The sequence below is a fragment of the Cricetulus griseus genome, chromosome 3 (assembly GCF_003668045.3).
Source record: "Cricetulus griseus strain 17A/GY chromosome 3, alternate assembly CriGri-PICRH-1.0, whole genome shotgun sequence".
NCBI classification, from domain to species: Eukaryota; Metazoa; Chordata; class Mammalia; order Rodentia; family Cricetidae; genus Cricetulus; species Cricetulus griseus.
Genome location: NC_048596.1, coordinates 175,791,592 through 175,863,680, shown reverse-complemented (window position 1 = coordinate 175,863,680; position 72,089 = coordinate 175,791,592). Strand labels below are relative to the sequence as shown.

Genomic DNA, 72,089 nt, shown 5'->3' with positions numbered 1-72,089 from the left:
CCCTTTCCCTTGTAAATGGAGACAAAAATCATTTACATGTTTAGATGGGTAATTCAGGTGATAGTATTTCATGTATTTGATGTTTTTCTGTTTCCTTCATATATAACTTGTATGTTAAAGGTTGCATGTGTCACCAACGAAAGTCATCCACACATACATTCAAATCCAAAGTCTTTGCTGAGGATCATGATAATTTCATTACCTACAACCTCCGGAAACCCTGGTGCCAGGTATCAGAAACCTCCTTTTAGGTTCTTATTTTAGGGAGTCAAATGAGACCCCCAAATGCATAGGCTATTCCTGGCATCCTACCTGGTTTCCAGAACTTGAAAACAATACTCTTTGCTGAACATACCACACCCTTCAGAAACAGGACTTGGAGGAACTGAGCTAGAATTTAACTAGCTTCTCCATTGCCAGAATGAGCTCTGGTAATATTAGTAGGTGCTATGCAAGCACCCTAGGGAGAAAAGCATTAAATAGTCCTACCATGCCAGAAACACAGCAATGACCAGAATGATAAGGTACTCCTAAATGTGCAATAAGGTACTTTAATTTTGTGAGTAACAAAGAGCTGTCTGATTAGGCTTAAGGGCAACTCAATAGCATGGAATTCGTGCCTAGTACTATAAACCCAGACATATATTATAGACAATATTTAAGTAAAAGCAAAAAAAGGAATAGTGAAAGGGCAAAGTGCAAGCGGGAGAGAGAAAATATAGGCTTGAGGTGTAAGCAATGGTAGAGGGGCTGTTACAGATATAAAATCACATAAAAGATTTGTAGGTTCACAAACATAAGGGATAGTCATAAGAGTGTTTTCCAGTGAGACAGGAGTTAAGACTCGGAAGCAGTAAAATAAATGTAAAAACCAAAGATATTTAAAATGAAAATATAAATTATAAAATTAAGTAAAAGTTTAAAAAACAAAAATCAACAATGGTAGGAATAGAAATTACTGCACTGGATCTTTTCTTCTTTGTTGGGATGCTGCAATTTTTTTTCCCAAAGAATGTCAGTCCCCTCAAGAGTTAGGGAGAAGAAATAGTCTGGAAATTGTACAAGTCACTATGTCCATCCTCGTGAAGAATTCCCTGAGTGCAGAATGCCTTCTGCCAGAAGTCCTGGGCTAGAGCACAGCCCTTCCCCTGCCCTTATTCTCAGAAATTTACAATTTTTCTTCACGTAAACTAAGGATCTAACTTTCTCTATACAAGACTTTTTCCTTTTGTGGCTCAGGTTTTGAAGGGATGTGGGAGGCCAGTGCACCTGAGCATCTTTGTGTGCTGGGTTTTAGCAGCACACTTCTAAGGCCCTATTTAGTTGGCCTCTAGAGATGGTAGCAGAGAGGGGGGTTAATTTTTTCTTTGTATGCCTTGGACTCAGATTCCCAGATCACATTTCTGCTTCTCCTGCTTCTTCTTGCTTTCTCTGCTCAGGTCCAACCTCTATGTTTGCTTTTCAGCTGCATAATCTCTCTCAAACAATACAGGTCCTAGAAGCACTTTCCTGGCAGATACTGTGATCAATGAATTGTGTCTTACTCTGGTGAGCAGGCTAGGGTCAACAGCAGCTGTGGCAGTGACTGGATCCAAACCCTTTCATGGGAGTTCACTAGTGCATATCTCAAGTGTTGGTCAGGAAGTTACTGAGTTCAGCTTTGTATAGCTGCCCACCAGCCTCACAGCCTCATTCATTCCTTTGTTTGTTTATTTTGGCTTTGGGGACATGGTTTCTTTGTGTAATGGTCCTGGCTGTCCTCCATCTGCTTTGTAGACCAGGCTGGCCTAGAACTCATGGAAATATGCCTGCCTCTGCTTCTTGAGTGCTGGCATTAAAGGTGTGCACTACCACCACCCTGCCCACTGGCCCATTTATTATTTTCATTGTCTTCAAACACAGCTTCTAATATGGAATCATCCCGTAGTTTGAAAACATTTTTCCTTATATTTTTCCTGACTCATATCTCTGCATGAACATTCTAGAAATTGCACATTTAACAGTTTCTACACTTCACTCTTAAGTTCTGGTAAGCATTTGAGCTGGTCTGTGGTTTCTGGCATTGCCTTCTATGGATTTTAGAATATTTTCTACAGTGTCTTTTTTATTGAGACACAAATTCATTGAATTTAATTTCTAGTGTACACACAACAGATGATAATAGACATTGTTTTGCCTTTTAAAGATAGGAATGCTAAAACATTCTCTTAATTTTTTGTATGCAGGACCTCATCTGCTTTTTAATTTGTGTCATTTTGAACAAGTTATTGTGAAATAGCTTAATTCTGCTTCCAGGTGCCATGATGAAATGTGTGCTCATTAAGCAGGGGCATAAGCATGACCCTCACACATCTACTCTCACAGCATGCATCTCAGATGTCTGTTTCATAGGTTAGAGTTTTCTATTGATCAAGCAGTATGCCCTGAAATATATCCTTATCTCTCTCCCTGTTACTGAGGCACACACAAAGTATTCAAGAGTGCAGGTGATCACTCCCTTTTAAAAAACTTTTTGAAACACACGTGATGGTTGAGGAAAGACCAAGAGGAAAAGAGAGGGGGGTAGTTAGTTTGAATTTTGAGGGCAGGCGGTTCAGAATTGATCATCTACCAAATTGTGTTTGTCCTGAAGATTCCTCATCACAACCCAGTGCTTGGCTTCCCAACCACAAGATAGGAAGCAGTAGATAATAGTACTATGTACCAAAAGAACTATCAAATTATGTGAATACTAAAATGATGCCATAGGTGCTGGTTCAGATGTGATTATGCCAGTATTCCAATCAGCAAAAGCAGCTGTTTGGGGGCTGAATTTCATTGACTTCACATTAGCAAAGATGTGAAAAGGTATTCACTGGCTGTGTCATTGCGCCTGTCTATTTCATCCCTGAAAGACTGCTCTGTGAGACACTGTTATGATTCAAATGTCATTCACACTAGAGTAGCAAGAACAAAGCAGGATTTCCAATAGAAGAAGATCTAATTAAGAGAATAATATTTGCTTATTGTCACAGCCTAATTAGTTTCCCCTGTATCCATGTTTATAGAGGTGGCTCTGTTATAATTACAGTTCAACAAGGAGTAGTTGTGTAATGTGTCCCGGTGCAGAAAATGCAGCTAAGAGGCCTGGGGGGGTCTTCCCTTTCCTTCTTTATACACACCAGCACACAGGCACAATAGAGATATCAGATAGTTACATTTCATTCCTTTTCTTCACACTGTGAGAAACACACTAATAAGCTCAGTGAAGTGATGAAAGTGCTATTATTTTACCATTCAATGAATCTGACCTCAGTATGTTATAAAGTGGTGAATTGGAGGTAGAGGAGTTGAAGTTCATAGTATTTTTCTCTGAAATTTTAAAATTGGCATTTTTTGTCTTTTTCCTTCTCATGCATTTAGTCCCTGCAAAGGGATAAGGGGAGGCAGAGACAACAGTCATGGATTGCAAATGTACTCAAAATTCTCAAATTGTAATTGTATTCTTTGCTAATTGGAGAGACACATTTGGGATTAAACAAAATCCAGTAATATTCTCTGCTTCTGTTTCAAAGGAGAATATTCCCCATGTCAAGACACTGCTGTCTTTGAGAAAAGGTGTTATCTTTGATTAGAAATGCAGAGAAGCCTACATGGAGATCTCTCCAAACTCTCAAGCCTTCTCTGTCACATGCCTTTGTTATGCTAACTGAAAGTCAAACACTACAGAAACTTCAGAGAGTAAAACTGGGTGCTTTCATGGAATTTCAACATTTCTATGACTTAACAAGTAAGAGTTATTAATCTATGAGGATATTCTTACCTTGGCTGATCAGAATCACGAGGCTCTCTAATTTTGCTTTGAACCAAAATGGAGACCAGAGAAAATGAAATTATATTTCCCAATATCTTTCCCCATAAGTGACATACATCACTTAAGGTTCATTTCCATGGATGCTATTTCATGAAGCAGGTTTGAGAGCCACGTTTCCTGACTGGGTAAGTTTCTCCTAATGTCAATTACAAATAATTGAGAAAATAAACTGCTAGAACAATAAGCATCATTTGCACATAATTTCAGGTAGCCTGCTGTTTCCTTTAGGCCATGTCATTTGGCAAACTCAAACTCAACATTAGAGCATTAATTCTCTTTATAATTATCTACGGTCTGACAAGACAATAATTGTCTCTTCCTTACAGTTGAAATGCCTGTAATTCTTTCAAGAAAAAAAATATAGATACAGAAAACGTAAGATAGAGAAATTTAAATATTTAGCTCTCTTCTCTCCTTTTCTCATTCCCCACTCTTCCTTTTGTTTCACCCTCCTCTGACTTTTGTTTCCAGGGCAGTTTCCTTTACCAATGTGGCTTAGATTATTATTGATGAATTGATGACTTTCATTTCTATATATCTCACCTAATACTTTTGTTAGTTGTTTATACATGGATATCCTCTCTGTAAATATATTTAGAATGGAACTGTTCATCATTACATTCAAATTTCCATTACATTTAGTGCAAAATCACTTTAGTTTATAGGAAATTTTGAAGGTTGGGGCTACAAGCTAAGCCCAGGGAAGATATCTTGCCTGTGCTCCACGGTGAAGGAGACTCTCAGCTAGCTAATTGGATGTTCGAGATGACTTGTTTCAATTAACTGGATCTATTTATTTTTGTTATCAATTCTAACTTCAGTTGCATTGATACTCCCCCTCCATTCTTTTTCTGAACCTAAAATTATAAAGTAGGCTTCTTTGCCTACATACACAATGCCTATTTAGGGAGACAGGTGATCGCCTGTTCCCTGAACACCCACCTCTCTTTCTCCTTCATTTATTTCTCCTCTTCCCTTCTTCCCTTCTACTCCAGTTCTTCCCCTACTTCTCCATGTGTGCATCTGCCCAATTTTCTGGTTGTTTATAGGGATATGATCTATAGGATTATTTGGTCATGAATCATCTTCATTGTCAGTCAATCTTGTCACACATTCTAAACCCTAAAAGATTACAAACAAAACAACAGAAAACAAACAAAAAAGCAAACAAATAAGTTTTAAAAAACTTGCTAAAATGGTCAGTGTAGCCAAAATAGCCATAGGGCTGGAAAAATATAGCAACAGGTAAGGGTTCATGTAGTGCTATAAAAAAATGACTGAGTTCAGTGCTAGTACCCTCACTAGGGTCTCACAACTGCTTATAAGTCCAGATCCAGGGAGCTTCATCTAGTCTCTTCAGGCACTAGACACAGGAACAGATTCATATACAGACACATGCATACATATACATACACAGAGGGAGTGCAAGAGAGACAGACAGACATAAAGACAGACAATTAAAAATTAAAAAGAAAAATGGCCTGTGCAATACTGTAAGATTCTTATCATTGAGCTTTATCTTAACAGATGATTGTTCTCTGCTTTTCTGTTTATATAGAATGTCCTTTGGAGGCCCATATTGTCAGAATTAGTAAAGACAACATCACAAAAGGGCCAATCCTTTATCCACATTCTGTGATCTCAATTGATGGTTCATTGTAGCTGGATAAGAATTCTTTTCTATCTCACTATATACATATTTCCTCCAAAGAGCCTGGACATCCTTCTAACATTTAATGCTAAGCAAAGATATCTATTGACCTTCCTTGTTAGTCTTATGAAAAAGAAAAACCTAAGTTGGGGATACTACCACCATAGGACACCATTACATACAAACAGGATATGATCTTGTGGGATATTAATTTTAATGTAGTAGGCATATGTTTGTTCAGATATATACATACATAGAATTTGTCAAAGAAAAATTGTTATTTGTTGATCAAAGCAAAATCTAATTTATGAATGAGAATGAGGAGAAATAAACTTTAAACTAGTATGATAGTACTTGGGTTTGGTCAGAAAGGGTCCAAAAGGTCAGAGAAAGGAAAATCATGAAATCAGAAAGGTGATATCTCAATCAAATAGATGAGTGAAACAACAACACTGGGCCATGTGGTTCACTACTTCCAATGTATCAGATTCAAGAGCCTGAGCTCTTAGGTACACACAATTCTCTGATTGATTTATGGCTATCTATTCACTAGTATGTTAAAAAAAATCTCTTAGTTTATAACTACTCTCCATATCATAAGTGGAAAAGTGAAATGGGCTCATGTCCGAAAATATGTGTATACATATTATTTCATAATCACTTGTTGACATTCACAGACACATTGTTACATGTGTGCACATATGCAGGAACATATAATTGTCAGGCACATTTAAGTCCCATCTCTGATTTATAGGTGAGAGAGAGAGACTTAGAAAATACACTTATCCTTTATGACCAAGGGGTATAAATTTTTAAAAGATATGAACTTGATTGTTCCTACAATATAGATAGAGATGCTCATAAACTGTAGAATCCCAATAAGCAACATAGTTTTCCACTCTGTATACACTATCAGTAATTATAACTTGAATAGGATAGCATAGATATTTGAAATTTAACTAAAGACTTTCAATGATATCAAGGTCATAGGTAATAATATACTTACAGTCAGCACCATTTTAAAAGTGGGCAAACAAGATCCTTGGGCTTAATGACCTAAAGACAAACATATCCACCTACTGGTCTTCCTGCCTGTATCTTAGAGATAAGTGTCAATTTACATAAATTTTGGCTTGCATTTCATCTTTTCATATGGCAAAGGTGAGATACAGAATTCCTCTCTCCAGGTATTTAGTAAAACCAAAATACGCGCGCGCGCGCGCACGCGCGCGCACACACACACAGACACACACAAATTTTTTTCTCTTAATGTGAACAAGTGACCCCCGCCAATCCCAGATTGTAAAGCCTGGAACATCCTATAATATAATCAGACATTAAAACACTTCAGCAAAAAGCACAATCAGACCAAAAAAAAACTATTATAATTTATTTTTTAAATGTCCCTCTCATCATTGAAAATACTCAGGCTTTCCATGGTGCTGAGGTATATCATGGTTTCTTAATTTGCACTAGATATTTGTTATTATGATTTTAATTTAACTAACTAAATAAAGATGTTTCAAACATTGAACAGAAGAGAAAGGTGAAAAGAAGAAAGATGAAAAGTAAAAATTAGACAAATTTGAAAATAAGTTAATGACAAAGGGAAAAATATTGCAAGTAAACAAAACATTATGAATGCATCTAGAGAAAATATGAGAGAAACAATTAAAGAGAGGAACAAAACTGGCAAAACAGTGAGACAGTCCCCAAGATGGGCAACAGCCAAGGATTATCCATCTCTGATCTTAAAAATAATCATACTTGAAAAGTGATACGGAAGCCAGAATCAGGCAGAACTGTCACGATAAATCTTTCTGCCAAAAGCTTCTGCACCCGACCACCACGTGTATGCTTTATGCCAGCCTGCTTCCCGAGTTAGGGCCCAAATGAACACACAGAAACTTGTATTAGGTACAACGCTGCTTGGCCAATGACTAGGATTCTCATCTGCTAGCTCAGTCTTAACTATCATAAATCTATATATGTTATAAGACTTATCTTATTGGACGCCTTATTGGCATCTCTCCTTGCTGTGGATCACATCGTGCCACTGGAGCAGGAGCGGAGGGGAAAAGAGAGCCCTTCCTGTTTCTCCTTCGCTTAAATATGAGTTTCCTTGCTATGTCACTTCCTGCCTGGATCAGCACTTCTCTACTACATTTCCCAGAATCCTCTTTGACTCCTAGTCCTGACTACTTGCTGTCTCATTGGCCAAACAGTATTTTATTTAACAATCAATAAGATAAACATACACAGTACATTCCCCATCACAGAACGAAGCACCATTAAAATAAATCCAAGCATGAATATTTTAAAATATACTGTTCCAATGAAAAAATTGATCTTGAATTAGGAACTCTGACAATATCTACTATAGAAATATACTAAATCTTGGGCATTGTGAATAATAGAGGTAATGGTGACTATCAAACTTTTTCCTAAATTGTGATATATCATCAAAAAGGAAAGGAGAATGAAATAGACAAGGAAGTGAGGCAGAATGGCAAGGGAAAGTCCTAAGAGCAAAGAAAGAAGCCCCTCACTTCAGAGTCTGGTGCCAGCCCTGGCCTGCAGAGAACCAAGAATTCCAACACAAATAACAGCATTTCCATATGCCTCCTTCCCAGCTTAAAAGATCCAGTTTCATAAAGCTCTCATCAGAAGATTCTTGATAATAAGGGCATATGGTAACTCCTGGGTGAATCTAGTGGCTTCTACTTTCAACTTGTCAGACTGTAAACCTATCCAAAGCACCTTCAGCCACACCACACTATATTCTCATGTATCAAACTGTGTCAGGGGATGTTCTTCACAAACCTTCACAAACATGACAGCCACAAATATATTACATATGGTTAATGCTATGACACTTAAACATCAATCTTCTTTGAGAAACTCCCATCTTTGCTCAAGTATATCTTCACCTCTATTCATGGTCTTAAGGTCTGTGTTTTTTTTTTTTTTAAGGTATTTTACTGAACTCTGCTTCACAGTGGCTCATTCTGACTTTTTTTTTCTATAATGAACTCTGACTGGGGTTGTCCTTTTGTATGTGTGTTTCACTTGTTGGTTGATGAATGAAACACTTATTGGCCAGAAGCCAGGCAAAAGGTATAGGCAGCCCTAGGAGACTAGGAGAATTCTGGGGAAAGGACTCAGAGAGGAGTGCAAGGAGACACCATGTAGTCACTGAAGGAATAACATGCTGGAGCCTTCTCTGGTAAGATAAATCCATGAGGAAATACTTAGATTAATAGAAATGGGTTAATAATTAAGAGAGAGTTAGTCAGTAAGAAGCCTGAGCCATTGGCCTAACAGTTTCTAATTAAAATAGATGTCAATGTGTTTATTTGAGGCTAAACAGCTGTGGGACCAGGAAGAAAACAAACTCCTTTTATAGAATTCAAAGTTCTCTTTTTTCCTAAGTTAAGTTCTCTAAATGATTAAGAGAACTTCTTGGGCTACTGTGGGCCACAATGTAGAATCATGTCTGCCCTTGCCTTGTCAAAAGGAAATAAGTACAAACACAACTATAGAAAACTCACTCTTTAGCAAAATCAAAGTGCTTATGTTATATACAGAATAAACAAAAATGGGAACCCATTATCCCATAAAGAAAAAAACACTCAAGGAAAACAGATGTGCCCAAAGGACCCATTAGCTTGAAGACATTGCCCTAACATTGTCTCAGTATTGAACAACATGACCTCAATAATAATAGTGCTAGGTACACATAATCATGTTCAAGTCAGTTGTCAAAATGAGTAAGGTCCTGGAAATGAGAAATCTTCTGGGTATATAAGAAAGCCTTTTAGGAATTATGTGAGAAGTCACATTCTCCATTTCTAGCCTCACACTAAATCCCTGCATTGTAAACTTCTGAAAATTGAAACCCTCACAATAGAACCTCATCATGTGAAAAAAACATAATCAAAAGACAGAAATGCCTGACAGATATTACTTTGTAAAACTATTGATGGGAAAGCTTGATGTCACAATGTACATTGAGGGTAATAAAGGCAGTTGCCAAACTTGATTTCTGCTGTAGACAATACATCTTACCAGTACTGAAGCTCAATGGTGTTTAGAAATAAAAAAGAAAATAAAGTCTCAACTGATAGAGTTCTGGGAAATAAACATGATCTCCTCTTAGTTTCATCCAGAGTTTGCCTATGTCAGGTCTATTTCATAAATTTGTCAAGGCTGCCAGTAGATGAGTTATTGCTGATGCTCAAGTGATCTCTCAGGGATAATAATTCACATAATTAAAAATCTTGGGAAATGTTTTTTTCCTAATTAGCCTGAGTAATATATTCAGGAAAAATAATAGGATTTTATTAGGATAGAAAAATATCATTGTTCAATAAATAATTGCATCTAGCAGATTTCCTAAACTACTGTCTATCCTAGGAGAACCAGGTTATTTTCTGTAAGAGAACAAGACTAAGTAAATTTCAACTAGATGTATCTATTGGATCACTGTGGGGAAGAATTTCATTCTATTAATAGATTTTTTTCAAATATAAAGAAATCTAAACCAAATCAACTCCTGCTCTCTCACACAAATTTGTTTCTATACTTTCACTTTTTAAATGATTTCAAGATCATTTTTCAGGGCTCTAATTCAAAGTATTACTGGTTTATGATGTGTATATAATCATAACAGCTTTTAGTCTAGCTAGTAATAAACTTTTTCTATATTAAGTATGAACTATTAATAGTATGATGCTCCTTTTTTATATTTCTCAAAATTTAGTTGGGAGTTAATCATCTCCCACAAAATATCTAGCAATATTTTGCAGATTTGAAATGCCCAAGTCTTTTAACCTGTATTGAATGCTATAAATCTTTTTATTTGCAGATTTTTTTTATTTGAATTAAAAACAAGATTTTTTTACATGTCAATCCCAGTTCCCAGTCCCTCCCCTCCTCCCCTAACAAGCCCCCCCCTAATAATACCATATCTATCACATATACTTTCTGCTCCTCAAGAAGGGTGAGGCCTTCCATAGGGGTCATCAGAATCTACCATATCCTTTGGGTTAGGACCTAGGCCCACCCCGGTGTGTCTTGGCTTAGGGAGTAACCCTCTATGTGGAATGGGCTCCCAAAGTCCACACCTATACTACGGATAAGTACTGAACTACTACAGGAGGTCCCATAGATTTCCGAAGTCTCCTCACTGAAACCCACGTTTCCCATGATAGTTTCTCAGCTATCAGTCTGGGGACCAAGAGCTCCCTGTTTTTTGGGTCAGCTGTTTATGTGGGTTTCACCAGCCTGGTCTAGACCCCTTTGCTCATCACTCATCCTTCTCTGAAATTGCATTCCAATTCAGTTCAGTGATTAGTTGTGGGTGTCTGATTCTACTTCCACCAGCTGCTTGATGAAGACTATAGGATGGCATATTATTCAGTCATCAATCGCTGATGACTGACTAAAAGGGGAGGACATTTAAGGTAGCCTCTCCTCTGATGCTTAGATTGGTGTCTTCTTTGTAGATCTCCAGACATTCCCCTAGTGCCTGATTTCTCTTTAAACCTAGAATGTCTCCCTCTATTATGGTATCTCCTTTTTTGTTTTCTTCTATTCTTCCCCCGACTCAACCTTTCTGCTCCCTCATGTCCTCCTCACCCCTCCTCTTTTCTTCTCATTCTCCTAGCTCCCTCTTCCCTCCTCCCATGCACCCTATTTGATCAGGAGATCTTGACCCTTTCCCATTCTCCAGGGGACCATGCATGTCTCTCTTAGTGTCCTCCTTGTTCACTAGCTTCTCTGACAGTGTGGACTGTAGGCTGGTAGTCCTTTACTCTATGTGTAAAATCCACATATGAGTGAGTACATACCATGTTTGTCTTTTTGTGATTGGGTTTCCTTGCTCAGAATGGTTTCTTCTAATTCCATCCATTTTCCTGCAAATTTCAAGATTCCATATTTTTTCTGCAGAGTAGTACTCCATTGTGTAAATATACTACATTTTCTCCATCCATTCTTCAGTTGAGGGACAAAATGCTATAAATCGTAATAAAAAATACAGGCTGAACTTCTTACTGCAGTAGCCAATAGGGAATTTGGATGTGAATGTAAATATGAAGCCCACGTTTGACATAGTACCTCATCTAGATAAACACCATTAAATCTAATTTCTTAGATAGATATACAATCATCAAAATTGTCAAAGATTTGGTAAATCATTTGTTTATTTTTATTTATTCTTTGAAATTTTCATACATGTATACAGTATACCTTAATCATATCTATCTCTCAAACTTCGTTCCAAATCTCTACTTGACATCTTGTCACATCTCCCAGTTTTACCTCTTCCTTCATATATTTTAACCCAATGATCCAATTAGTGCTGTCCACATATTCATAGACCTGGGGTCACACACTTAGGCATGTATTATACACCTGGGGCCACACTTTTAAAATTAAGTGATTCTCTTTCCTTGGTTTAGTTATTATTTTATTGTTGTAATGAAACACCATGACCACAGCAACTCTTGTGGTGGAAAACATTTAATTTTGTGTGGCTTACAATTCATAAGGTTACTCCAGTATGGAAATAAAAGAAAGCATGTCAGCATTCAGGGAAACAGTTCTAGAGTGGTAGCTGAGAGATCTACATCTAGATCAACAGGGAGCAGGAAGAGCACGTGCACCATTGGGCCTAGCTTGAGCTTCTGAAACCTCAAAGCCCACCCACAGTGATGCACTTCTTCCAAGACCACACTTACTCCAACAAAGCCACCCATCCTGAAAGGGCAGCTCCCTGTGAACCTATGGGGACCGTGATTATTCAAACGACTACACTCCCAGTATCCATCAACTCCCAAAATAGCAATTTATTATTAATCATGTAAAAAGACAACTGCAATTTTTTTTATTTTTTTGACATCATTACTCATCTATTCTTGTTGTTGTTGTTCTGTTTTACCACATCAAATGTTGTTCACATGGCAGACACATGAACTTGTGACTGGACATTAGCTTTAATCTTTGATCTTGAATTGCACCATTACAAATTCATTATAATGTTCTTGACCTTGAGATGTGCTTATTAAGTGAATGAAATGCCTTGAGTTGTTTAAGTACCTTCTTTTGCTATGCAAAATTCTGGGCACATACTGCAACAGATTACCCTACCCCCACTTGTTTCCTCATCCTCAGCTCAGAGGACAGACAGCTACTTTCCCTTGTTAATCACTCTCCTCAAAATGGTTGTGAAGCCACATTTGCAACTGCATCTCTAAATGTCTGGGTCACAGTGAACAGCAGTTGATATAGATAAATTACCAAGATAACCTTTTCCTGAGGTTGTTAACATGATTGATAGGAGTCATAATGTAAGTTAGAGATTATTATATTTTATTGGTAAAATGGGATTTCCCCAAGCAGTCCCTAACTAAGATGGAGAGAAGTCTCCTTAAGGATACTGGTTAGTCTTGTGTTTCAGTTTCTGGGAGTTTCAGTATCTAATTCTAAAGTCAAAGGGTCATTGGCTAAGGTCACAAATTAGGTCTGTGAAAGAGTCCTTTTGAGATGGGAGTGGACATTCCAGTATCACCTGGAGGCCTCTTAAATCAGGAAGCTTGGCTCTCCTGTCTCTGCAGGTGAACCTGAAAATGTGCATTCCTAGCAAATTCACAGCTACTGTTCACACTATTGGGCTGGGTCTGTACTCTAAGGAAGCTTCTCTTTTGAAGTTTTGTTTACAGTGCAGGTTCTAAAGCAACATGGCCTCCTTAAGTCCAGTCCTTTTTCCAAGGGATTCAAGTGTATTCAATACTAGGAGGTGAAACTCCTTTGTCTGATGAATAGGAATAAAAATAGTATAAATGATTACAATCATAATGCCAGCTCCATGTAAAGAATTCCATATTCAATAGCCAGTGCTCTGCTCTCCTCTGGGAACCCTTCATTTCACTTACTTTCCCACATTTAGGAAAACAATGCAATCATACACCACAATCTACATGTCCCTGGCCAGAAACACACTTGCAAGAAGTTCCCTTCAACAATCTCCCCTAGCATCAATGTTTACACACTTGGTCTTCCACCTTAATAGAAGCAAAGATTCTCTGCTTTCTAACTCAATTTCTGTAAACTCAGAAAACAGAGCCCAGCATATATCATGTTAGGACCAGTTATACACACAGTATCAAGTCCTCTAACACAAGGAGCCTCAGCCTTCTCAGATATCCCTACTGCACCAAGATCAATTGCTTTCTTCTGCTGTTTAATATGATGTGCAAGAATATCCCTAAATTCCAAGAATAGTTCCCTTTGTGTCTAAACCTTTTCTTTCCACAAGTGTTTTGAAATGAGCACCCCATAAACTCTCAATATCTGGATAAACACACAGATTAGCCCATGGACCTTTCTGTTTAAGATATACAGATTTTTTTTCCCTCAGAGAAATGTAAGAGTTAAAATACCACAATTTCAATGAATTAATAAAAAGTGTAAAACCATTACTCATTTTCAAAGTTGGAGTTTTTCAATGGATATATTCAAACTCTAGTGCTTGCTTTCTATCACTTTCTTGTTTTCTTTACTGTGACAACTCAGTGAGTAAGGGAGCTTGCTCCAAGATTGAAGACCAGAGTTCAGTTCTTGGAACCAACAAGACAAAAAGAGAGAAATGATGCATGCAAATTGTGGTATGACCTCCACAGGTGCACATAGATAGATAGATAGATGATTGATAGATAGATAGATGATAGATAGCTAGATAGATGAATAATAAAATAAGTAAATAAATGTAAAGAATAATATTTTTAAAAAGACCTGACAAATAACAGACTACTTTTCATGATTGAATTGAAAGACTTGCTGTTGTTTTTGAAGACATGGTAGACGGCATATTTTTAAGGAATTAATCCTCTTGAAAGAGTAAGGGAACATAAAAAGGGCAGTGAAAAGTGAGGATTAAAAATGACAAGGAGATAAGAGTTTTGATATAATGAATGACCTGACCTCATTTCTAACTTGAATGAGCTAAACTGATTTTAAAGTAAAGAAAAAAATTATTAAAACCAAGGATATAATTTTGTCTTATAAGATTAATGAATTACTGATTAGAGTATTTGTCACATTCTAAGTAAGGAAATCATAAAACTCAGTATCAGCTTTTTTTTTTTTGGCATCCCTTAAAATTTTAAATTAATGTCCCATTATGGCAAAGAAGTTATTGTTAAGTATTTTATTTGCCAATTAATTCATTTTTGAAGAAAAATGTCATGGTTTTCCTGCTTTGTACATTTTATTCATTGTTAGTGAAACGTTTTCTCTCAATTAATCAGACTGCAACATTATCAAAATTTTCACATACAGAATGAGAAATTTCCACACATCTCAATAACTATTTTGGACACTTGCAGTTAAGCACATTAAGATGCTTATTAGTGGAGAGTTGTGGAATGAGCCTCAATTAGTGAATTAGACTGTATTCATTACACTTCACCAAATGCTCATTAACAGATTGTTTTTTTTTTCTCTTTCTAAGATAGGAAGGAAAAAAAGCAGTGCTGGGGATCTATCCTATCTTAGCAGCAATATGGAAATGAAGTCACATGGAAGTATTTTTGCTTACAGCTGCCTGGATTAGAGAGAGTTTGGAGTTTTTATTAGTAATTCATTGTTTGAAACTTGACACTCAATGAATAGGCTAATTCTTTCATGTTACTAGAAGGGTCTGTTTATTGTTGTTTTATGAAAAAACGTTTTTTCTTCTATTAAAAAATAGATCTAAAGGAAGTCATCCTTATTTCTGTGGAAAAGTGAAATAATTTGATTACTGATTTTAGTTCAAGGATACATAATAGTCTTCAGCAAGACTGTTTATGGTATAAAATGCCATCTAGGATGCTTCCATTCTGTCTTTCCAGATTCCCTTTGATCTTAGGAACAGAGTCCTCTAAGCTCTCTGGTCTTCTTACCTTAATTCTGTCTTCAGTAATGGTGACTACAGGATAGAAAAATAGGTGCAAAAGTTGGACAAGTTGAGTGGATTGTTTCATTTTTATTGAGCTAGAAAACAAATAAAACTCCATCTTATCACATTATTGGACTCTACTGATCATTGCTATGTATACCTCTTGTATTTATTTTGAAGCAAAATTGGCTTTAGGTCTAATTTTAGTGTTTTGGTGTTATAATCTTTATTTTCAGAGAATGTATTCAGTCAACATTAAATACTTTTCTCCTCATTCTCAATGAGGAGCCAGTAATGAGAATGTCTTTCAAATGTCACATATAAACAGAATAAAAATAAACTGAATGAAAATAAAACCCCATCCTCACAGGAGAAACATTATTACTACAGGCATTAGTTCTGTATTTCCTAACTGCTCAAATGTGGGATATGGGTATACATAATTTTCTATGTATTATTATTTCATTTTAAAAGCTCTATTGATTGCTTCTGTTTTGTTAATTGGATTAATAGGACAATAGGAATCTAAGTAACTTGCAATAAACTCCAGAACTCGTGCAGAATGGATCAACCCATATTATCTTTATTTTCTAGCAAAAATAAGATCTTCAAAGCCTATCTCAACCCCTCCAAACAGCCATGTTTATAGTGCCAAAATTAACAAGAGTCTAATCACAACATCAGCCAATATGTTGGTGACTGGTTAAAGGAGAAATAATATATGCACAATAGAGTATTAACCATATGAAGAACAAAACAGTCATTTGGAACAGGGAGGGAACTGCAGCTACTCCTGTCAAACAAGTGAAAGGAACGAGTGTCAGAATAACTAGTATTGCATTTTTTTTCTCATATGTGTAATGTACAGGGGGACCATTGCCAAAGGAGGAGGGCACCATGAGGGAAAAGGATGAAGCAATGTGCAAGAGGAGGTTATAGTAAGTGGAAGAGAATACAATCTTAGTGTATTATATGCATCTCTGTGGCCTCGAGGCTACAAAGATGTCAGAATGAAACCTATTGCTTTTAACATTTAATACATGCTAACACAATTTAAACACAATCATTTCAAATGACAACCCAAGTCTAGTTTCACTCTGTTTTCTTATCGTGTGCCACTTGTACAAATCCCATTGTAGTAGCATATATTTATTTTCTGTACTTATTGCCCTAGAGAACACCATTATGCAAACTAAACTTCATAGAAATCTGTATCCAAAAATCTTTAAAATTAAAATAAAACATTCATCTGAATGCTGAATGAGGATGGTACTGTTCACTGCTTAATTCCTGACCCCAAATGCTAAGTGGCCACTTTCAATGGACTAGTGGATTAGGACAAACTTACCAAATGACTTTCTTCCTCTGTTTTCACTTAGTCCCTATTATATCAAAGAAATTCTGTTAGTAATTCGACATTCAAAAGCATTCTGTAATAACGTTGTGCTGATTAGAATTGATTTCCAGAGATTTGCAATCTGAAAAAAGATAATGTCTTCAAAAACTCTCTTATCTTCTTCTCATCACTCTACCTGTGTATTAACTAGGTATTTGATGAGAAGATTTCATTAAGCAAAGTCACAGGGGTCTGGAAATCCTATCTCTAACTATCACTAATTAAATTGTCTTAATCCTACTGCAGCTGACAGTTGTGCATGGAGATATTTCCTATGAAATCCATGAGTCTGCTATTTAAATATCACGATTCTCTATTGTTGTTTATTTATGTCTAATTTATTAGATGAATGTGTTTTGGTTGCCTCAGGCTATGGATATCTTTAAGTATAATTAAGAAACCCATTCCAAGTATTGTCACTGGCAAATAAATAAAGAAGTTGAGAATATACAGACATGGGTACTCTTAAGTGATACAGTTACCAGCCATTTCATAATCTTATAGGAACTAGGAAATACACACAGAAGGAGTTCTTTAATTAAAATATTGGGACTATGTCTACATGTTTTTCTCCTTGTTGTTCTGAAATTTCCACAGTGACAGAACCATAATCCTGTTGGCTGTGACATTTATTTCATTATAGAGTCATCACCTCTGCTATAAGCAGACACCCTGTTCAAACACTGGAAAGAAATGAGTGGGGAACAATATATACATATTGTATATATGTATATATAATTAAATTAATAATATTTAGGGATCATTGCACAAGTCATGGAGATTGTATTATAAAGGTTATCTTCCCAACTTTCCAACAGGTTCAAAATTGTGTTTCATTGAAAATTATGATACAATGCACAGGTACAATGCTGACCCCATTTTAATTATGGACTACATTGATTCATGCCACATGTTGAGTTCAAAAGAACTTGAATATCTACTGTCTCACCAGGTAGTCATAGAAAGATTACATATTGTCAGTGTATTTCTTTGAGCCTGAGTTGCAGGAAAACAGGAATGTAGCTTTAGTTTTGCTGCTAAATTTATTGTATAAGTTAGGAGGACAGACTATCATTTAGAGTTATCTTTGCTAGCTATTTAAAATCTTTATAACTTTACTATGGAACACTGGCAATGGGACTCCTTTGCTGCTTAAAGACTCTTTTCCTACTATTAGGCTGCCTTATACAGCCTTGATATAAATGCTGTTGACTTATTGTATCTTGGATTGCCCTGCTTGGTTGTTGTCTCTTGGAGTCTTCCTCTTTCTTTCTGAAGAGGAAACAGAGTTGGAGGGGTGGATCTGGGGGCAAGGGAAGGTAAGAGGGGGAAGTAGGTGGAGTGCAGGGATAGGAAACTGTTGTTGGGATAAGAGAAGAATCTATTTTCAATTTTTCAAAAATGAAAAAAAGATTTACTCAAGTAGGTTTAATAGCTTTACAGTATCTGAGATGAACATTAAGTCTAATATGATAGCTGACAATCATTTTAATATAATTTCAATCCATGTTTGGTGGCTTGTAAGGTTGGAGAGGAACACATCTGTGTGAGAAGGATATATCCACTTTGACCCAAAAGAGGACATTGATTTTCCTGCTTTATTACCTTGGGAGAGGATAGCTCAATTTGGAACTAGATTGGTAGCCACCAAGTCCTAGATACCCTCCAGTCTTCATCCCCACAACACTGAGGTAACAGAAACATAATATCACACCCAGATTTCTATGTGAGGTCTGGGGCCTAAATTTAGGCTGGATTGTTTGCAAAACAATCACTGATTCCCACGGAGTCATCTAAACCCCCAGGTTTGTTCTTTTTTAATTATATTTGTACTTATTGACTCAATCCGATACAATTTGAGTCTTCACACTTACATCATTTTGGAAAATCACCAGTTCAATGGGCTCTATTTTAAAACAAGTAGTTTTATGTTCTATTCATTGTCAATAAACTTCCCTTTTCTTTAGATCAGGAGCAGCGGAAACAAAATGTCAATAGACTCAGAGGAATAAAAAGAACATATGTTTCATGTGTTTTCCATCATGGGGCCATTTGAAGTGTGAGTTCTTTTTCTGAATGATCAACACTTTAATATTCCATCTGATGACAAACTGTGCCTACTTCCAGATCATGTGGCAGGAAAACACTATTACATAGCTCATCACACCCAGGATGAAATGTCGGTGGTGGAACATTATGATTTATGGGTATATTCATCATTTGTTTGGGGAGTCAAACTGACTCCTCTCTTAATTCGATGTGACTAAAATGCTCTCTACTTAATTCTCCATAGTCATCAACTCTTCACCCTGTCTAATAATGCCCTTTTATACAAAACATTCCCCTGTACCTTGTATGTCTGAAAAAGTCCTCCTCGGTGCCCTTAATTGCTCACTGACTTTGCTATGTTGTAGCTGTGGACTTTTACACAGTGACTTGTACAGCATGGCTCATAGAACCTAATGAGAATAAGTTCATTAAATTAATCCCAATAATTAACAAACTTGCTGCTGGCTTCTCAGATGTCTAATTTGTGACACCAAGTTGGCACACATTTTCAACTGTGAAAGAAGAGTTGAAGCCAAAAAGCCTTTCTGAATAACGAAAAGTCATCTTTACTACAAGTTCTTCATCAAATGTACAAAATGTGTTGATATACCTTTAAAAATAAATAATTAGCAATGAAAACATGTATAAAATAAAATAAAATGTTGACCAAATGAGACAGGTTTCTAGTCAATTTTCCCATTTGGGAAGTTTTTAAGAGAAAAAAATAATCTTGTTTTTATCACAGGTAGTCCATTTTTATGAAGAATGACTTAACCCTGTCTATGCTCTGTATACACTTATGCTGTATTGCTGTGCAATATTTTCCAAAGTGTTTTCTATATCTATCCCAAACATTTGTGATACTATCAACAGATATGATGCTTGGCCTTTAGTGGTCTATGCATTCAATATTTGAGGGTAATACTTATACCTTCAATGTAGTAATAGATTATTTATGATTTATTAAAGCTTGATGGAGGTATTCATAAAAGCAAAGTCACCCTCAAGCTATAGAGATCAGGTAGAGGTGGTATATACCTTTAATCCCAGCAGCCAAAAGCTAGGAAGTGGTAGTACACACCATTAATCCTATGACTCAGGATTAAGAGATAGACAGATCTCTATGAGTTCAAGGCCACCCAGATCTACACAAGAGTGAATCAGTCTAAAAGAGAATTATAGTTCACACCTTTAATCTCAATATTGGGGAAGTATATAAGACAGAAGCAACGTCTAAGAAAGGCATTCATTCTCCAGCCACACTGATGAGATGTTACAGTGTGAGGCTTGATAAGAGCTTATAGAGACAGGACCATGCCATTCATCTGAGGTAATAAGCTAGTGGGGCTAGCTGCTTTTCTGATATTCATCTTGAAGCTTGAACCCAAATATCAGTCTCTGTGTCATTTATTTATTCATGTTACACTTCCATGACTCTAAAATTTTGTGAATATCTTTCTAATTCAAAGCAGGGGATACACAGTAGATATTCACCCAAGCTGATTGGATGAATCAGAAGGTATATCTGTAATGATTGTGAAAATGAATGTTTATTTTGAGGCAGAGTCACAGCTATACCATATTGTGGGAAATACCAATATGGAGGCAGGTAAAAATACAAGGGATTTTAATAGGGAAAAGCCTTATTTACAGAGAGACCTAGCCAGCTGGCAGGGCAGCAGTCCGTACAGCAAGGCAAAAACATAAACCCACCACCTGAATGTCCCTCACATCACCCTGACCATGCCCTCGAAGACATGGTCAGGCACACATGTAGCAAGCCCTTAAGCTGTGTGGCTACAGCATCCCCTACAATACCAGGCTACCTTCCACCTACTATATAGTCATAGAATACATTGAACTTCTGATTTTTCTGCTTCCACTTCCTGAAAAGAAATATCAGCTGTGGAATGAGAATTAAAGAAATAAACACACAACAGTCAGTGTATATAGTTCTGAGAATCAAAACACACACACACACACACACACACACACACTGTATGTGCTAGGCAAGCACTCTGTAGCTAAATTATATCCAAACCATATATTTACTTTTTAATGCATTACTTTTTCTTAAAATTTCTCTTCCTCTTCATCTCCCTCTCCTGCTCTCTCTCTCTCTCTCTCTCTCTCTCTCTCTCTCTCTCTCTCTCTCTCACACACACACACACACACACATCTTGTATGCTCTATCTTCCTCTATCCCACTACTCTTCTGTTTCATAATAGTAAGTGTGCTTAATGAGTATTTTCTCCACAGCATCTTTCTATCTGTCTTGCTTTATTGCTTTGGTTGTTGTTTCTTAATCCAGTAGGGATGCTTATCTATATGCTTGTAGTAAGGAATTCTTGATAGGTTTTGACTCTTTAAAGAGACCTATGAAACAAATAATTGGAAATACCAAGTAATATAGCAGCATGAAGATGTTTATGGTGATGTTATATTTATTATAAACCCTTGTAAAGATAAAGCTATTGCTTTTGTTTACAAATTTGCATTTTTAAATCTAGCTTTGCATGACTGCATTAGACTTGAAATTTCCCCTGAGGTCTCTATGTGATATTTGCTAGATGAATTCCTGTAAAAATTAATATGGGGTGGTATGTATTAATAAAGATTTTGCCATTGAAGATATTCAAGTTCGAATTCTGGATACTGTATGCAGGTTGTGTGACCTACACTCAAAGCTCAGCATTTTGGAACTTTCATCAGAAAATGAAAACATGAAGAGTATCCAGAAATAATTTGAAAGTTACCATAACAATACTTACATGAAAGTGATCAAGTTATTTTAACAATTTTTGTTAAAGAGGATTGTTTGAGAGTGAATTACAGCTTATTTTAAAACAAAGAAGATGATAATGAGCTACGGAAAGAGCTAATTCTGTGATTGATCTGTATTTGAAGAAGTGATGGAAAGGCATGTGGAACAGTTTTGGGTGCACTCATTTCATGTTTATCAAGAAATTTCTAAACATATTCTTTAGATAGTATAGATGCATCATTTGTTGGATACACTATAGACAAATGGTAAAAACTTGTTGACCTGTGAGGTTTAAGGAAAGTGACTCTAAGAAAGTGTAGGATCAGGTGTGATACATGAGTGTCATACAGGAAGGAGTAGTGCAGTGTATCAAGCATGAACTTTGAAATTCCTATAACCTGGGTTAATAATTTATATCTCAAGTAGAAATTCTACAACCTTGTGCAACGTTTGTGCTATATGACATCCTGAGTTACCATTCCTTGGACATTAGAGGGCATCTGTTCTGGTGAACTATCTAATAGCAGCAAAACTATCTTCAAATATGAGGGACATTCTTATTTGGTAAATCTTATTTATACCTTATTGCTGGTTGAAATATTAAATCATAGCTTACTTAAAGTTCCAAAAATCAAAAATTGTGAGCAGCACTTTTTCAAATATTTTACCTCACACATTTTACTTTCATAAACTTTTTAAAACCAGCTGTTCTCAATGGAAATCTTAGCACTAAGGACATTTGATAATGTCTGAGAGACATGCTCTGGGATGTCATATTGTAGATGCATTGAGACCAATGAACAGAAGCTGGACATGCTGTAAAACATCACTTAATGAACAGAAGTCAAAACTATGGAGAATTACTTAGCCAATCCTAGTGATGATTAAGTTGACAACCCTAAGTTATATGAACGCCAATCTTCTAAGCACTGCCCTACATGCATACAATCAAGATAAACATTTTTGTGGTACACACCTGGCATTGAATAGAAAGATCACTTTCCTCTTTAGGTCACTTGTCTAATCTGATTTCATAATAGTTATGGAGATATTTTATTGACGGACTACAATCTCCAGTAGTAGTGTTTTTTTTTTCAGATTGACAGGGTTACAGCCTCCAGGTTAGCCAGTGTCTCTCTATATGTCTACCAAAGTGTTTCTGAATAGCATTAGCCTGTGTATCTGAGTATTCACTATAGTATCATGTAGGATGTCCTCCTGTATCATAACGGGAATCATCTAAGCCATTTTATGTCTTGAACAAAAAGGCAGAGGAATGATGAAAGGGTTTTTTCCTAGTCTTGTCTTCAGAGTCAGATTTATACCATTGACATCCTCAGGTCTCAGATCTTCAAACATAGAAAAGAGTGATACCTCCAGAATTCTTTAACTTCAGCTAATAGAAAGCAGCGTGTAGATTTTCTCAGCCTCTGGGTTACTGAGTCCAGATATATATGTGTGTGTGTGTGTGTGTGTGTGTGTGTGTGTGTGTGTGTGTGTGTGTGTGTGTGTGAGAGAGAGAGAGAGAGAGAGAGAGAGAGAGAGAGAGAAAGAGAGAGAGAGAGAGAGAGAGAGAGAGAGAGCATTTATCTACACTATACCTAACATGGTAGCATACAACCTTACAACCATTAATTTGAATAAGGACTAGGGAAGGAACCTCTAGAATCAGAAAGTAGTGTGTGCACAGGTGCACAAGACTTAAGAAGGAACCAAAAGCACAAGTATATTGCCAGACTATTAGCACTACAAGAAGGCAGCAATTATGTCAGTTAGTTAAGAAAAAAGAAAGGAGGCTTGGATATAGGAGGGGAGAACAATCACTGCTTGGTCACAAAACTTTGGTGAAGGAAGAATGATGGTAGGTGTATGCAAAGCAATTTTTATGGCATGAGAGCACTGCTTAGGAAAGTCTGCTGTTGTCAAATGTATACAGAAGGTGAAGTTGAAGCCATAACAGTGGAGAGGAGAAAATTAACATCCTGAAATGTTTGAATCTAGAATTTTTGTCAGGAAAATGAAACGCTCTTCAATATAAAATGATTGCTTTAAAGTAAACACCTCTGTTGCTGCAGTGGACCTGGAAGTTGGACTTGAACCAGATTACTGCAATTTCTTTTTTGGTAATAACCTTTGACAATACTGTCAAATGTCTAATGTTCACAAAGTAAGTTTTTTTTTTTTTTTTTGCTTTCAAGCCATTAACAGACCTAGATTGCAAAGACATTTGAGGGTTACCAGGCCTTCTTGTCACAGATGGTCAATGATATGTGGGGTGACATGTGGGGTGACGACAGGAAGGAGAAAATAAGCTTGTGTATCTATATGTTTGGCAAAGAAGGACTTCATTGATTAAATTCTTGCAGTTGAACAGAATATTCACAAAGATCCTCTGGCTCATTTAGATTGTCTGGAATGAGTTTGAAAAGGATAGGGTAGCTATAGGCAAAATTCCATGGAGAAAGAGAAAAAATGCCGACCATGGTTAAAAAAAAAATTAACTAGTGAATGGGATGTTAACCTCCAACTGGGGAAGTAATTATATTATAATGGGGATGGGAAAAACTATCAACCAAAGAAATGAACCTGAACTGAAATGCTTCTAGATGCCAGGGACTTTGGTTACCTATTAGGTTTTTCATGTGTCTCATTATTTATGACAGTGCCCTGTGATTTAGGAATTCTGGACCTAAGCTGAGCCTAGCCATGAGAATTTGGATAGATCTAGCCTGCACTGAATAAAGTTGTATATACAAAGAAATTAGAGATGCTCAAATAATTATTCTTCTACATAAGAATTCCTGCATTCTAAGGTAATTCCAAACCTAAGTATGACATTTGTTGATTCAAGAATCAAAGGGCACAATTTCCATCTACCTAGTAGTTATACTGTCTCATATAATGCAAGAGTACGTTGCCTGGAACATACGGAATTTTGCGAAGTATATCTTCCCTTTTGTCTTTCTGAGTTAGTGTAAGACAGTATTGGCTAATGAAAGTGAGATATGAGAAAGCTTTTGGTTCTAAGAAAATCAAAGAAAGAGGTTCCACAACTATAGACATAGTGATGATATTAGTTAGGTGGATATATATCAGCAGTCTTATACATCGTTAAGAATGGATCCTTTCTCCGGGTGTTGGTGGCTCACACCTTTAATCCCAGCACTGGGAGGCAGAGGCAGGTGGATCTCTGTGGGTTCAGGGCCAGCCTGGTCTACAGAGCGAGTTCCAGGATACACTACAAAACAATATAGAAAAACGCTGTCTCAAAAAACCAAAAAAGAAAAAAAAACCCCACCTTCTTGGACTTGGTGGAGCCCCGGTTGGGGGCCCTACCCTGCCTGGGGAGTGGCGGGTGGATGGGGTGGGGGGTAGGTTGGAGGTGGAGGAGAAGGAATAGGGGTGAGGGGAGGGAGAGGGAGAGGGGAAGTACATGTGAAACAAGCCTGTTCCCTAACTTGAATTAATAATAATAATAATAATAATAATAATAATAATAATAATAATAAAAAGAGAAAAAAATCAGGAATGGCGATGTATACCTATAAGTAATTCTAGCATTTTGGACACAGGAGAGATAAGAGTTTTAGATTGTCTAGATTGTCCCTCAGCCATGTAGTCAGTTTGAAATCCTTTCTGTCTCAAGCATACAAATGACCAGTATTTCTTTATCAAAACAAAAAATATAACAGAAAACATTTAGAAATAAATAGCTAAAGTCCCTTGCTATTGAAAGCACAAATACAACATTTAATTTCATGCCCAGAATCCATCATTTCATTAATTTTCATCTATTTAAGAAATTTTGAAATATTCACATGGTCTTGAAATACATTTACCCATAAATTAGGAAAAATTTCAATTTTCAATGATTTGATTTATTTTATCAGAGGACATGAGGGAGCAGAAAGGTTGAGTCAGGGGAAGAATAGAAGATAACAAGAATGGAGAGACCATAATAGAGGGAGACATTTTAGGTTTACAGAGAAATCAGGCACTAGGGAAATGTCTGAATATCTACAACGATGACACCAACTAACAATCTAAGCAACAGAGGAGAGGCCACCTTAAATGCCCTCCCCTGATAAAGAGATTGATGACTGACTTATATGCCACCAGCTAGCCCTCATGCAGCTGGTGGAATTATAAGCTGACACCCACAACTTATCACTGAACTGAACTGGAATCCAGATGCAGCGAAGGATGGGTGTAGGGCAAAGGGGTCCAGACCAGGCTGGTGAAACCCACAGAAACAGCTGACCTGAAAATCGGGGAACTCTTGCTCCCCAGACTGACAGCTGGGATACCAGCATGGGACTGATCCAGTCCCCAAGAACATGGATTTCATTGAGGAAACCTCGGAAATCTACAGGACCTCCTAGCATAGGTGTGGCTTTGGGAGCCCATTCCACAAAGAGGAATACTCCCTGAGCCAAGACACATGGAGGTGGGCCTAGGCCCTATCCCAAAGGATATGATAGACTCTGATGACACCCTATGGAAAGCCTCACCATCCAGGGGGAGCAGAAAGGATATGTGATAGGTAGGGTTTTAGTTAAGGGATGGTAGGGGAGGATGGGAGGGAGAAGAGAACTGGTATTGTCATGTAAAACAATCTTGTTTCTAATTCAAAAAAATCTGAAAGAAAAAAAGATACTTAGAATGCAGAAAAATCAAGAGTTATGTGAATAATATACAAAAATTATATTTTATAATAAATTCATTAAAACAATTTTAAAAAGAAAAGAATATAGGGATAATGTATGAAATATGACTGTCTACCTATCATTAAAAATTTAATATAATATTATAATCAGTTTGTCACATTTAATGTATATATTTAAAGTTTTTGAAAATTACATTTGAATTTTTATGCTAATTGTAACATCTTGATATTGTAATGAATAATTTTTTGTATTATTACATAAATGCCTGTATCAATTTAATGAATAATTTGAAAATGTTAGAAAAATTTAAACAGACAAAAATAATTTTAATTTTAGTATACCATGTTTTCTACAATTTATTTTTGTCATTTAAAAAAGTTATAGTCACATTTTAATTCTTTCAAATGTAACTGTCAATAGTTGCAAATCATAGGCCCTCCTGGATTACCACACCCCCTATTTTGTGACAGCTGTAATGAAGAAAACTAAGTCTTCCCAAATATGGTATGACATTTTATGATGATATATAGTAATTTGTAAAGTAAAAAAAAAAAAAAATCCCACCTTCTTACTATTGCAGCCCAGATACAGTAAGGAGGGCTAAGGTCCTCCCCCAAATGATATGACAGACTTTGGCAGTCCATTGTGGATGGCCTCACTATCCTTGGGGAAGAGGTGGGAGGTAGGTTGGTTGGTTGGTGGGGAACATGGGTGGATGGGTGATGAGGGAATGGGGGATGGATATGTAAAGATGAGTATCTCTAAAATAAAATAAAAAGGAATGGATCCCTTCTTCACAAGTACTGCAACTTATAGCACAGGAAATGTAGCTTCAAGCCTTTGAACACTGGAAAAACAATGGAATCTGAGACTGAACTGTTGTCCTGAGTGAGACATGACATTCTAAACTTCCAAAGTAGAAATTGCTATCTATCAGGATGATTTCCATTAAGGAACAACGATATACCATTTTCTTTTCACTTAAGATTTCACACAGCTGGCAGCATACAGTGGCTGGCAAAGACATCACTCCCCACCTAGTTTAGAGCAACTCCACTTAAACATTTTATAGTGTGTGTGTGTGTGTGTGTGTGTGTGTGTGTGTGTGTGGTGTGTGTGTGTGTGTGTGTGTGTGTGTGTGTGTGTGTGTGTGTGTGTGTGTGTGTGTGTGTGTGTGTGTGTGTGTGTGTGTGTGTGTGTGTGTGTGTGTGTGTGTGTGTGTGTGTGTTGTGTGGTGTGGTGTGGTGTGTGTGTGTGTGTGTGTGTGTGTGTGTGTGTGTGTGTGTGTGTGTAGTAAGCTTCTACAGTAGTAAGTTTCCATATGGTTATTTCAAAGATATTTAGTCTTAGTCATTCATCTTCATAACTGCTATTTTACTTTCGCATTCCTCATCTATTTAAATCTTCCTGTCCCATTATTTAACTTTCCCTAATTGTAATGCCTGCATTCTATTTCTCCTTCAGTGAAATTCCCCCAACACAGCTCCTTACTAGTTTCCTCATACATATGAGGATTCCAGTTTAAGCTCACACATCTAAAATTGAAAGCTATCATCTCTATATAAGGGAAGATATGGAGGATCTGTCCTGGACTCACAATGGTTATCTCCATCTCCATCAATTTCCCTGAAAAGTTCCTTTATCTTTAAAGAGGAATAAAAATCCATTATGCTTAAATAGTATATTTCATTATGTATTCATCATTATATGGATGTCCAGTGTGTTTTCATCTCCTGGATATTGTAAATACATCAGTGATAAACATGGATGGAAAAGGATCTCTATAGTAGTCTTCAGAGCCTTTGAGTATAAGCCTAGATGTGGTATAGCTGATCATATGGTAAATTTATTTCTAGCTTTTCAAGAAACTTTTACACTGATTCCACAATTTTCAGTTTCCAGTTTGTACTCTCACTAGCAATGAATAAATGATCTCCATTTTCCTTATCCACACTGCATTTGTTGTCCTTCCTCATTTTATCCACTTTCATTGGGGTAAAATGAAAGCCCAAAGAGGTTTTATCCATTTTCCCCTTATATCTAAGAATGTTGACTATTTTTAAAGGTTTTCAGAAATTTTTATTGTTTTGAGAACTCTCTCCTTAGTTACATGCTTCACTCCTTTTTAATTGGGTTGTTTGTTTGCTTAAGTTCTCGGGGGTTGTTTGGTCTTCTGTGTTCTAGACACTGACAGTCATGTACACAGTTAATAAAGATTTTGTTCCATTCTGTAGGCAAACACTTAACTTGAATGATGGTACCCTTTCTTAGACAGAAGCATTTTAGTACCATGAGGTCTCATCTGAACATTTTTACCTTCATTCATGTTCTACTTAACTCCTATTCAGAAAGCCTTTTACTGTGACTAAAAATTAAAACATATTTCCTACTTTATCCTCTAACAGATGCTGGGTATGAGGTTCTATGTTGGCAGAGTCCTTGATCCACTTGGGGTTGAATTTTGTGCAGGGTGAGTTACAAGAATCAAGTTTCATTTTTTCCTATGTGTATGCATCCACTCTGACCACTACCATTTTGTACATGATCTTGGACAAAGTGTATGTTTGGCCTCATTATCAGAAAATCATTTCACTGTAGAAACATGGGCTTGTGTCTGGGTTCTCAATTCCATCAATGAATGTCTTTGTTTCTGAATTACCATACTCTTTGGTAATGTGGCTATGTAGTATAACTTGAAATATGGAATGGTGACAGCTTCAGGAGAATCAGTGTTAAGTCACCTTCTTCACATTCTTCTTTTTATTAATCATTTTCTTATTTAAATTCTTTAATTACCACTCATATTTACATATTTACACATTCATCCCCCCATTCCCTTGCCATATTATCCTCCCATGTTCCCTACCAACCCCCCCAACCCATCCCCCAATTCCTCCCTAGGGACAGTGATGCTGTCCACCAAGGACCTACAAAGTCTGTCATATCATTTGGGGGAAGGCCCAGGCCATCCTTGCTGTATCTGGGCTGCAAGAGTATCCCTTCATAAGGAATGGGCTCCCAAAGTCCATTTGTGCTATAAGGTTAAAGACAGGCTCCACTGTTAGAGGTCCCATAGACTACCCTGGCCTCCTAGCTGGCACCCACATTCAGAGGGGTTGTTTTGGTCCAATACTGTTTCTGCAGCTTTATGACTAGGTTCTCCATGCTCTCACTAGGTCAGGCCCACTGTTTCTGCAGGTCTCTCCAGACTTGTCATGGCTCCTTTGTGCATCCCTCCTCCCTCTCCAAAACTGAATTCCAGTAGTATGGTTCAGTGATTAGCTGTGGGTGCCTGTTTCTGCTTCCAACAGCTACTGGATGAAGGCTCTAAGAATAGTAATCAAGGTAGACACCAGTCTCATTATAGGGGAAGGGCATCAATTATATTTTCTCCACCATTGCTTGGATTCTTAGTTGGGGGTCATCCCTGTGGATTCCCTAATATTTCCCCTGTTCCAGATCTCTCTCCATACCTGTACTGTCTCCCTCTATCAAGGCATCTCCTTTTTTGCCCTCCTCTATTCCTCCCCTGTCTCAGTCCTGTTTTTCTCCTCCCCTCTCTCCTTCTTCCTTCCCACCTCCTTCCTCTCCACCCATGCCCAGTGCCCCCACTTTGTTCATGGCTTCTTGTCCCCCTCCCCTTCTTTGAGGGACTATACAAATGGAATCTTGAAATTTGCAGGTAAATGGATGGAACTAGAAGAAACCATCCTGAGTGAGGTAACCCAGTCACAAAAAGACAAACATGGTATGTACTCACTCATATATGATTTTTGGACATAGATCAAAGGATTACCAGTCTACATTCCACACTTCCAGAGGAGCTAGGAAACAAGGAGGACATTTCTTCACATTCTTGATCACAGGGACCATTTTAACATCTTCAAACATTAAAGGCTATTTCCATTGTCCTTGATTAACTTCCAGAATTTGGCTATAAAACCCCATTGCTAAAGAAACCACATATGTGAGTCATAGAACATGGAGAAATCAAGCTGATATTTACCTGGAAAGTTTCATCACTACTGGATACCTTTCACAGTATTAGAAGATGTGATACACCCCATTGGGAGAGAAATAATCAACAAGTCTTACCAAACTATGAACCTGGTAAGCTATAATAACACCTGGCCTGGCAAGATATCTGAGGTATCTAATGATTCACCATCTAGTTAGAGTGGACTAACTCTTAACTGCATTTGCAGCAGTCTATGTTGTTTGCACAGCCTCAGGGTCTTTCTTGTAGGCTTTATTTTTTTGAAACACGTTCTATATCAGATAATTTGTACAAATGTTATGTATCTAGCTAGCACCAGGATCCAGATGCCCCATTATCAGTATCTGGCACCATAATGGACTACTGGCTAAAATCAATGAATAAATATTGAAGCATGACTAGTTTTAAGATCTTAGAAGATTTACTAATGGATTTTTGGTGTTTATTTCTGGGATTCTGATACAATGTACATGTTTGTGTAATGATCAAAATCTAGATAAAGGAAAATATATAAGAATATGAGGTAATCCCTAAATAATCTTTAATACTGACTCTTCACAAATGCATTTTCTCATCCTTAAACCCTTGCAATCACTGATATACTCCCTATTATATTAGTTTTGATTTTTCAAAAAGATAAAATATGTAAGATCAAAAAAATGAAACATACAAACTAGATTATTTTATTCATTATAATTCCTCTGTGACAAAAATTTTCTTTGTTCCTATACTTATTAAATTTTACTACTGTGTAGTATTCTATTGTATGGACACACCATAATTTGTTTATCAATTCATCAAATAACATCTAAATTATTTCCTGATAGGGCAATTACCAATAGAGTAACTGTGATTTGCATGTTTCTATGTAGCTAAATTCCCATTTACCTGGATAAATAATCTGAAGCAGCATCCCTGGAAAAGTATGTTTCACTTTGTAGTGACGCCCATTTCTTTCTGATCTATGCCCTGTTAGAATCATAGACATGATAACAAAGAGATGCTTACAGAGTGAAGATGGCTTATGTTTTGATCAGATAAAAACACATACTGGAGAAGAGCTTCTTGCTATTAGCTTCTAAAACACAAACTAGGGGACTTTAAATGTCAGAGACAGAAATTGGCAGTGGGGGCATTCTTTGGTAATGAGTTGGTGATTCTTGTTTAAGACTTTTCAGTTAATGTTGTTTAATGAGGAAATGTGTAGAGTAGCAGGACTACACAAATTGGTGTGTGTGTTTGTGTATGTACATAGAGCTGGTTTTCCCTCATTTTTCCTGTACCATGGAATTCAGCAACTGAAGCTGTCTAAAGAAGAGAAAATGAAGGAAGAATTTTTCTGATGCCTTAATGATTGGATGATTTAAGATTATAAAAGATAGACTGGAGGACACAAGCATCCTTCGAGCCTGACTGAGTTCGGCAGTAGGATCCGACACACTGCAACACCCAGAGGCAATCCTGCCTCCGTCCGCTGACCCAGGTAAGCCAAGAGCTATTTCCAGTTCCCATTCGTCACTGCTCAGAGTCATCTGACACAAGCTACTACTGCACCAGACCAAGATCAGCAGCAAGATCCAACACGCCTGAACACTGCCCACGCCTCCATCCAACGAGAAGAGGAATGATATGAGAGTATTGCATCTGTTTGCATCTACCAGAAGAGAACCTTGGTCCCATACCCACCAGGAGAGCAAGAATCTCCTGCTACACCCACGAGAAGAAAGGATGAGAAGAAGACAAGTTAAAAGCACATCCAACAACAGAAAACCCAATATAACACCACAGGAGACTAGGAACCATATACCAGCAAGACCTGAACATCACAATGCATAAACCAGAAGAGAATGACCTTAAAAGCACCTTCAGAAAAATGATAGAATACCTCAAAGAGGACAAGAGAAAAATCCCTTAAAGAAATGGAAGAAAAAACAAACCAAAATACAAGATATCAACAAATCTCTCAAGGAAACAGTTCAACAACTAAAAACTGAAATAGAGACAATAAAGAAAGCACAATCTGAGGGAATTCTGAAAATAGAAAACCTAGGTAAATGATCAGGAACTTCAGATGTAAGCATAACCAACAGAATACAAGAGATGAAAGAGAGAATCTCAGGAGTTGAAGACATACTAGCCGAAATAGATTCATCAACCAAAAAAAAAAAAAACCATGAAAAGACCAAACCTAAGAATAATAGGTATAGAAGAAGGTTAAGAAATCCAACTTAAAGGTACAGAAAACAGTCATCAGCAGTCTCCCAACCAAAAAAAGCCAAGGGCCAGATGACTTCAGTGCAGAATTCTACCAGAAATTACAACTAATAATTCTCCTCAAAGTATTCCACACAATAGAAGCAGAAGGGTCATTACCAAACTCCTTTTATGAGGCTTCAATAACCTTGATGCCCAAGCCACACAAAGACACAACTAAGAAAGTGAACTACAGACCAATATCCCTCATGAACACTGATGCAAAAATTCTCAATTAAAGTATTGGAAAAATTGAATCCAAGAACACATGTGAGAAATCATCCATCCTGATCAAGTAGGCTTCATCCCAGGGATGCAAGGATGGTTCAACATATGAAAATCCAACAATGAAATCCACCATATAAATAGACTGAGAAAAAAAATCACATGATCATCTCACTAGATGCCAAAAAAGCCTTAGACAAAATCCACACCCCTTCATGATCAAGGTCCTGGAGAAATCAGGGATAACAGGAACATACCTCAACATAATAAAAGCAACATACAGCAAGCTGACAGCCAACATCAAATTAAATGGAGAGAAACTCAGTGCAATTCCTCTAAAATTCGGAACAAGACAAAGCTGTCCACTCTCTCCATACCTCTTCAATATTGTCCTTGAAGTTCAAAGTAGACCAATAAGAAAACAAAAGGAGATCAAGGGAATACAAATCAGAAAGGAAGAAGTCAAACTCTCACTATTTGCAGATGATGTGATAGTCTACAAAAGTGACTCGAAAAACTCAACCAGGGAACTCCTACAGCTGATAAACACCTTCTGCAAAGTGGCAGGATACAAGATTAACTCAAAAAAATCTGTAACCCTACTATATATGGATGACACATTGGTGGAGAAAGAAATCAGAGAAGCATCACCCTTTACAATTGCCACAAACAACATGAAATACCTTGGAGTAACACTAACCAAAAAAGTAAAAGACCTGTACAGTAAGAATTTTGAGCCTCTAACGAAAGAAATTAAAGATACCAGAAAATGGAAAGATCTCCCATTCTCTTGGTTAGGTAGGATCAACATAGTAAAAATGGCAATCTTGCCAAAAGTACACAGTGCTAAATCCCCCATGAAGAAACAGGAGAATAATCACACTAGAGAATTAACAGCACAACTGAAAGATTTAGAAAACAAAGAAGCCAATACATCCAGGAGGAACAGACACCAGGAAATAATCAAGTTGAGGGCTGAAATCAATAAAATGGAAACTCAGAGAACAATACAAAGAATCAATATAACAAAGAGATGGTTCTTTGAGAAAATCAACAAGACAGATGAACCTTAATCCAAACTTACCAAACAAAAAAAGGGTGAACATGCAAATTAATAAAATCAGGAATGAAAAGGGGGACATAACCACAGACACAGAAGATATCCAGAGAATCATCAGATCACACTTCAAAAACCTGTATTCCTCAAAATTCGAAAATATAAAGGAAATGGACAATTTTCAAAACAGATTTCAATTACCAAAATTAAATCAAGAACAGATAAGCAACTTAAATAGACCAGAAAATGGAAAGATCTCCCATTCTCTTGGATAGGTAGGATCAACATAGTAAAAATGCCAATCTTGCCAAAAGCAATCTACAGAATCAATGCAATCCCCATCAAAATCCCAACACAATTCTTACAGACCTTGAAAGAACAATTCTCAACTTTATATGGAGAAACAAAAGACTCAAGATAGCCAAAACAAGCCTGTACAATAGAAGAACTTCTGGAGACATCACCATCCCTGACTTCAACCTCTTTTACAGAGCTATAGTCCTGAAAACAGCTTGGTGTTGGCACAAAAATAGACAGGTAGACCAATGGAATAGAGTTGAAAACCCTGATATTAACCCACTCACCTACGAACACCTGATTTTTGACAAACAATCCAAATATATATGCTGGAACAAAGAGAACATCTGCAACAAATAGTGCTGGCATAACTGGATGTAAACATGTAGAAGACTATAGATAGACCCAAGCCTTTCGCCCTGCACAAAACTTAAGTCAAAATGGATCAAAGACCTCAACATAAACCCAGCCACACAGAACCTGTTAGAAGATAAAGTGGGAAATACCCTTGAATTAATTTTTACAGGCGATTGATTCCTGAACATAACACTAGTAGCACAGACACTGAGATCAACAATTAATAAATGGGACCTCCTGAAACTGAGAAGCTTCTGTAAGGGAAAGGACACACTCAGCAAGACAAAACAGTAGCCCACAGACTGGGAAAAGATATGCACCAACCCCACATCAGACAGAGGGCTGATCTCCAAAATATACAAAGAACTCAAGAAGCTAGTCTCCAAAACACCAAACAATCCAATTAAAAATGGGGTATAGAACTAAATAGATAATTCTCAATAGAGGAATCAAAAACAGCTGAAAGACACATAAGAAAGTGTTCAACATTCTTAGCCATCAGGGAAATGCAAATGTAAACAACTCTGAGATACCATCTTACTCCTGTCACAATGCTAAAATCAAAAATACCAATGACAGTTTATGCTGGAGAGGATGTGGAGAAAGAGGAGCACTCCTCCACTGCTGATGGGAGTGCCAACTTGTACAGCTACTGTGGAAATCAGTATGGCGACTCCCCAAGAAAATGGGAATGAGTCCACCACAAGATCCAGCAATTCCACTCCTAGGCATATAACCAAAAGAAGCACATTCATATAACAAAGCCATCTGTTCAACTATGTTCATAGCAGCAGTATCTGTAATAGCCAGAAACTGGAAGCAGCCTATATATCCCTCAACCCAAGAATGAATTGAGAAAATGTGGTACTCAATGGAGTACTATTCAGCAGGAAAAATCAATGGAATCTTGAAATTTTTGGGAAAATGGATGGAACTCGGAAAAACCATTCTGAGGCGAGGTAACCCAATCACAAAAGGACAAACATTATATGTACTCACTCATATGTGGATTTTAGACATAGAGTAAGGGATTAACAGCCTACAATCCATACTGCCAGAGAAACTATTAAAAATGGAAGACCCTAAAAGAGACAAACCTTGTCCCCTGGAGAAGGGGAAAGGGTCGCTATCCCCTGAGCAAATTGAGAACTTGGGAAGAGGGGGGGAGGAAATTATGAGCGTGAGAAGGGAAGCAAAGGAAGGATGCAGAGGTCATGAAGAGGCAGAAAGTTTGAGTCAGGTGTAGATTAGAAGAAAGGACATATGATAGGTAGGATTTTAGTTTAGGGGTGGTAGGGGAGGAAGGGAGGGATAAGGGAACTGGGATTGTCAAGTAATTCAATCTTTCAATCTTGTTTGTAATTAAAATATATAAAAAATAAAAGATAGACTGGAAGTGATAATATTTCTTGTTTTGAAATTCATGTTTAAAGGTGATGAATGGCTGTCAGATATTATCTAACAACAAAGACAATCAGAGCAGAAACCTTTATATATTAATAAACAAACCTGTGATTTCACAAAAGTATGGCAATGGATCAGACAATGAATTGGAAATAAGCACTTGATTCTTCTCAATAATGTAACAAAGAGGCAACTTGCATTTGACTTTATTTTGTACACTGAAATTCGTGTTTAGAATATTTAAGTTCCATAATCACAAAGGCATACATTTTTTTGTTCCTTTCTAATATTTGACAGTCTTCTACCTGCAAAGCACTGAGCTGATTACTGGAAATTCACAGACAAAATTTTGCTCTAGTATAGTTTATTAAAATCTTTCCCCTGTAAATATTCAGTACTACTTTGTGGTTTAAATTCCAGCAAACACACACAAAGATTTATGACTCAACTGTTTTTCACAATTTTTATTCAATCCTGTTCTGAAACATGTAAACAAAAATTAAAAATCTTAGTCATTGCTAGTTTCTTGATATAAGCTAATTAAGTTCTATGTTTTGTTCTAGGGAAACCTTCAAAGGGCTCTCCCAGCATCTTATCAAACATGAGCCTCTAGTGAAGGCAAGCTGCATTATGTCCTTGTGCATCAACCATTCAGTCTGTGGATTGCCCTATGCTAAGCTTTCTAACCTGTGCTATCTTTTAGGCACTGATTACTTTTTGGAGACTCTACCAACATCCTTAACTAAAGAGAGCACTGCCAAGCAAGGATTTCTGTCCATCTCTGGCCAGCATAATAGCCTGTATGTCCTCTCCTCTCTTACTCTTAGAATGTGAATGAATTAGTTAAATAGAAAGACTGAGTGCAGAAACTCCACCGTTTTTTTACTTCTGTGTTTCAATGAGATGTGACATAGGCATGCGATACTTACTTTTCACTAGTATCCTTACACTTTAGTTTCCAGGCTGAATTGAAGTTTAACATCTCTATTTTAAAATGCACCTGTGCCTGGGATTTGGGTATGGACTGACACCTGAAACCATTTTGGTGCCTAACAGGAACGCTACAGAAACCCATGGCCTAGGTTCCCCCACCTGTGGAAATGTTGGCGTCTAAGAGACATGTCGCTGCTGGGACCATGCAAACTTCAGTGGCCTGCACTGCCGCCTGTGGTCATGCTGTCCACCAGACCCAAACTGCTGCTGAGGACCATGTCTGGGTCCATGGCCCCATTGCAGCCAGGGGCTGCATCAATGCCTGAGGCTCTGCTTACCACCAAAGGCAGTGCGGATTCCCCCTGCAAATGGAACCACACAGATTGGTGCGGCCTGAGCTGACACCAGGGTCCGTATGTTCACTCCAGCGGAGCTGTGGCTGGGGTCCATTTCTGGGGCCATGGCCCATCGCAACCAGAGTCTGTGTTGAGCTCTATGCCTTCTGTTGCCATCACAGGCACCACTGCCCAGATTTCCACCCCTTACTGCCTCAGAGTGACCTGTGCTCCCCTCATTGGCAAACCAACAGTGAACTTTCCCGGCACTGGGATAATGGATCCTGATGACAAGGAAAACCGGGCCCAGGTCCCTCATAGGAGAACTGGCCCCCATACTTGGGAAAGCTTGTCCATCCCTCACCTCGACTGTGAGATCTGGCTACTCCCCTCACCTAAGAGTAGTGGCCCTAGCAGCCTGGGCTAACCAACTCAGCTGCCACCCATGCACACATCCAGAGCTTGCAGTGTGGGAACGAACTGATGCTACAGAATCATAACTGCAGGATCTTCATGACTCAGGCAACAGAGCATATAAGAGAGGTGTGTTGGTGAGGGTCCAGTATTGATGGTGCAACAAATCCATGAGCCTTGACCCTGAATAACAACTCATTACATAATGAAGATTGGCAAGTAAAGCAGTTTGGACAAAAGAGTATACTACATGATACACTGCAGCTCCTAATGGCAGTCTCTAAGATGAATGAAGAAGCTATGGAGAGGTGGGAAAGACTGAGGAGTAAAGTGTTTTCCTTTTACTATTTTTATTATTGCATATTTTTATCTTACTTTTATTCTTTTTAACTTTCTTTTGGGGGCACACTACAAGACGGAGGCATGGTTATGGAGAGACTAGCAGATAAGTGGAATTGGTGTGAGATTCCTATAGAAGCTTACATAATTAGAGTGATAAATCTTCACAAACTGAAAACATTGCTCTAATATTCACATTAAGAGACAAAACCTTGGTAGGTTTCTTCAGGCTCCTGCCCAACATTTTCCCCATCCTCAGAATAAGAATTATCTGACTCTCAGTAGTGTAGTCTAGATACATGAACATTCATGCATTTTGTTATCAAAGTCAGAGAGTATATCATTTATCCTTAGCATATTTCCAAGACTCATGTATATGTTTGCATAGCTGTATAATATCAATAACTATGTTATATCTAATAGTATAATTGTAATATTTATGTAACATTCAGCTGGAGGTGGTTACATGTATACACAACTGTAAATACATATATAAACATATACAGATTGAACTGCATGTATGTTTATATAGAGCATATATATTGTGTATATTCATGCCAGTTTATCCAGTCTACAGTTGATGGGAAGTTCAGCAATTTCCAACATTTAGCTTCTGTGAAGTTTTATGGTGAACATTACAATGCACTTTTTAAATGAAAATGTCTGCTCATTTGCATTGAATGTACAAAGACCAAAATTTCTCTGTCACAGAGCAAGCATATGCTTATTCTTAGCAGGCATTGTAAATGACTTCCTTTGAAATTGACTTGTGTTCTATAAAGACTAGAATTATTCTCCAGACCTTCCTTCCTGTTTTGAGTGTAATGACTTTTTCTAACAGCCTGTCTCGCAATTGCATACAATTCATTCCTGCTAGGCCAGGTTCAGTTTTATACTTTCAAAAGGTTTCAGTTCCATTCCTTCACATATCATTGAGTATTTTCCTTATATTGCTTTGATTGCATGTATACATAAGGAACTTGCCTTCTCTTCAAATAATTTGGTGTGAACAGGAAGTGTTATGTGATTGAACAAGAGCAATAAGACTAGAAAAAGTTAGTATCCTGAATTATGCAATCTTCTTTGCTTTAAAAATAACATCTTCTCATTTCGCAGAATCTCTTGTGTTTTTACTGTTTGCTGGCCAGTAGTCACTCAGTCTCAGTAGGAATACAGCTTGCTAGGTAAACTTCAAATTTTCACGATGGCTTGTAACCCTACAGATTAGGATAAAAACAAACAAACAAAAAACAAACAAACAAAACCACCCCTAAATATCCCAAATACCTGCTACTTGAGTCTTCTCACAATTGAACTTTAAAAACAAAATGTGTTTGGAAGTGTGTAGTGAAGGGCAAGTCGTTGGATGCTACCTCTCACGATGTTCAAGGAAGAGATATATATGGGCAGACACATTGAAGCCCTGCAGAGTAATTGAGGCAATTTTGAACCATTAAATTGTAAATAAAATATAAATAGTTGCAACTTGATTTATTTTTAATTCTACTTTTCTCAGTCTGTGTCTTAGTAAGAAAAACAAATTAATGCAAGTGTTTATCCGTAGTAATTACAGTATATAAAAGATGTAAAACTTCAGTAACAACTTGATCTTAGTCACAGGGTAAGGTAGCTGAAGTCACTTTTCAGGAATTAGGAATGAAAGGAACACATTCAGAATCTTTAGATTATGTAAGACTAGAGTTCTGCAAACTCAGAGATCACATGTTGATGTAACAAAGACTTTCATCAGAGGTGAGATATAGATGAATAGTAAAAAGTAAAGTAGCATGCTTTCCAATTTTAAAAGTCCTAGAGATAGAAGCACCAAAAATCCGGATAATTAGTAAGCAGTCCTACTCAAGTCTAGAGACAGAATATTTATGCTAGTGGTCTGTTTTCATATGTCTAGATTATAATTGTAATTATTTTACCTCTTTCACCTCAGTTTGCTAATGTATACTAGGAAGATCCTAATCTTACTAATCCATGTGGTTGCTGTACCAATGGCTAATTCACACAGTATTAACCTGTTAGTTATGTCAAAGTTAACATATATGTCCATTCAACATTTGACATTCAGCTTTTTCACATTTGGGATAAATATGAATAACTCTCCTCTCAAAATTCAAACAAAAGATGTTTGTATGGACACGAATTTTATTTCTTATGTAAATATAAATTATAAACTAAGGAAGGCTATGTATTATTTAACTTTAATGATAATTTGTTATATTCATGTTAATAAATAAAAACAAATTGCAAGGGTGTGAAAAAGAAATTGAATAAACGATGAAGAAAAAGTACAGTCTTGGTCAATGGGACCATTAAGAAACTTATTGGATTGTCCTAAGTGTTAAACTTGGATAAGCACTTACTAAAATACAGAACTGAATATGGAGAAGAATTAAATTTGACGATGTATGTAAATTTTATAACCAGTGAATAACTAAATGACTATCTTACCAAATATGTACCTCTAGAAATGTCTAAGACAGCACGCAAACTCTAGAGATATACCTTACTAGCCCATGTTCTTTCAATTGAGAATAAATTTCTTTTTTGAGATGCTGTCTTGCTGTAATGAAATTAGTATTACAGATCATCCTGTAATCTGAAATTTGTGAGTTAACTGAGGTTGTTAGCAATGAGCTGAATAAATCAACTCTTTGGACTTGTTAAATTGTTTTTAGAACCAGATTTTTAATATTCAGAAATATTAGCCATGTCTGTTCTAGGGTTCTCATCTGTTCCCCAACCATCATGTCCTTAAGACAGCAGTGATGGCTCTAACTCCATAAGGCTCCTATCCAAGAACACAGGTTGAAATATGTACCCCTCCTTTTACAGTCAATTAATCAATAAGCATGTGCAGGCAGTAAAGTAACAATGATGAGGCGTTCCACTAATGCTAAAAAAGTTAATGATCCTTTCATCAAACACTGGATAATCAGGAAATTAGTTCTCCCTGTAATTGATAACTATTATTATAATTCCTTAGAGGTTTACTGAAATTAACAGAATGAAATTCCTCTATGATGTTGAACAGCAACTTCAAAACCTAAATGATAAAATCAAAACATTAGATCAGAATGTAGCAATGTTTTCTATCACAAAATGTTTAGAAAATGAACATGCAGATTATTCTGGGCTCACATTGCTTACTTGGATATTTAAAACCACTTAAAAATTCAGTACTTACAAATTATCTATAAATACATTAAACTCTCAGAGAACCTGAAATATTAATTGCTGGCTGGGGATTTCATCGGGCAAACAAATTATGCAGACAGAATAATGTGTGTCCTTGTTTGCTGTATTTCCCCAGGAGGTAAAACAATAAATTCCAAACCTTAAAGTCACCGGATTTATTTATCTTCTGCAAGAGTAGTTTTTCTCCCCTCATCTACAATCAGCCCACATGAACTGCACAAAATACAGTGCTTTGGAGTATGTTGTTTCAAACAAGAAAACTTTACTCATTAGAATTGGAGTGTTATGTTACAATGATCTAGAATGGGTGTAGAATGTAAAGAAACGCTGTCATCTTCTGAATTTCTGCTGTGGAAAGCAGAGTTGGTTTCTAATCCATTGCTAGTTTGTGCTTTCTAGGGAGATGTTCTGAACATGCATTGTAAACAGGGAGCCTTCAACAGAGCCAAAGCTTCTGGGGCAAATGAGGTATAAATTGTCAACAAAGAAAGAGAGGGAACTAGGGCATATTATTTCCAAGTCCCTGGCCTTCTGATTGTTATTGTAAAATCTGGGATTGGAACACTTTATTTCCAACAATGTTCTACACAGCACATTGTTGCCTCAAATGAGTAAGTTATTTCATTCTAACAATGACAAGTTCTTCTAGAGTTCAGTGCATTAGCTGATAATTTCCTGACTACCCAATTTCTTTATGGGCTTACATACTAAAGTTAGCATTATTAGTCTGTTTTGGACTGAGTGCTGCTACAACAAAAAACAAGTGGAGAAAGGCATCAGAATTTTGCAATTTTAACTAGCATCATGAATAGTGATGCATTTTGAGTTGGTCCTGAATTTAATCCAAATTGGTTTGGGGCAAGTTTTTTAACATATTCATAGTTGCGCCGTTGTGCTGGTTGATTTTTGTCTGTCAGCTTGAGGCAGCCAGACACCTGGGAGGTGTTGCCTTCATCAAATTGGCTTGCAGATACGTCTGTGTGGGCATTTTCTTGATATTAATTGATTGATGTGGGGAGCCAAGCCCACAGTGAGTTGGGCCACCCCTGGGCCAGTGGACCTAGGCTATATAAGAAAGCAGATTGAGTAAACCATGGACAGCAAGCCAGAAAGCAGACATCCACTGTGGTTCCTCTTCTGTTTGTGTGCCTGCCCCCACTTCCCTCAATGATCAGGATATATATGCCTAAGCCTTTCTTCCCAAGTGTTTTGGGGTCAGTGTTTTATGACACCAAATAACAGCTAGGACAGAAATTTGTACCAGGCTCACCATGTTGTTTTGTGAGAGCACTGTGGAAGCATTTAGAATGTTGGACAAGAAAATCCATTGAGTACTAAGAGCTTAATAAGCTATTTTGATAGCTTAGAAAATAGGAGAATACCAAGAGGTGCTGTTGATTAAGTAGTATTTCTGAAAGACACAAAATTTCCTTTGGGATATTTGTATAATATTTTGGATTTAGAATGAGTAGAAGTGGAACTTTTGCCGACAAGTTAACTGTGGCTAAAAACAGCTTGATTAAGAAGAAACTTGATATCATATGAGCAGGACTTATTCAGGGTCACTACACCGAAGCTGTAATTATGAGGATCTGAGGCTACATCTACTCTGTCATCTGAACTTGGCAATTTATAAATATTGACCATATGCTTCAGGTTTGGGGGCATGAGTAAAACAGAAATAACGTAAACTCAGAGACAGATATTGGGGTTCAAGCTAAAGATCAGCAAAGTAAAGCAGCCAGCCAGCCAGAGCTCTTATCTCTACCTCAGACTTGGGTAATCCTGGCCCCACAAATTCTCAATGGAGCTGGATACTAATTGCCAAAGACTGAATGCCTACTACTGAATGCCACATGAGACCCTTTGTTTCTTCCTTCTTTACCTCTCTAGTGCTGGAATTAAAGGTATGACTTCTGTTTCTTTTTTAGACTAATTCACTCTCCTTTAGCCCAGGGTAGTCTTGGACTCACAGAGATGCATCTGCCTCTGTCTCCTGAGTCCTGGGATTAAAGACGTGTGCCACCACTGACCAACTACTATGACAACTAGTGTTTCTGGCTTTGTATTCTGATGCCCAGGAAAGCTTTATGAGATGATAAACCATATATCACCACATATGAGAGTTGTAAGATTGAAGGAATTGTGAAAAACAGTTGAGGTTAGACACCGTGAGGCCTCATAGAGGGCCACTGGTGAAAGTGCAGCCTCAATTGCAATGGAAAACTCAAGACAGAAGCCATCATGGAGAAAAGATGAGACTTGGTACCATGTTGACAGGCCAGAGTTCCTGAAGAGTATCCAAGAGGCCACTGGTAAAGGTAAAGCCTCTGTTGCAGTGGCGACCACAGCATATTGGAAATTTCAAGACGGGGGAGGAAGAACGAAGGTCAGAAGCATGTGTGGAAGCAAGAATAAGCCAAGGAGATAAGTTATGTGCTGCAGTTGGCAGAGCTGGAGTATGTGGGCTACCTAAGCCGCATGATCCCCTAATTAAGGAATGAGTCACAAATATTGGCCACTGAGTAATTTACATAGTCATATTTTAGTTTTGTTTAATTGTGATTATCATCATCATCATCATCATCCTCATCTCATATTTTTCCATGTTTCCCCTCTTGGAATAAGAAAGTATACAATTTATGATGAATTTTACAGGACTCACAGTTAAGAGAGTTTAGGGTTTTTTTTTTTTATTTTTTTGAGACAGGGTTTCTTTGTGTATCTTTGTAGACCAGGCTGGCCTCAAACTCACAGAGGAGTTTAGATATTAAAAATAAAAAAGACAGTGAATTTGTAAGTTGGGATTTTACAAAGACTGGGACTTTCAAACTTGCACTACATCTTATATTATCATATTTAATATGATATCTTGGAGATACAAAAGAAAAGAAAAATTATGGTTTAATGGTGATATGTTTATTCGTAAATTTGAAAATGAATGAACCACACTGTTTAATTTCTGTCAATTTGACATAAACTATGGATACCTGGAAAGAGAGAAAATGAATTGAAAGATTTCTGACTTCATGTTTGCCTGTGGGCATGTCTTTGAGGCGTTTTCGTGATTGATGATTAATGTGAGCAGGTCCACATAATGTGATGCAGGTGGTATTATGTTGTATAAAAATGTAAGCTAAGCAAGCCATGGAGAGGAAGCAAGAAAGCGGATTCCTGCATGGTTACTGTCTCTTTCCCTGTCCTAACTTCCCTCAATGATGGACTCTGATCAGAATACATGAACTAAATAAACCATGATCTCCCCAACTACATGATGGTCTGTATTTTATTACAGACACAGACAGCAAACAAGGAAATCCCTCATCTCTAAAATGAGAGTAAGATAGTAGTAAAAGTTTCATAAATGTTGTTTCTATATATTAGATGTGATAATAAACATCTCATATGAATTTCACACACTTATGTGTTAAGTTGATGCTGTCATTGTCCCTATATTTTGCTTTTGAAGTTGAAATTGATACAAAGGAAATGGTCTCTGTGAGGTCTCAAGATGGATGAAGCTCTAAACAATAAACTGAGACTAGAAGCTAAGCATCCTGAAACTGTAGACCAAAGTGTTAGCCTGCAGAACAGAGTATATAAAATGAGATAATAGGTAATGCTCTCTAGGTAATACTCCTGTGATGTAGTGGAGAAGTCAGTTGTATAATAGGTAATGCTCTCTAGGTAATACTCCTGTGATGTATTAATGAGATAATAGGTAATGCTCTCTAGGTAATACTCCTGTGATGTATTAATGAGATAATAGGTAATGCTCTCTAGGTAATACTCCTGTGATGTATTAATGAGATAATAGGTAATGCTCTATAGTTAATACTCCTGTGATGTAGTGAACAACTCAGTTGTATAATAAGAGTAACAATGAAGCTAGTCAGTCATCTGTAAACATGGTACAAATTTCTTTTTAAGAGCCAGTATGCTGAAAACTGTCACTGAATGTTTGTGACTCCATGGTTCTTGCTACTTTTTCATTTATATTACTGAAACACAACAAGGACAATTTTGTCCTCATCTTTTGATACATTTTATAGCATGCAGGAATAATCTTGACTGCCATGATTAGAGAGATATTAGTAACTTCAAATGCGCAGGGTACAGCTATCACTGCTGATGGCAAAATTCTAAGAATGAAATATTAGTAACATGGGTGTTGAGAAATATTGTTCTATCTAAGGTATATTCATGAAGAAACAGGTCCTGTTTAAAGCAAAATTGGTTAATACTTATGTTTATAATGAATTCTGATTTGGAAGACATCTGATTTGGAAGAATCTTCAATTCTCACACAGCTAATCTGGATGTGTTGGTTAGGAGATGGTTCTTCATATTTTAGTAAGAAAATTTCCATCTATAACAGCTTCATTTGATACTATGGGCTAGGAAGCATAGAGAAGCCAACTTAATAATAACCATCTATCGCCTTAAACACTTAGCATGCTTGTGTTCTCTGACTTGTTCTCAGCCAGCTACCATATTAGACTAGCACCCTGTGGCCAGGAGCAGACACACATTTCAGGCAAAGAAGTGTGAGATATAGCCTGACAAGGAGGTGCTAATAACTCTGCTGAAACTCCAAATGATTCCCTTCTCTCTGTGCCCAAAGGGGAGGAGAGAGTGAAACAGGTGCTGAAAGAATTCAGTGTGAAGCCAATGCCTGTAGGAAAGCCAAGACAAAGAATAGACAGTGAAAGAGAAGAGAATTTTATAGTATTTAGAAGTATTATTATATGCATTTAGAGAAGGATTGCAGTTCTCTAAATGGGGGTAGCATCCAAAAGGGTTTTGAAAGTCTCTGAAGGCAGAGATGGTACAAGTTAGAATCACTTTCTGGGAGACTGAAATAGTTACCATTCCAGGTCCCTGATGTAGTTACTCCAAATTTTGAGATGAGTGTAAATTGCCAGTATTTTGTCACAGCCTTATTCTAATTCCAATAAGTAGCTGGGCTTGAGAACCACTGTTTTAAATATTATTTTGTCCTTATGGTAGAGTCATTAGACATCAGAAGACTTTATACATAAATATTTTAATGAGAGAACTGGGACCTAATAAGTGTTACTAACTCTTTAGCTGCTGTTGCTGTTATTACTATTATCAGTATTTTTGTCTTGGTATCTAAGTTTTATCTGTTGTCTTATGATGTCATACAAATAGAACTTTAAATAAAGAATAATAAGGTCATACATGTTGAGGGACTTGTTTTCTTTAAGCTATGGTCACAAATAGCTACTTCTTTTTTTTTAGTTTTTTAGTTTTTATATATTTGAATTACAAACAAAATTGAATTACATGACAATTCCAGTTTCCTTCTCCCTTCCTTCCTCCCCTACCACCCCCCAACTAAAATCCTACCTATCATATGTCCTTTCTTCTAATCTACACTTTACTCAACCTTTCTGCTTCCTCATGACCTCTGCATCCTTCCTTTCCTTCCCTTCTCACTTTGGAGGCAGAGGCAGATTTCTCTGAGTTTGAGGACTGCCTAGTCTTTGTATCAATTTCCTGGTTAGGCATATCTATTTCAAATTCTTTTAATCTCCATGCACCCGGGAGGCCATCTTCTCATATCTGACACTGAAATGCTTTCATTTACAAAGTGCTCTATAAATGCTATCTCACAATCGAATCCTGTTGATATGTTAGTTTTAGAATTGTTTAGAATTGGTACCACTTTATTCTGATGTCATAAATGCATTCTAGTGTTAAGTCCACAGATAACATTTTAACACCTAGTAAAAGAACAGCTGTCCCAGGCTTCTCTAATATCAGGCAGTTACATGCAACTCCTCAATAAAGTTTCCCTTCCTCTCAAGCTGAAACTCTACTTCTATTCTGCTTAACTCTCTTTTACTTTCATATGTTGTTTTTGTGTGTTGCCCACTGAGTGTAGTGTTTCTTACCCAATCATGGTGGCTATCCTACTCATGAACTCAGTGCTTGGCTTCTTAAGTCAGCCTTGGGATTGGAACTCGGGTCGTCATGCTTCTCCACTTTAATGACTGGACTGTCTACCCAGCCCTCCATATGTACCACACAGCAAAGCCCTCAAAAAGATAATTCTACACTAATCTGCCTACGGTATTCTACCTTAAAGGACATAATTCTACTTATAAAAATCTATCCATGGTAATATAAGATCCAGCATTAAATAACTTATGTTTAGCTATAGATTCTGCTGCATGAGCAATTATCTACCTCAATAATGGAAGAAGCTTCCACTCCATAGGTAGATTACAAGATGAAATAAAACAAAGCCCAACACACAGAACTCATTATGTGTTTTCTAAAGTAAAAAGGGGAATAAAAGTTTCCTTTATGAAATGTCATATAAAATAAGGTGTGTATTTTTGGGTTCTGTGTACTGCAGAATATCATGTTTACTCTGTGTGTGTTTCTGTGTTGATGTGGGCAGGTGCCTGTGTGCCATAGGTTCACATGGCAAATAATAGAACCATACTTGAATGTCAGCTCTCATCTTTCCTCTCTATTTAAGAATGGAATCTTCTTTCTGTGTGAACAGTGCTGGTCTATGAGCTTTGCAAGATTCTCCTGTTTCTGGCTCTCATGTCCCATTGTAGATATTTGCAATAATGTGTCCAACTAGCATGTAAATTCTGGGAATCAAACTCAGATCCTTACCTACAGATTCACCTCCCCATCTTCAGAAGAGATTTGTAATTGAGATTTTCAAATTCCACCTTTTCTTTCTTTCTTTCTTTCTTTCTTTCTTTCTTTCTTTCTTTCTTTCTTTCTTTCTTTCTGTTTTTCTTCCTTTCTTTCTGTCTTTCTTTTTTTGTTTTTCTCGAGAAAGGGTTTCTCTGTGCAGCTTTGAAGCCTATCCTGGCACTTGCTCTGGAGAACAGGCTGGGCTCAAACTCATAGAGACTCTCCTGCCTCTGCCTCCCGAGTGCTGGGATTAAAGGCATGCTCCATCAATGCCCTGCTCTGCCTTATTTTTTTATTTATTTGTTTTTTGAGACAGATTCTCACTATGTGTTTACTCTACTGTATTTGAGGTCCAGGATATGATTCTTTATGTAATGCCTCTTTCATAAAATTTCTTTGATCCTTGAAATGACTCTTGGGAAAGGGCAGATCATAAGTCCAATTCCTTAGATAATGAAAACTGAGGTTCCAAGATGATAAGTAATTTATTGAACTCACTGAACTTACAGAAAAAAAGCAAAAGAAAACAGTGTTTACTCTGCATATGGAAACATGCTTTATAAAAGTGGTAAAGCAATGATCTACTAACTACATAAAAATCTGTGTTTACTACTATTATGAAATGGGAAGTGTAGATAGCATGCCTCTCTTCCACCTAAGAGAACAAAAGGTGACAGAGGATGCTTGGCTATATGTTGATCTATTATTTATTCTTGCTTTTTCTTCAAAAAAGATGGCACATTATGCAAAATGAATAGAATCTCAGAGTCTAGATGTGAAGAAAAGATATTAAGTTCTTATTCCTAGTGTATGGAAATTGCCCTGCCTGACTCAAAATAGATGTACACAGACATTTGCATTTTAAATCTTCCACTTCTTAAAATGTTAGAATGAATGTTATAGCCATTTTAAACTATCATAAGAAGCTCTCAGAAACAAAACAAAAAACCACCAAATATAATAATTTCATCTCCTATACCACACCCGAGGAACAGTTACACATTGGATCATGTTTATTTCCAAGGATGATAAATGAGCCCACTTAATAAAGAAACTGCATCACAAAATTAAGGTGGAGAATGGGAAAAATATGAAGTAAGCACAGGAAGAATTAGCCTTTACTTTGAACCTGACTGCCACTTTCATGATGGAGCTTTCTTTAGCTTCTAAAAGTATTGGTTCTTTCATAGCATCTTACAGTTTTCCTCGCTGGCGTTTCTCCCCAGAAATGCCAACGAGGGGTTTTCTGCTTATTTTGGATGTTATAATTTATTTTAGTTTTCACAATACACTAAAGTGTATAGTTTACCTAAATTATGATAGTATTAATACAATCCTGGGAGTCAGGAATTGAGTTACAAAAAAACAAAAATCTGCTAAACGCAGGGAACAGTGTAGGGGTATTTGGCTGACCCTATTTTCTATGTCTTCTCACTCTAAAAGCCCCAGAAGTTCCCCTTAGCCTGTTGTTGTCTCTTCCTGTCCCTCTCCAACTTCCTTGGTCCTTCAACAACTCCACAGCTAATCCTGGTCAGCCAATTGCTTACTCTATCCTTGATTCAGGGTGGCTTTATTGGCACAGCAGAGTGACTATAGAACAATTCTCCCTAAACATTTCCCCCTTTTGTTCTAAATAAAAAGGAAGGGCTTAACTCTAACCTGGTGAAGCTATATACAATAAGAACAATATCAAATAAGACACACATCCACAATGTCTGTTCCATTAAAAAAAATTGGCAAATTCAAAGAAAATACTCCATTATCTATCCTATCTTTGAGAATCTAAAATTTTGTATGTGATTTAATTTTTATCAAAATTAAGGAAAACTTTAACTATAATTATTGAATCTTCACCACCATGAAAGACCCAAAAGGGATATAGTATTAACTGATTAAACAGGAAATGCAGACCAAACAACTTCCAAATCTCAAAAACAATAGAGACATCTGGCTGAATGGACAGTCACCACAAGGTTCCTCTGCCACATTGGGGCATCCAGTTTGGGTCTATGGGCCTAGAATATCTGACTGGCTTTTCTGTGAAGTAGGAATTTTGAAGGACTGTTGTATCCTGTCTTGGCAAAGTTTGGCAGTAACTTTCTTTGTGTTGTGCTTGTCCAATTTGGACATCAGACTGTTAGCAGTGGAGGCAAGGTGAAGTTTCTTTTTCCAGTGACTGACTTTGCCACAAATGAAAGCAAACTTGATATGAAAGTTGTTTGATGCTCTTTTGAAGTAAATTGGTGCTGCCAGGAGCAGACATGTCTGAAAAGCCTTATGTTACTAAAACATTTTTAATGCCACATTCAGTAAGACTCTGAAGTGTTTGGTGATCTATATATTTACATATTTCTGTTTGACCTTGAAAACATACCTAACATGACTGTAAGTTTTATTCTTATAGGTAAATAACTACTAATTTGTATTTCTTTATTGTCTTAAATAGCTTTCAAGGACTTGAACTTTATATTACATTACATTTTTAAATGAACTGCAAAGGGACAACATCTTAAACAAGAAACAGTAATATATAATGCAAAAATAACCTTAAATTTGTGTCAATATACAAAAAATCCATGTTACTGGAAACTATTTGAGACTAGTTTGAAAATAGATTCAATAATCTACCTAGTTATCTTAGCACCCTTTTTCTTTTCACAATGAGATCACTGAATCTAATTTCCATTGCTTAATTTCCTCCCTGACAATGACCAATAACAACTGGTAACCAACCTCCCTAAACAATGACAAACATCCATCAAATAACTGTAAACCATCCACCTAACTCTTGGGAATATGGGTGTCATGTTCATAAAATTATGTCCTGTTGTCTGGGGACAATGGCATCTTTGGGGGACTCTGAAAATTGTGAGATGAAGATCAAGTCCTGGGAAAAGCTAGCTGTTGTCCATTCTCTGTGGGATAGGAAAGTGCAAGAATTATGTGAAGTTCTGGCAGGAATAGTCTATGATGCTGACTCATCTTAACTAACTGCCTTTAAATTGTACTGAGAAGTTGATCTTTGTGTTCTGTTTGTCAGTTTAGTGGCATTACCACAATCCAGGTGGATTCTTCATTGTTGGGCCCCAACATCATTTTGGAAACTTCAAAGTTTGCTCTTAGGAATGATCACAGTAACCTGCAGAAAAATTAATCATTTTAAATGTCATATGCTTCAGATCTAATATGGGTCATAAGACCATAATCTAGTAAATACACCTGGGGTACACAAGCTTGATTCCTAATTACCTGCTTCAGGTTCAAGCCTGAAATGACACACAAGAAGATAGATGAAGCTTATTCTAAGAATTAATACTCTACATAACTATTAATATCACAGTAGAAAGTTAAAACAAATGTTTATTTGTTTTAAACAAATGTATATTTTATAGATTTTGAGATAATATTTATACCTTAAGAAAAGTTTTATGGAGTCAAAACAAAACCACAAGGGTTTTGAGATTAATGACACTAGAATAGTCCCTTCTGTCTCATATAAGGTGGATCATCTGACATGAGACAGAGATTGTATATTTTCCTCTAAAAAGGAGGAGAGAGGCCCACTCCAACTCCAAAGCCAGCTTTAAATTTTAGTTGAATTTGGACTATAAAAACACCATTTGCTTTATAAGTTTGTAGAGAACAGGAGAGCCAAACATTTGGGAAGATTCTTAAAACCAGTTGCTGATGGAAATGCATTATACAATTAAATCAAATTATTCTTTTTCTTGGGACTTTTTCTCTGGATGATTCATCCTTGTTCAGATGTCTTATTAATCCAGTGGTGTTCAGATTATTTAGTTGGATGTTTTTATTTTCCTATGAAGACAAAATCAAAACCCTACCCCAACCCTGACTTTGGGGAATTTCCGTTTTTTGGCAGATTATGTGTGATCAAATGAAAAAACTTTTACAAGTGTTAGAAGTTAACTTAGATGATGAACTATTGCCTCTCCTAATCAAGTGGTCTCTCCTATTCAAGTCTCATCTTTATAAATCTTGGTGGTATCTATAGCTTTTCTTCTCCTGTCGAAACAAAACAAAACATTTTCCGTAACATAACACATATCTTGGTTTTCATTCTGAGGTCAACACATCTTTGAAGTATACAGGATGATTTAATTTTAACCGTTTTTTTTTTCCTTATCCAATGTCTCTCTGCAGGTGTCATTCCTTTCTCATTAGCATTTAAAAATTAAAGTGAATAAGCCATTCTGCAGTCTATCTCTAGGGAACTTTATAAACCACTTCTGTTTATTAAGCATATCCTTTACAGTGTGGTTGGGTCTTTCTATAACTGCTCATTCTGTAGAATTGTGTGGTATACCTAAACTATGCTTTACATTGTAATGTTCAAATAAACAACTGTTTCATTTTACTAGAGACATATTCTAGAGCATTGTCATTCTTAATTGTACAATTATCTCCATGATGGTCATAAATTCTAATAAATGTGTAATTATAGAATCATCAGTCCTTTCAGAACTCAAAGAAGTTGCCCATTGATATCTTAAATAAGTAGCTGCGACATGGTGCACATACTTTAGTTTTCCAAATTCTGCAAAACGAACCACATCCATTTGCCAAATTTTATTTCTTTGAGTACCCTTTGGATTACTTCCTACAGGTAGTGGAGTCTGGTTATACAAAGAACAAGGACATTTCCTTATAATTTCCTTGGCTTGTTGCCAACTGATGGAGAAACCTTTCTTCAAATATTTGCTTGTAACATGGTTTTGTTTCTTATAAATTATGAGGCTTCTAGCATACTTCCTAACAATATCTGATCAATTTCATGATTACCTTGTGCTAGAGGGCTTATATACTCCAAAAAAATTATCAACTGAGGCTGAGACTCAATTGGGTGTGTTAGAAGAGAAATTACAGAATATATATGTAGATAACTTCAACATAGAGCTTGATTGAATCCTTGACATACTACATTCTATACATTCTTGTACAGAAATTTTTATGCGGAGAGAAGATAATATCTTAGAGTAGGTATATTTAACACACAGAGTAAAAAAATTAAAGACCTATGTAGAGAAGTTTTCTGAATTGATTATGAAAGGAAAATTGAGACTTCACAATTAACAGGAATAGACTAAGCAGAAACTGTGGTACATTTTATTAATCCCGAAATTTCCTCATTATGGGCAGAAAATGAACATAGGTAGAGAGCATGCAATATATTTTGGGGGGAGTGATTAGCAACAAATATCCAAAAATCAAGAGACATCAGTTTATAAAGAGAATCATTTGGATCCTTCCTCACACTGTACTGTAAACACCAGTTTCTGGAGCCCTTACATTCTGGCCTAATTCCAATACATCAGGAAAGGCATATTATTAGCTAGAAAAAAATAAGTATCTCAAAGCCCATATAGTCCAATTCAAAAATCAGAATTATATGCTATTCTCATGGTATTATTAGATTTTCCAGAAATTCTTAATATAGTTACAGACTCAACATTCAGAAAGAGATGTCTTACATATTGAAACCACTGAACTTACTACAGATGATTCAGAATCAACATTGTTAGTTATCATTACAATAAATATTCAGGAATAGAAATCATTCCCTATTTATAACACATATCAGATACCATACCATTACTTAGTTCTTGAGTTGGTAATCTAATTGTGGTTTACAGCCAATTAATATCTCCCAGCAATTTTTGAAAATCTTTAAGAGTTTATAAGTGATCTCTCCTGATTTGTACTTTTTGTGGTTTAATTTTTTATAAATATATCTTATGTCCTAGATATTTAATAAATCTCCAAATCTCTTTGTATGTTTTCAGGAGCAATTTTTAGTCCCAACCAAGGCAAAATTTTCTTTACCCCTTTAAACATTTTTTTTGCTGAGACATCTGAGTCTAAATCAGCTATTAAGATATCATCCATATAATGGTGAATTATAGATTGAGAAAACTGTTTACAAATTATTTTCAATGGCTATTGTACAAAATATTGATGCAAGGTGGTGCTGTTTAACATCCCTTTTGGAATAATTTTCCACTGATACCTTTTAGCAGGCTGGGAATTATCTTAAGTAGGCACTGTGAAGACAAATTTTTCCCTATCCACTCTTGTAAAGATGTATTTAAAAAAAGGCAGTCTTAAATAAATCAGTATAACAGACCATCCTGTAGGTAATAAAGAAGTTATGGGAATTCCAGGCTGGAAAGAACCCATTGGCTCAATCATTTATGACTTTTAAACCTGTAATAATTCTCCATTTCATATTTCTTTTTAATGACAAATATAGGAGAATTATGAAGACTGGTTGATTTTTCAATATGTTGAACATCTAGCTGCTCCTGTACCAGCTGTTCTAGTGCCTATAATTTTTTATTTTAATTTCAAAGGACATTATTCTACCCATGCAGGTTAGTCAGTTAACCATTTTAAAGGTAGGGCTGTTGATACCCTTGAAAGACCACTAGCTGTTGTGCTCTGTTTATGTACAACCTGAATGGTCTGTGACTATTCTTGATAATACTTTTTAATATTTTTATCAGAAGCATTCTTTATTTTATGGTTTGTATCTAAGATTGGAGAAGTGAAAGTCTGTGTTTTCTATTGCTACAACAAATCCCCATAAATTCATTGCTATGTTAGCCACATTTGGTTTTAATATTTCTTTTTTGTCCTTCTGGCCCTCTATATACTCAACCCATCTTGCACTTTGTTCTACCTGAGCTAAAGTTACAATCACAAGAATCTGAACATTTACCTTCTAAATAGACTAATCTGGAAGTCATGATTTTTTGTGAAATTATTGTTACAGTATGCCTATGTCTACTAAACCTTCAATTACAATGCCATTTATTCATACTTTTAGCTTAGGTCTATGATCATTTACAGAAGTTTGCCAAAATAATGTCTTATGGTCTCTTCTGATACTTTTTTTAATCTACTGAGGCTGTTCTGTCATCTAGAACATTATGGCTTTCAACAACAGGCATTAAGTCTTTTAATTGCTTTGTGCATGAGTGTCTCAATACTGGAATGAATTAGACGTATTTGATATTTGGGCCTGCAGGAGGGCACTTTCCAAAGGTAAGGATTACCTTGCCTGCCACTTGTTGATCTGCATTCATTAGTCTAATTCTTGCCTTTACCATACCTTCTGCATCCCTCCTTTTTGGAATATCTCTAGAAAAAGAAAAAAAATGCTTCTAAGAACATCTTGTCTACAATCCCTTTTGAAATGGCTTTGTTTACTACAATTAAAACATCTGACATTTTGATTTTTCTGAAATTTTCCAGAAATTATTTCTCCTATCAAAGCAGCATCATAAGCATGAGAGCCAATATCAGCCACATTTCTAATCCATTCATCTATTAGTGCTGATCTTATTTTTAAGAGCCTAATAATTCTTTTATATTCTTATTTACAATGGTCAAAATTTTCAACTAATATTTGTCTAACTTCTGGATCTGATATTAGTCTATTTACAGCTGAAGCCAATATTTGTTTTTTTAATGTATTTTTAATTTAAATTAGAAACAAGCTTGTTTTACATGACAATCCCAGTTCCCTCTCCCTCCCCTCCTCCCCTCCCCTCCCACTGACCCCCCATCCCAACACTTTTCTGCTCCCCAGGGAGGGTGAGGCCTTCCATAAGGAATCTCAAACTCTGTTATATCATTTGGAACAGGGACTAGACCCACCCCAGGGTGTCTAGGCTGAGAGGATATCCCTCTATGTTGAAAGGGCTCCCAAAGTCCATTTGTGTACTAGGGGTAAATACCGATCCAGTACCAATGGCCCCATAGATTGTCCACACCTCCAAACTGACCTCCTCATTCAAGGGTGCTTAGAACAATGCTATGCTTGTTTCTCAGCTATCAGTCTGGGGTCCATGAGCAACCCCTTGTTCAGGTCAGCTGTTTCTGTGGGTTTCTCCAGCATGGTCTTAACCCCTTTGCTCATTACTCCTCCCTCTCTGCAACTGGATTCCAGAGTTCATCTAAGTGTTTAGCTGTGGGTGTCTGCCTCTGCTTTCATCAGCTACTGAATGAAGTCTCTAGGATGGCATATAAGGTAGTCATCAATCTCATTATCGGGGAAGGGTATTTAAGGCAGCCTCCCCACTATTGCTCCCCACAGATTGTTTGTTGGGGTCAACCTTGTTGATCTGGACATCTCCCTAGTGCCAGAATTCTCTTTAAACCTATTATGGTATCTTTAAACCTATTATGCTATCCCTTTGGGTACTCTCCTCTATTCTTCCCCTGACTAGATCTTCCTGCTCTCTCATGTCCTCCTCTCCCCTCCTCTTCTCCCCTTCTCCCTCTTTCTTCTAAGCCCCTCTCCCCTCCCCTCATGCTCCCAATTAGCTTAGGAGAACTTGTCCCTTTCCCCTTCTCTGGGGGACCATGTATGTTTCTCTTGTTTCCTAGCTTCTCTGTGAAGCCAATATTTGAAAAAAAAAAAAAAATCAGGGAAGACTTCTTTTGGGCTTGTATAATTTTAGCAAATGACTCAGTCCTCTTTCCTGATTTTTCAACTCTGTCCCAAGCATTCAAAGCTGTTTTACAACACAGCACAAAGGTGTGATCATCAAATCTTAACTGTCTTGGCAAATGAGCTCTCCTTCACTGAGAAGCTGATCCTGAGAAATTTCCATACTTCTACCCCTATCTTTTCTATGACCTGAGATTCCTCTTTCCACCATGCACCATGTTTCCCTCTATAAGCCAGCCTCTGATATTCCTGTAGCTAAATCTTTCCAGTCTTGTGGAATAATTCTCTTCCACGTTGTCCATGAATTTAACATCTCCTTCACAAAGGGCGAATGCACATGACATGAATGATTCTTCTTTAAATTTCTTCAAATCTAAAATGTCTACAGGATTCCAGTCTGCTTCTGTATAGCCTTGTGGATGCCTATCATCTGGCTGTTATTCTTGTATGGTAACTGGAAAGCTAAAATTGGTTTTCTAATAACCTTGGGCCATTTTTCTTCAATTTCATAATGCAATGGTGTGGTAGGTTCTGCTCTCAATTCCTCTCTGTGTGTCTAAATATTTTTCTTATCTTCATTAGTAGGCCTTTCTTAGGATTGTATCTTGTCAGTCAAAGGCTTGTATCTTATCAGTTAAATTTTTATTTTCTTTAATAACTCTTTCTAAAGCTTGTATATCATCAATAGTAAAACTTAAGGTTTGCATCTTAGTCAAATTTTAACCAACAAGCCTTTCTAAGGCTTGTTTCTTATCAGTAGTAAATCTTTCTGAAGTTTGCATCTTATCAATAGTAAGTCTTTCTAAGATTGTATCTTATCAGTCAAACTTTCATTTTTTATATGCTTATCAAACCATTTTTAAGGATAAAATATGAATTACAAAACTGACAGTAATTAAAATCAGTATTATGTCAAGTGGATTTCAGTTTATGCTCTAATCTATTTGTCCCGTTTGCAAGTCATCCATAGTAGCAGTAAACAGGGTCCAGACTTCCTGCATGGTGATATTTCTGGTTGTTAACATGGAAAAGACTTTTTCCCTCTTTTTAACCGAATTCCCCTTTTCAGAATTTCCAGGTATCTCACCTGATCTGATGCCTTTTCAATTTGTACATAGCAGTGACTATTGTGACATCAGAGCTATGTGTGGGTGGAGCGGTGGGGGGCAGGGAGAGGCAGTGCTTTCATCAATGTGACAGGCTGCCTATGCAGCCAGACTAGCACAGTGGTGCACCCAGCACCACTGTGCATAGCTGGGGGCTGAGGGTGTGAGGCAATGGCAGCAGCGGTGGAATCCAAAGAGGGTGCAAGTAGTTATCAATGTGGCGGAGCTGGCCTATGCTGGTAGCCTGTGGACAGGTTCCAGTGAAGCCCTCATGGCAGCATTTGAGGGCATAGGCCAGTGGTGGGTGGGTCACCCCAGAGGCATTTGGGGCCAGGGACAGGCAGCAACTGGAGGCTGCTGTAGAAAGACTACAACCAAAAGATGCTATACTCACACAGAAGGCCTGTGGGGAGGAAGACAAAGCCGACAACATCGTGGTTTAAAAATGTCATATGTTGAATGCTAGATGTATTGTTTACCTAAATTGTCCTAATAGTAATAAAATTTCAGGAGTAAGAAATTGAGATTAAAAAAAAAAAAAAACAGGTAAATTCAACGAACAGCAGAGGGGCAATCCGGTGGCCCCACTTCCCACATTTTCCCTATCCAAAACCCCGAAAGTTCCTCTCAGACCCTCCTCCTTACTTCCTGTCCCCCTCTCTCCCTCCCCCCCCCTCTCTGTCTCTCTTCCTCAGTCCTCCAACAGCCCATGGCTGATCCCAGTCAGTCAATTGCTCACTTCATCCTTGATTCAAGGTAGAGCTTATTGGCACCAGAAAGGGGACCATGCAAACAATTCTCTGGCAACATTGAAGTCATTGAGTTATTATCAGAGCAGGATATGTGGAATTCACAGTTGGTAGTGTGCTATTTGCATTTTGTTTCTGAATCTATTCTTTATATAATAGACTGACCTACAGGAAAATTCAGTAGCTTATATTCTTCATGTTGCTTGTGTTTTCTGCATATTAATGTATATTTTATTGTTTATTTCTCTTATAAAGCTCCTGAAGTATGTATCTGGGGTATGTATACACATAGACAGATAAATGGATAGATACAGATTATAACCTATTTCAAAGACAGAACAAAAGAATTTGATGATGCAATTTTATAGCTATTTTTATATGTTCATCATAAAATATTCATGATATTCACATTAGTCATTACATTGGGTTATGATAAAACTAAACAATTGTATTTTTAATTTTGCTATTTATGTAGTTATCTCTGCTTAAAACACCCCTTCTATGAATTACAGAACATGTGGAGGGGGAATTCCTGTAGATCCAAAGTTGTAGAATCCTTATGACACAGGACAACAGCAAGATATCTAAGAGGAGTCCCAGTGAAAACTGAGAATCGATACTTTAGCAGAAGTCAGAGTCATTGAACCAGAATAATAGTTTGTTGGGTTACTGTGTGACTCACTGTGTCACAATACAACTTCCATGAGAAGACTTCCTTCTTTTAAATTTTATTTTATTGGGGGGGGGGTGTTGCAAGAGCAAAGCGCAGGTACAAAGGGATGGACAGATGGATGGCATCAAGATGCTTGATATAAAATCAAAAAAGAATCAATAAAATGTTGAAAACAAAACAAAACAAAATAAATAAAACATGGAGCATGTTCCCAAAGGGATATTACTTATTATCAAGTATACAAATGAAATGGGGTGTTTTATAGGTTAAAGTTGGAGGTTATGTTTTCTTCCATATTAATAGACAAAAAATTTCATAATTATGTAGGTAGAGGGGAATGAAGATGTCTGTATGTACAGCATTGTATTCCATCTGATCATTTATTTCTTAAAAATCAATAAAAATATGAGAAAATCATTTCAAATGAATTAGATTATAATGAAAGAAATAAAGATACAGAGGTATTTCCAGACTCAGCAGGTGTTGAGGAAGAAAAGACAACTGCTAAGTTAAGTATTTACTTTTGATAATGTCCTTCTCAGTGTGGCAAGCAATGCCAGCATCAACTTGACATTCACATTGAGAAAGTCATCTTTTCTCACACCATTCATTTAAAAGGATCCTGGAGAAGAGGCCAGCAACTTTCTCGTTGATGTGTTTTGAAGTTCTTATAAGTGTAATGAGATCAGAGATTCATGGTCATCATGCTAAGCATTACTCCTGAGGATATCTCTGGGGAATTTTTAGATGCTACTCACAATTCTAATCACTGGACTTAGCGACCTATCATCTCCAAAGAAACCTGCATCAGTGGAGCCCCTAAAGAGAAAAGAAAAGGAAGAAGAAAGAGAAGAAAAGAAGAAAGAAACAACAAAGGGTAAAAACGAGAGAAGGCAGGTATATCTTGTTGACCATTTTGTGTCCTTGTATATTTGTGAATGAGACTTCTGGCACTGTCTAATGTTTGGTCCTCAGACTCCACTGATGTTTTTCTGGGTCTCCAGTTTTCAAATGACAGATGGTGGGAATTTTTCATGGGATGCCTCTATGAAAAAAACTTCAGTGACTTGAGATAAATTTCTGAAGTTGAGAGTACAGGTGGTACTTTTGATCTGGTGACTCTGGATAAGTAGAAAATAGGAATGGTAAGGATCTGTACATTCATTAAAACATATTTGAATTTAAAATAGAGGCCACATCATATTTTGTCACTTGTTTTATGAAATGAAAATGAGAACAAAGACTGGTTTTAATAGGGTTTGTTGTATGACCAGTAGGAGAAGTTTATTGTAAGTCTTCTCGTCATGTTAAATATATAGAACTGAAAAGAATAATACTCTTCTTTAATATAGTGTCATATTATTATTTATATATTTTCCTAAATTAAGATACAAATATTTCTGCATAATTGACTCAAAACTCCCTAGGTAAGGGGCTGTTTCTTCTATTTTAGTATGGTAAGGCAAGTCTTCAAGAGAATAATTAAAATAGATGAATATTTTAATGAAAAATTGTTAGTTTTCAAAACTTCTTTTCCCCTTTATAGAAATAACCTTTTTACAAGGAACAAACACTACTTTTTTTCTTTCTCAAGTATTTTCTTGACATGAAATTTTATTGAGTGGAAATGTGTATGTTTTCTTCTGGGTAACACTAAGAGTTAGTTTGTGTTAATGCACTCAAGAGAAACTGCATTTTGCAATTTGTTTTGATGTCTGAGATAAATAAGAACTGCAGAAAGTGTAAAAAGAATACTATAACTTTATTAGCAGAATCACTGTTGTTAATAATCAAGGGGAAAACTTGTAGAAATAATTCATAGAACTACTTTAACTTCATTTAGAAAATATCTGTTACTATACATTCTGAAATGTGCTTGGCAATATCCTAAGTTTTATTAGTATTCTCATAATGTGTTCTCTTCATTAGTCAAGGTCATACAAGAAATTCTTCATATGTGATTTGATTGGAACACAGATAGTGAGGAAAAAAGGATTGTGAAAAGAGGGACTTGTGGATAAGCATTCTGGATCATAAGGACCTTTTGTCTAATGCTGTCAAACTGTGTTTACAGCAAAGATTACTATGAGGTGATATTTATTCTGAGTCAGTTTGATGAGGCCATGGTGCTTCATCTACTCGGATGTCATTGTTCTGGTATGTTTGTGATGGTCCTTCAGCACAGAATTCAACATTTATAGCAGTATACCGATTATCTCCGTATTGTGAGAGACTCCGTGAGAATCAGTTGAAAGCATGAAGAGCATCAAAAGCTGTTCTCCTCCAACTCCACTTTCCCATTGACTGAAGATCTGAGCTGGGACAGTAAGGAGTGGTTTTGTTTTTGCATTTGGACAATGAAAGATCAGCTCTTCCTGAGTTTCTAGGCAGAAAACTCTGGATTAGAAAACTGATTCTCATTAGAATCTCCTGATTCTCAAACTTTTTGACACTGCCAGTAGCCATGGTATCCTCTCTTCTAGGTCTCCAGTTGCTGACAATTTACTTCCAGATTAGATATCTCCTAATCTCCTGAGACAACTCCTTATGGCTTATGTCTATTTTTATCTATATCCATATCTGTATATAATCTACACAGATTAATACTATCTACTTATCTACCTATGCATAATCCATTCTATTGGTTTTATTTCTGGGCATCACTACAGCTAGTTCACAGAGCTATGAAGCTTATGTTTAATAGTGTAAAGCATTAACATCAACATACATACATAAAATGAAAATGTGTGCTGCAGGATTTATGATTGTTTCTTCAGTTTTCCCAGAGGCCAGAGAAAAGACACACTCTGTCTCAGGTTCTTCTCCGATCCCTCCCCTGCTTAATTTGCCTTTGCTACTGTTCTCTCTCCCATCTCCATTGTACCAATAACACATTCAAATGCTCTCTCAACTAATGTGCATGTACATATGCAAACATTAATTCATATACCATAGTAATTATGCATTGCTTTTTATTTTTTCATGCATTATTCTTTGCTAAACACTTATTCTTGTATTATTTTAAACATGGAAAAGCTGTCGTGTTACAGTTTTGACAAAACTTTTTGAAAGATCCATTGACTTCATTGTTCTCTTCTGATGTAAAAAAAAAACCTCAAGGGTAAAATGAGAAATATCTGATTTTGTGGGTTGTTCAGCATAAAATTTGACAGTGTAAGCCAATGATCATATGTGTTGGGGGTGGATTTTAGCCTTTGGTCTTTATTTTTTCTTGTGCTTTTATCTCCCTTGAATCTGAGAGGAGGGACTTGGCCCTGCTTCAAATGATATGACAGATCCCCCATAGACGACCTCACCCTTCCTGGCTCCCTGGGGAGCAGAAAGGGGATGGGATAGGGGATTGGTCTGGGACAGGGGAGTAGGGATGGGAGAGGGAACTGGAATTGACATGTAAAACAAGCTTGTTTCTAATTTAAATAAAAAAATCTGAGAAAAAATCTTAAAAATTAAAGTTGAAATGCACCTTTCTTTTTTGCTCATTTCAGCATGTTTTACCTGCTAAAACCTCACTTTAATCTACAAGAAGGTTCTGTTTTTGGATAATTTCACAGACATGTACATCCTTGGCTCCACTATGACAAGTAAGAATTCTTATGCTGCTTGTAGTATTTTGAATGTAATTGGCACCCATAAGCTCATAGGGATTGGCACTATTAGGAGGTGGGGACATTATTGGAGTAGGTGTGCCCTTATTGGAGAAAGTGTGTCACTATGTGGGTTACCTTTAAGGTCTATTATACTCAAGCTTCAGTGTGGACACAGATTTCTTCTGCTGCCTAAAGACCAAGATGTAGAACTCTCAACTCTTTCTCCAGGACCTGTATGCTGCCATGTCCCACCATGATGATAATGGACTAAACCTCGGACACTGTAAGCCACCACAATTAACTTTCTTAATTTCCAAGACTTCCATGGTCACAGTGTCTCTTAACAACAATAGAAACCCTAACAAAAACAATGTTAAAGATATTAGGAATGTTCAGACCACCTCCTACATTAGAAGATCAAAGGGACTGACTATGAAAATAAGACTGCAGGGAGAAATTCTAAGCAGTATCTTCAGTTACTTTGAGAAAGGCCACCAGAAACTTCTGTATTCCTGTCTACTCCACAGATTTTTTTAACTCTAATATTCATTTATACTGTATCAAGTAAGGAGTCAGTGTTCTATACTTACAGAAGTCTCGTGCACAAGATCATATCATGACAATATAGCCCAATAGGAGCCTTTCTTTCTACTTTTCTCACACTGCCTTTTGCACAATTACAAACATTTTGTAAGCACCTATTCCATTTTATCCAAAGATTGCTTTGTAAACAATGCATTTTCTTAATTTTCTGAGACAAAAATATTATTATATCATTTCCATACATTCTATTGATCATTATAACATTAGAAACATTTAGTATGTCTTTTCTGGCTCTCTTGAATATCGCTCCAAGTTTAAGTAACCTATATCAACTCCTATCACATTGCAGACATTGTGTTTCTGACCAATGGCATAATTTAATTTCTAGATTAGCCATATTTCAACTATTCTATATTCAAATTTCAAGTCAGAAAATACAATTATTCCACATGAGTCATTATGTTTGGCTTTCAGTAAAAATATCACTTCATGATATATTTTTATGTAAAATTTCCTTTTCCTTTCTTGAAATATTTGGAGTTGTAAAACAGCAAGCATATATTTTTCCTGGAACATCACATTGAATTTGAGTAGGTATTAAATCCACCTTCCTTAGTTGTAAAACTTCTCCAGTTTAACATAATCCATACTACATCCTATTTTCACTATATAGTAAAATAGATAATGGGCAGCTGGTGGAGTGTGTGTCTTACACACAGAGGCTTTGCATTTAACCCCTAAATGTAGGTGATATGGTAGACCATACTTGTAATATCAGAACTTGGGGTGTGGAGGAAGGAAGATCAGATTTTAAGGACAGCCTCAGCTATATAGTGTGATCTACAAAGGGCTGGGCTGGAGACTTTGTCTCAAAGGAAAAATAAAGAAAGAAAAAAAGAAAGAGAGAGAGACAGAGAGACAGAGAGAGAGAGAGAGAGAGAGAGAGAGAGAGAGAGACAGAGAGAGAGAGAGAAAGAGAGAGAGAGAGAGGGAAGGAAGGAAGGAAGGAAGGAAGGAAGGAAGGAAGGAAGGAAGGAAGAAATACCATTAAACATCAATTAAACATCACCTTAGATTCTAAAATGAACTTCTCTCCTGCACTGATGAAAAGTGGGATGATGGAAAATAAACTAGGACATGGAGAAGAAAATGTCCTCCTGTTTAAATCGTGTCAATTATCTGATCCTTGCAGATATTTACACTAGGTGGGGGACAAGCTTTGCTTGACTCATGCACCAGTATCTAAGGAGTTGATGAAATCTGTACCTATTCAGGTAAAATAAATTTGCAATGATTTTCAAATTATAAGATACAGGTGGATAAAGTGAATCTTTATTCTCACATCCAGGCACTGGGAGAAGAAGAAATATGATTTCCAAATGTCCAAGTATAATCGTGCTTTATGTGAGCAAATTTTAAACTCAACTTCAAATTGTAATGTTAATCTTAAATTACTAAGAACAGACTTCAAGTAAGTCTATGATGGTATTTTTCATTTCTTTCCACAGTAACATTTTGTGTGGATTACTAAGTGCCCCTGTGTAGTTGCCTTTATTCAGAGCACTCACATTTAATCATCTTTGCTTTGCTTCCTACAAAGCATTTGCCCATGAAATTCGAACCACATTTGGGGAAAACAGAACTAGTAACCCAGCGGAAATCAGTAGGCTTTATGCCTCAGGAGCCCACGCATTTGTGTTAGATAAATGTCTCCCTACCTGGTTTTTGTTCAGCTGTCCACCCATATAAAGGCTCACAGCAGCCACATCTGTATTCAGCCACAACTCTTTGTGAAAGGGACAGCTTGAAAACCTATTAAAAATACATTGTTACTATGAGTATTTTGTTCCTTTTGCTATATAATAAGCCAAAAACTACAGTACGTGAGCATTCTGTGGGGAAGACTGCTGTTCCTTTTATTGACTTTATAGCCACACAAACTAATAGAAAATGCAATTTATATCATACAGGTGAGCTCAATCACACTGGACTCAACAGGATGGAATATTTTCCCTGCATTTAAGTTGTAAATGGCAGATTGGTTTACAATAAATATCCAGGAAAATAAAATGTCATTTCTTTGTAGAATTTTATTGTAAGAAATATGCCTGTTGTAAATGATATATTAAATTTCTGACTATGAAGCTAATGTTCATTACAGGCATTTTGCAAGTTCTTAAGAAATAAGAAAAAGTAAATATGGGCCACAATTTCATCATTTAAAGATAGTTACCAGTATATGGGAAATGTGAATTTCTTTTTTTGCAGCGGCAATGGTATTTCTGCTATTATTACTTTTCTATAAAAATGCACTGTCCATGAGCACAAGTTTTAATGATTTGCTTTAATTTATTCGGTAATTCTATTTGAGACTAGTTTTATCTGTAGTTCAGCAGACTTCCATCTCCATGTGTCTTTCCTCCTTTTTTTTTTTCTTTCACTCACCTTTCCCTCTTAGTAAATACTTACTGTGGTTTACATTTACGCTTAAGACTATGAAAGCAAGGCTACAGTTATCCCTGAGAAACTATGGATAGTTGCTAATCACGTGCTGTTATTATCATGAGTATTGATGGTATAGTAGCACTGCAACTTGGTTTTTTTTTATCTTTTTTTTAAATCATTTTTTATTTGAATTAGAAACAAGATTGAATTACATGACAATCCCAGTTCCCTTCTAGCACTGCAACTTGTAAATAGCACCCCACATGTGGAGAAGTCCTTTGGGAAAGATTTACAAGCATGCTGTTATATTGTAAGGACAGCCATGCCTCTGAAACAATGGAATTTAAACGCATCATTTCTTCTCAATGAGGCCATGAAAATCTTCACAGTATTGACCACAGATCACCAATGGGCAGGCATAAAAAGTGAACTAAGTGGAGATTGGAGAGATTACTCACTGTTTAGGTGTCTTCTTGTAGATGATTCAAATCTGGTTTCCAGGAACCATGTCAGGTAGCTAAAAGCTCTCTAAGCCTCCATCTAGTTCCAGTGTACCCAATTCCCTTTTGGATAACAAGGTAACCTACACACACACACACACACACACACACACACACACACACACACACACACACCACACACACACACACACACACAAACCACACACACACACACACACACACACACACACACACACACACTTGTAAAAGCTAAAAATATTTTAAAGGTAAATCTGTTTCGAGGTTGAGTCCCTTTGCATATTAGTTCTCTCACCTTAGACTATAATGTGCCCAGGACACAGAGATGTATTAATTCAGTACCTGACCCCAGTTGTTCATTCTGCTCCATGCTATTTCTTGCTTCACACATTCAACTCAGGATTAAACATACTAAATTGTAACACATCATACTCATATGCCAAAATTTGGTTTGTAGTGAATATGAGAACAATGTGCAAGCTGAATTACATGTCCAACAATTTAGAGGTAATCATTCCAGATAAAGTCAATTGAGGAAAATAACTTCAAATATAAGATTCCTTCTGATATATATATATATATATATATATATATATATATATATATATATATTTGGTGCTCTTAGACATAACATTAAAACCATATAAACCAACTTAAAGAAGGAAGAGTTCATGTTAGCTAACAATTCCAGGTCATTTCTGTTATAGCAGAAAAGCCACATCAGCAGATATTTGAAATAAACAGTGCCATTACATCTCTCCACAAGATCAGGGAGAGGCTGAGTGACTTCACTGGCCTAATACTCTTTCTCCATTGATAAGATTCGTGACCATCTGCATAGGAAGTGGTGCCAGCTACGGTGGATGGATGGGTTTTTACGTATCAATTAATATAATCAAAATAATCCCCCATAGCCATTCTCACAGACAATTCTGGTTTGGCAATTTTCTCATTTTGAAGTGATTTTAGATTGTTTTAATTTGATAATTAAAACTAGTAATGGCAATTTCAGAATAATTTGAGTAGTTGTTGAACTAGACGCCCATGCATAATTTATAAATTGAGACAGTTTGAGAATGATAGGAACCAATATTTTTAATAACCTTGGAAAAATTCAAATAAACCAGAACAATTCCAAGACAAACAGTATTCCAAGACAAAACATAAAGAATCATGCAAAAAAGTATCATAACACTTTTAATCCCAGCACTCAGGAGGCAGAGGCAGGTAGATCTTGTGAATTCGAGACCAACCTGGTCTACAAGAGCTAGTTCTAGGACAACCTCCAAAGCCACAGAGAAACCCTGTCTCGAAAAAATCCAAAAAAAAAAAAAAAAACAAAACAAAACAAAAAGTATCATGACATAGTGTTGTCAATGCAAAGCTTCTGTTTTTCATTCTAAGCAAACACAGTGGAAAAGCCACAGGAACCATTTTGCTTTCCACTTTCCTATTCTATCACGAATCACAGAGCCTGAACTTTGCCATAGGAAAAGTAATTTTGAAAAAGGAAGTATGTTAAATTATTTTATGCTCATGACACAGCAATCCTGAACTTCATTATCATTTAATTCATTAAAATGATTTGTGTAAATGAAAAATATGCATTTAGAAAATAAACAATAAATGGTCACTGAGCTAAGAATAGCTCTTATAATATTACCTGATTTTAGCCATAGAAATTTATGTCTGTGAAAGGTAGAAACATTTGTCTTGCCAAGTTTGAAGAATGGAGATGTTTAAAATTCTGAACTAATGTAACAAGTGGCTTGTAGGTGAAACATTTAAAACTCAAGAACCATAAAAACCAAAACCCAAACAAGATAAAAACAAACAACAAAAAAGCCCTAAAGCACCACCAATGTTTCCAAATTTGTCATTCATTTCTGCAAATTTGAATCTTAAATTCCAGTCAAATTATTTGTACTTTTACCTGCTTCCTCTTGTCCCCCAAGTTTGGAAGAAGGCTATTTTCTCACTGGGGCATTATACTCTTTCTTTAATTCACTTCCATGATACCTTTATATCCAGCCACAAGCAGAAGAACACAAGCTACCCAAAATATAATATATAGTGGAAAATTACCAATACGGAGTCAGGTAGAAATATAAGGGTATTTAACAGGGAAAAGCCTTACTTACAGAGCGACCTAGACAGCCAGCGTGGCAGCAGTCTGTACAGTAAGAAGCAAAGTGAAACCGAAAGCACAAACACAGTCACACTACGTCATTCTGACCACGCCTTGACAAGCATGGTCAGGCACACCTGTAGCCAGCCCCTAAGTAGGCATGGCTACAGCTTCCCCTACAATAATATTTAGAACTAACTGTAATTTCTTTACAAGCTAATTATAATATCTGAAATAAAATGACAATAATAATTTCACAAACTGTTATATTTACTTTATTTACTCCTTTTGTTTGTTTCTATTCTAAGCCATTTTTTAGGAAATGGAATGGAAACAACTAGGTAAAAAAGTAAAAAAAAAACAAAAAATACCAACTATTTCTCTCTCTCTTAAACACAGAGATATATAATTCAGAAAGAATTTCTGGAAAGTCCTAGCATTTACCTTTAGTTCATACAGTCCAGAGACTTTAAGAAACTTGGTATGTCTTTTCTAGTTTGGATTACAGACATTCTGGTAAAGAGCTACAATCAGATATGATGGGGAATGTACTGTGCATGTTTATCTTATTGATTGTTAAATAAAATACTGTTTGGCCAATGAGACAGCAGTTAGACGGGACTAGGAGTCAAAGAGGATTCTGGGAAAAGTAGTAGAAAAGTGCTGATCCAGGCAGGAAGTGACATAGCAAGGAGATTCATATTTAAGCAAAAGAGAAGCAGGAAGGGCTCTCTTTTCCCCTTCCTCCTCCAGCGGCATAATGTGATCCACTGGCAAGGAGGGACGCCAATAAGACGTCCGATAAGATAAGACTTATAAAATATATAGATTTATGATAATTGAGACTGAGCTAATAGATGAGAAGTCCTAGTCATTGGCCAAGCAGCTTTAAACCTAATACAAGTTTCTATGTATTCATTTGGGCCTAACTTGGGCAGGCGCTGGCTTAAAGCTCACAGTGGTGGTGGGGCTCAGGCGGCTTTTGGCAGAAAGATTTATCTTAACACAGATACACATTTTTCATTCTAGAATAACATCTTAATTACAAATAGTCGAAGTTGCCTGAAATGATGTTTGCTGTTGACTAGTTAACATTCTGTAACTAAACTGAATGATAGCCTTTGAAAAATTTGCTATAAATGCTGTCCATTTACCACTTTGTCCTTCATGAGATTATGAATGCACATTTTGATTCTGAAAGTTAGAGAAACAAGAAATGGGTGGCATCTATTACACTTGTCCTATACTATGTGTATTACAGTCCATGTTTCTGTGATGATGTGCATGACCGATGAAAACTATTTAAAAGAGTTAGTATTTATTATGGTTCCAGAAAGTTTCATGGGGGGGGACGGATGGGAGGGCAGCTCCTTGGCAGCTGAGACACCTAGGGTATCTGGAACCTGTCTGCATTACCTCGTATCTTGGCAACAACCGGATCAGGCCAGAAACAGAAGGCCTACCCCCAGTTTACCTGCTTCTTCAGCTGGGTTCTACCTCTTACAGGTTCCTCAAGCTCTCAAAATAGGGCCACCACATTGGCGCCACGTTGAAAATGCATGGCCCTGTAGAGAATGTTTCACATTCAAACCATAGCATCATTACTGTTTCAAAATGCACTAATGTGTTTCTATCATTTAAAAATTGCTCAGTAACTAGAGTTACTCTTAACTACTTCATTTGAATCTTTACTCTCCTCAAACATTCCCTATCCTGTGTTAGATGAATCATCAATTATAATGTTGAATTTAGTACTTCTAAATATTGTTGATTTCTTAATTTTTATTTTTTTCCTAGATAATGTATATTGATCTGGTTTTTGAAGAAATTAAAGAGTTCACAGACACACACATACACACACACACAAACACACATATATATATTCTCACCATCATAATGCAATATATGGGTCAACTTTGAGCTGTAAGAGAGACTTTGGGATGCATACTTTTATACCAGAGTAATTTGAAAAAAATATTTCATTATTTTCTGGCCTCTAGTAATACACGTGAAAAGACTGAAGGAGGATACATGCATCTATTTTTAATCAGATATTCTTATTGTGCTGTAAACATGTAATGGTCTGTTTCTTTAGTAGTCATGAATATTATGGATGAACTTCCAGTTTATAGATGTCAGGTATTCTGTAACTGATGGATAAATTTCAATAGAAATGCAAATTAATCATTACATTTCCAATCACAAAAATTTTGAATAGGAAATATAAATAGATGATATTTTAAATATTTCTTAATTTCTGATTATTTCCTCTGTACTTGAGCTACTTCCTCAATATTTTTTACATTTCTAAATTAAATATATGCATATATTGTGCTTGCCCTATGAGCAAGAAGTTATAGATATACCAACTATTGTAATAATGTTTCAATTGCTGTTTTGACTCTACAAATGCCACACTCACTGTTTATGTTTTTGTCTCAAAAATCACATCATACCATATATTATCTTTCAAGATTTTTGTTGTTTGCTGTTTTAAATTAAAATTTTATTTATATTAAAAATAATCTTCCAAATAACAAGCAAACAAACAAAAGGGTGGGGGGTTGGTGGAGCACACCTTTAATCCCAGCACTCTGGAGGCAGAGGCAGGCGGATCTCTGTGAGGTCGAGGCCAGCCTGGTCTCCAGAGCGAGTGTCAGGATAGGCTCCAAAGCTACAAAGAGAAACCCTGTCTCGAAAAACCAAAAAAGAAAGACAAAAAATTAAAAATATCCTTATTTTACATACCAATCCCAGTTCCCTCTCCCTTCTGTCCTCCCATGCCCCCACCAACTCCCATTCTATACCCCCTCCACTCTACAGGGAGGATGAGGCCTCCCATGAGGCATTATTGAAATTTCTCATATCATTTGGTGCAAGCCTGAGTCCCTCCCCCATGTATCTAGCTATAGGGAATGGACTCCAAAGTCCATTCATGCACTAGGGATAAATACTGGCTCCACTACCAGAGGGCCCATAGACTGCCCAGGTCTGCCAACTGACATCCACTTTTAGGGGGCCTACTGCATTTCTGTGCTGATTTCCAAGCTGTCAGATTGGAGTCCATGAGTTTGACTTACTCAGATCAGCTGTTTTTGTGGGTTTCTGAAGCATGGTCTTGACCCCTTTGCTCATCACTCCTCCCCATGTTTTTCCATACCTTTTCCTCTGGTATTGGGGACCTACCATAGGATTTATGTATACTAGGTAAACACTCATTTTTGGGGGGTATCCTTCCTTCTTCATATGTCTCCTTTTCATAGCAATTTAGAACAGTTACAGAAATAAATGAATTCGGGATTTTTTTAATTATTTGTTTCCTTACATGTTGTAAGGAAGGCACATCATATTATGCAAGAAAAAGGATGCTAATGCTGGGAAACTAAGCACAGATTAGTTTGCATCTGTTTATTGTTTATTTATTTGTTCATCACAGTCTTTGTGGATAACTGAAGGCAGAAAGTTACCTTCATTGTCCATCAAACAAATAAGTATCTCTTTTATCCTGTCAACCCTCTGTTTGTGAGTTGTGTGTAAGAGGTACCAGCGCTGGTGGGATCAAAATGACTTTTCTGATATTTGATATTTAGACAGTAATGCTTTGCAGATGCCACTTTTTTTTTTTTTTTTTTTTTTTTTGGTTTTTCGAGACAGGATTTCTCGCCATTTTTACAACACCGGACATTAATAACTTTTAGTTAGTTTTGTGAATCAAATTTTCATCCCTGTGAAAAGCACCAGATATACATAACTACAGGGAAGATGTCATTTGGGGGTTTTGTCGATGTTGGCTGGCTCTCTTGCTTCTGGAAGATGTTGAAGAAGACCACTCTGGTACAAAGATGTTGTGGCGCAAAGCTGCTCAGCCCACAGGCAGACAGAAAGTAGAGGGAATGCTAGAGACTGATGGCAAGAAATACTCTCATGCACACCCACAACCCACGTCTTCAACTAGAGCTCACCTTTAATGTTTCTACCACTTCCCTAAATACCACCCACCAGATGGGAACACAGACAGGTGTCTGTGATGTCATTTCATAAGCAAGTCAT

At 36.7% G+C, this 72,089-nt stretch overlaps 1 long non-coding RNA gene across 2 annotated transcripts; it reads right to left on the bottom strand.

Annotated features, from left to right (window-relative positions):
* Nucleotides 1-36,104: 36,104 nt before the first annotated feature.
* LOC113834668 lies at nt 36,105-68,103 on the bottom strand. Of its 2 annotated transcripts, XR_003483408.2 has the most exons (5): nt 68,053-68,103; nt 64,706-64,799; nt 50,887-50,971; nt 39,309-39,358; nt 36,105-39,152 (listed from the first exon to the last, which is right to left on the bottom strand). It is a non-coding gene; the product is annotated as an uncharacterized LOC113834668 (long non-coding RNA). The 2 variants fall into 2 exon arrangements; XR_003483409.2 differs by lacking the exon at nt 39,309-39,358.
* Nucleotides 68,104-72,089: the final 3,986 nt, after the last annotated feature.